The sequence below is a fragment of the Chlorocebus sabaeus genome, unplaced genomic scaffold (assembly GCF_047675955.1).
Source record: "Chlorocebus sabaeus isolate Y175 unplaced genomic scaffold, mChlSab1.0.hap1 unalloc_scaffold_114, whole genome shotgun sequence".
NCBI lineage: Eukaryota > Metazoa > Chordata > Mammalia > Primates > Cercopithecidae > Chlorocebus > Chlorocebus sabaeus.
In genome coordinates this window covers 12449-84537 of record NW_027326902.1, presented here as the reverse complement: position 1 = coordinate 84537, position 72089 = coordinate 12449, and the positions used below count along the sequence as shown (strand labels likewise).

Genomic DNA, 72089 nt, shown 5'->3' with positions numbered 1-72089 from the left:
TATATATGTCTATCCTAAATTATTAAAAGACCAACAACCAAATTGAAAAATGGACAAGGGATGTAAAGAAACAGTTCAAAGAAACATATAGATTTTTAAATATTTGCTACTTTTTTTACTATGGTAAAATATGTATAACAGAAAATTTAAGTACATTAAGTACAAATACGTTGTGCAACTATCACCACTATCCATTCCAAACCTGTCATCACCTCAAAGTGAAACTCTGTATCCATGGAACAATAGCTCCCCTTTCCCTTCCCCCATCCCCTGGAAACCACATCCTACTCTCTGTGTCTATGAATTTAACTGCTCTAGGTATGCTATAAAAGTGGAAAGCATAGAGTATTTGCATTTTTTGGTGTTAATCTTTTCAAGGTTTATGTTGTAGCATTATTAGAATGCCTTTCCTTTTTAAGGCTGAATAATGTATCATTGTGTGTATTGATCATATTTGCTTATCCATTCATCTGTACATGGACATTTGGGCTTTTTCTACCCTTTGGCTCTTGTGAATGCTGCTATAAACGTGGGTGTGCAAATTGCCACTTTCGGTTTCTTGGCGTATATACCCAGATGTGGAATTACTGGATCATGTGGTGATTACTGTTTTCCACAGTGGCTGTGGCATCTTACTTTCCCACCAGCAGTGTGCAGGAGTCCTGACTTGTCCACATCCAGCATTTCCTGTTTTCTGGGGCTTTGTTGTTTCGGTATGCTGGTGGTGGTTTTTTTGACGGCAGCTACACTTATATGTGTCAGTTGGTATTGCATTGTGGTTTGGATTTACATTTTTCTCATGATTAGTGATGCTGAGCAGTTTATACTGTGCTTTCTGGTAATTTATCTATCTTCTTTAAAGAAATGTGTATTTTAAAACCTTTGCTCATGTTTAAATTTGATTGTTTTGTTGTTAGTGCTGAGGTCTTTATATAGCCTGGTTATTACTTATCAAATATATAATGTGTGAAAATTTTCTTTCCCTTCGTGAATTTATTTTCAACCTATTGATTGTATCTTCAGATACATAAAAGCTTTTCACTTTGATGAAGTTCTTTTTATGTATTTTTGTTGTTGTTGTCTGTGCTTTCACTGTCATATCCAAGAAATTATTGCCAGATTCTACATTATGAAACATTTTCCCTGTGTTTTCTTCTAAGGGTTTTATAGTTTTAGCTCTTACAATTAGATGTTTGGTCCATTTTAAATTAAGTTTTTTATATGGTGTAAAGCAAGGGTCCAGCTTTATTGGTTTCCATGTAAATATTCATTTTTAACACCATTAAAAACATACTGTCCTTTCCCCATTGAATAGTTTTGACTCCCTTGTTAAAAATCATGACCATATTTTTTGGTTCTTTTTTTCTATTGCATTGGTCTTTATGTCTGTCTCTATGCTGGTACAGCATCGCTTTGGGCACTGAAGCATTACAGTAACTTTGAAACCAGGAGGTGTTAGTCCTCTTTGTTAGTTTTTAAGATTGATTTGGCTACTTGGGGTTTTTTGAGATTTCATCTGAATTTTAGAATAGGTTTTTCTATTTTTTCAAATATTGGAATTTTTATAGTGATTTTATTGAATCTGTAGATGACTATAGATAACGATGCCATCTTGACAAGGTTTTGTCTTCCAATCCATAAACACATGATGTCTTTTCATTTATTTGTGTCATCTTTAATACTTTTCTGCAATGTTTATAGTTTTTGCTATGCAAGTTTTTCATTTCCGTGGTTAAGTTGGTTTCTAAATATTTTGTTTTTTGACGCTATCATAAATGATACTGTTGTCTTGATTTCTTCTTCAGATAGTTTGTTATTGCAGAAATACAACTGATTTTTGTGTGTTGATTTTGTATCCTGTAGTTTTGCTGAATGTTATTTATTGCATCTCATAGTTTATCTCACAGAAAGTAAAATATTTTTAATATATAAGATTATGTCATCTGTGAACAGAAAATTTTACTTTTTAAAAAATCGGAATATCTTTTATTATTTTACTTGCCTTATTGTTTTAGCTAACTAGAACCTTCAGTACTATATTAAATAAAAGTAGTAAAAGCAGGTATCCTTGTTTTTGCTCTTAGGGTAAAAGCTTTCAGTCTTTCATTATAATGTTAGCTGTGTTCGCTGGGTGTTTTTATTTTTAAATATAACATTATGTTAAGGTGTTTTATTCCTTTTTATAGTTTATTAAGTATATTTTATCATGAATGTGGGTTAAATTTTGACAAATGCTTTTTCTTCTTTGATTAAGATACACATGAGGGTTTTTTCCTTCTTTATGTTAATGTGATATTACACTGATTTTCACGTGTTGGAACATACTTTTATTTCAGGAGTCAATTATACTCATTCATAGTGTATAATCCTTTTAATGTACTGCTAAATTTGAATTGCTGATATTTTGTTGAGGATTTTTGCATCAGCATTTGTAAGGGATGTTTGTTTGTAGTTTTCTTATGGTGCCTTTGTCTGGCTTGGTGTCAGGGTAATACTAGCCTCATAGAATAAATTAGAAAATGTTACCTCCTCTTCAATGTTTGGAAAAAAATTGAGAAAAACTGGTGTTCATTTTGCTTTAAACATTGGGTAGAATTCAACAGTGAAGCCAGGCTTTTCTTCGTTGCTGAGTTTTTGATTACTGATGCCATCTTCTTGCTGAATCTCCTTGCTGAATAGGTTTATTCAACTTTTCTGATTCAGTCTTAGTAGGTTTTTTGTTTCTAGGAATTTGTTCATTTTATTTAGGTTATTCAAATTTTTAGTGTACAATTCCTTATGGTACTATCTTACATCCTTTATTTACTCCAAAACTTTGGTAGTAATGAACCCATTTTATTTTGAGTTTTGTAATTTAAGTATTCTCTTTTTTTTCTTAGTCTAGTTAAAGGTTTTTCAGTTTTGTTGAACTTTTTCAGAGAACAAACTCGGTTTTGTTGATTTTTAATATTGTTTTTCTATTCTCTGTTTCACTTATTTCCACTGCTATCTTTATCATTTTTTATTTTGCTAGCTTTTCTTTGTTCCCTCTTTTCCCCTCTGTTTTCAGTTCATTAGGTATAAAGTTAAGTTGTTGATTTGATGTCTTATTTTTTTATAATCACTTGTAGCTATAAATTTTTCTCTTATGGTACTGTTTTTGACATATCTCTTAACTTTTGGTATTTCATATTTTTAATTTGTCTCTAAATATTTTCTGTTTTCTCTTATGATTTCTTCTTTTATCCATCCTTGAGTGTTCAATACCTGTATTTTTAGACATAAAATGTGTAACCTACAGAATTTTCTTGATTTGTTACAATTTTATTTGTTGTAAGATTTATTTCAGAATTAAATGTGTGTGTCAACATTTGTTATGTTCTCATAAATTTTGTAATACATGGAGATTCCTGATCCGCATATGTAAACCTCTACATGAAAATTATTTTGAATGATGTCACTTGTGAGGTGCTGTGGGAGTGGGGCTTCAGAATGACGTCACTTGTGAGGTGCTGTGGGAGTGGGGCTTCAGAATGACGTCACTTGTGAGGTGCTGTGGGAGTGGGGCTTCAGAATGACGTCACTTGTGAGGTGCTGTGGGAGTGGAGCCTCAGAATGACGTCACTTGGCTCCCTGGATTCAGCCCCCTTCCTGGGGGAACGCATGGATGTATCTCCCGCTTTGCTGGAATTCTCCGGACAGAGTACACAAAACTCCTGGGTTTCCAGCATGCCCCAGTGAGCCAGCGAGCTCTCCGCCGAGACTCCACACAGCTCTGTGCTGCAGACCCAGGCCATGGGGGCTGGGCTCACGAGGGGACCTCCTCGTCAGATCCTCCTTGGATCTGCAGGTTGCCAAGATCCGAGGGAGAAGCGTGGTTTCCCGGGCAGAGTCGCACAATCACCGCCTCCCTTGGCTGCGAGTGGGGGCTCCCCTAGCTCGTGCCCACCTAGGTGGGCCATCGCCCCACTTGCTTTTCCTCACTCCCTGTGGGTCGAGCTGTCCGCCTAGTCAGTCCCAGTGCAAGAACCTGGATACCTCAATTGAAGGTGCAGAATTCACTCACAGTTGTCACTGTTCTCCGTGAGAGACACGGGCCACAGCTGCTTCTAATCGGCCAGCTTGGCCCCATCTAAAGTACGATTTCTTAATACATGATATGTTTTAAATACATAACAATAATGATATTTATTGCAAATAATGTTTTGTCTCAATGTGATATAAAAATTTATAATAAATTAATTCTTTTTTGGTTACCACAAAACTATCTGGAAATGTGACGTCTGCCATTTATCAAATTTTTGCAGAGTTAATAGAACTTTACCTGAAGGGAGGCTGGCAATATGCATCATGATGTCAAGCACTGCCAGTGAAGTTGTGGAGTTTGACGTGGTCCTTACATCTTGTTACTGGAATTATAAATTGGTACAAACTTTATCAATTGTGATTAAACAATATATACCAAAATTATAACTGGAAATACTGTCTGATTCAGCAATTTCATTTCCAGAAATTTACCCTACAGACACACTCATGATGCCTGGAATTATATCTGAATGGGAGAAAGTATTATACCACCTTTTTAATTAACAAAAGTCTGGAAATCACCTTCATGTTTATCATTCACATTAATGATTATCACCTTACTGTTTACTGAAATTATGGTTATTCACATGATAGAATACTATGCAGCTATTTAAAAAATATATTTTAAAAGGATGCTCAAAAATGATGTCCAAGATATGTTACAAGGTAAAAACCCTGTGTGCAGAGCCACGTATCGAATATGCCTCCATTCCTATAAAATCAGGGTGTGTATAAATGCATAGAGTATCTCTATTAACTGGTAACTTACAAAATTCAAAGTTAATGCAGGCAAGACCTTTCTTTCTTAATGCTAAAACTCCAAGGAACTGCACAATATTTGAGGATTTCCAACACATGCCAATCTGCCTTTGAACCTACAGATTTTAGGAAATGAGACTCTTGAAAAATCAAGCATTAATATTCCTAGCTACAGTTGTTCGGGACATAATTAGAATGATCCATTCTTTAAAAGTTTATAAAATTTGCTCATACAACCATCTGGGCCTAGTCCTTCCTTTGTGAAAGATTTTATTTTACTAGAGATTTTATTTTTTTCATATTATAGTACTTCTTAGATTTTCTATTTCTTCTTGATTCTTGAGTCAATTTTGGTACCACTTAGTAGGGTGCTTGGGCTCAGAACACATCAGTCAAAGAAAGAGAGAAGAAAGGAAGGCAGGGAGGAAGAATAGAGGGAAGGAAGGAAGGAATGAAGAAAGGAAGGGAGGGAGGGGACAAAGAAAGAAGGAAGGAAAGAATGAGAGAAGGAAGGGTGGAGGGAGAGAAAGATGGAGAGAGAGAAAGAAAGAAGGAAATAAGGAGAGAGAGAAAGAGAGAAAGGAGAGAAGGAAGGAGGGAGAGAGAGAAAGAGGGAAAGAGAAAGATGGAAAGAAACAAGGAAGGAGGGAGGGAGAGGAAAGAGGAAGGGAGAGGAAGGAAAGGAAGGAAGGAAGGAGAGTGGGAGGGAAGGGGGAGAGAGAGAGAGGGAGAGAGGGAGGGAAGGGAGGGAGGGAGGGAGGGAGGGAAAGAAAGAAAGAAAGAGAGAGAGAAAAGTGAAAGGTGGGGATGGGAAGGGAAGAGGAGCCAGCCACAGGCTACAGGCTGTTTGTTCACCTTTTACTTGACCCAGGCAGTCCTGCCTTTTAAATATTCCACCTTCTGCCATGAGTTACACTGTTCAATATTCATTTCTCAGAGCATTCAAAGGTCTATGTGTGCCCTGCCACGATGGACCATGGCTTCAGCTCTCAAACACAACTTCCAGCCAAAATATTCATGACTGGTGCCTCCCATATACACATCAATCCCCCATGCTATGGTCTGCATGTGTCCCCAGAGCTCATGTGTTGGAAACTTAATCCTCTATGTGACGGTGTTGAGAGGCGGGGCCTAATAAGAGTGATTAGGTTATGAGATTCTGCCCCATGCATGGATTAATGTCATTATCTCAGGAGTTGGTTAGTTATCTTGGGAGTGGGCTTGCATTAAAAGCAAGTTAAGCCCCTTTTGCTCTTTTTTTCTCAAATTCTTGCTCTTCTGCCTTCAGCCATGAGATGACATAGGAAGAAGGTCCTCACCAGATGCAGACCCCTCATCCTTGAACTTCCTAGCCTCCAGAACTCTAAGAAATAAATTTCTTTTCTTTATAGATTCCCCAGTCTGTGGTATTCTGTTATAGCAGCACAAAACGGGTTAAGACGCCCCATTACATGGAGAGTGCTGATCCACAGGGTTGAGATCACTGACTTAGGGCTTGGAGTCTTATATAATATCCCTATGGGAGTTGGCCTCCATGTTCCCTATCTTCCAGGAATCTCAAATGGTGATCTCAGACCAAAATATAGCCCAGATATTTTGCATTTGGCAATATTGTCCACTTTTCCACAACTTTTTCATGGCAGGTTTGATGTGCTCACTTCTATGATCCCTGAAAGGATATGAGTTCAAGATCCTGCAAGGTTACAATCCAAGGATAGAAGATTGACTTGGAATAGGAAACTGGATGAATCTTTGGTAATCTTTCATTTCAGGATTTATCTTCAATCTTGGGCTATGGAGGGGGCACCTCTGGTCTTCAATTTTGTTCAGCCTGTAAGATAAGTGCCAAGGCTGATTGGCACACACAAATGTCTTTTTAGTTTACAAAAACTGTCCTCCTTTTCAAGCCTCCCAAAGGGTGTTAAGGGAGATGAGGACCAGGCAGTGGGTTCAGCAGAAGTCACAACAGAACAGTTCCTAAGGGGACTTGTGGAGAACGTACATGTGGGCCAAACCCACAGAGAGACCCAGGAAAGAGAAGGCAGAGACAGGCAGTACACAGAAGAGTGGCCATGAAGGTGAATCAAAGTCCACGTGGCAGAGCTGCTTTTTCATCCCCAGTAAAGGCAGTGCTGGGGTTTTTGAAACCTCAAAATGTAATGATTGAATAAATGACTGTAGGACCAAGTGGCCTGGGTTCAATGCTGTCTGGGACCCTGCCTAGCCAGAGAACCTTGAGCAAATCACAGGACTTCTCCATGCCTCACTCTGCTTATCTGGAAATGGGACAATAGTGCACCAAGCCAGCACTCCACAGGCATAAACTTGTGGAATCCTCATAGTACCCCCGTGAGATGGCAGCCATCATTGGCACCAGCTTCCAGATGAGGAAACTGAAGAAAGAGAGGAAGTGAGTTTTACAAAGTCACAGAGCCCAGAAGAGGCAGTATGGTGGCTCACGCAATCTGGTGCCAGGGTCTCTGTTCCTCTGCCAAGCTGTTTCCCTTTGGCACAAGGATAAAGCAAAATAAGCATTTAGGACCAGACCTGGCACACACAGAGGCCCCCAAAATGGGTGGCAATCATTACCTTTTTTATTGCAACAGAGTCTTCCCTCTGCCCTTCTGGGGAAATTATTTTTCTTTTGTCTCCAGCCCCTTCCTGATCAGGATCCTCAAGGGGGTGTGGGAGCCTTCAATATGCTGGTGCACAGAGCAACTGCCCACTTAGGAGACACAGAGGCCCCTAAAGAGGCCTGCTTGGTAAGAGGTGCATGCAGTTACCCAAGGAGATAGCATTGATTAACACATTAATAAATAACGTGGCTATTAAAGTCAGTCGCAGAGGTGGGAGATAATTACCTTGGACAGGAATGGCCTCAGCCTCTTCTATGAGCTGCCTTCCCCACCTCCTTCTCCCAGTAAATCTTCACTGAAGGTGCTCTTTGGCCCAGTGCTGGGCCTGAGCCTGGGAGGCAGGAGCCCTGAGCCGGGCCTGTAATGAGAACCAGAAGACCAAGGTGCGGCTGACTCCCAGGGGATAACCCAGTGTCCTGACGCCAAACCCTGCAAGAGGAGCCTCAGGCATTTCATCGGTCAGCTCTGGCTGGGTCACGTTGCAGTGACACCACCAAACCTGGTGGCTGATGACATCAAGGTGACATGTTGCTCTTGCTGTGTCCTTGCCAAGGTGCAGCTGGGGCCCTGGTCTATGGTGCTTTTCTCTCTACCATCCAGGTTGCAGGTGTGTCCCCACCTGGAACACTCTCCCAACCTAGAACACACCCCCTGGAACATGCCCCCCCTTGGACACGCCCTCACCTGAAGCACACCCCTCCTGGGACATGCCCCCACCTGGGACAGCCTCCAGGACACACCCTGTCCTGCAATATATCCCTCCTGGGACTCACCCTCTGAAACATATGCCCACCTGGGACAGCCCCCAGGACACCCCCCTCGTGGGACACGCCTCCTCCTGCATCACGCCCCCCTGCTTGGACATGCCCCCATCTGGAATACACCCCCACCTGGAACATGCCCCCACCTGGACCATGCCCCCACTTGGAACATGCTGCCTCACAGGAGAAGGAGAACAGAACAGCATGGAGCTCTGACACTGTCCTCAGAGCACCTGCTCAGACATGGAGCATATCTCCTGGCTCCCCCACAACCCTTCACGTGGGCCCATCTCCAGGTAAACCTTCTCACAGCTGCTCTAGGTCAGTGTATTTGTGTCCTGGGGCTGCAGTAACAAAGCACCACAAACCAAGTGACTTAAAGCAGCCAAACTTTATTCTCTCACTGCTCCAGAGGCCAGATGTCCAAGATCAAGGTGGGAGCAGGGCTGGTTCCTTCGGAGACTGTGAGAGAATCTCTTCCACATCTCTCCCAGCCTCCAGGGTTTTGTTGGTAACCCTTGCCCTCCGCTGGCTTGAAGAAGCCTCAGCCCCTCTCTGCCTTCACCTTCCTGTGGTGTCCTCCCTGTGTGTGGGTCTGGGCCCTCGTTCTCCTTTTGGTAAGTATACCAGTCAAATTGCACTAGGGGACCCTCCTACACCAATACAACCCCATCTTAATTGATTACACCTGCAAGCACCTTATTCCAAATAAGGCCACATTCTGAGGTCCTGCAGGTTAAGACGTCTACATATGAATTTCAGGGGGACACGGTTTACCCCATAAAAGTCTGTAACTTGGGATTTGGCTTCAGACTCACCTGGGGGTCAGCCCTAGTGGCCCAGGGCTTGCTCTTCCTATAGCTGTGACCCCTCGGCCCTGCTCCACCCACCCTGCCTCCCTTCCCCGCAGGAGTCTCCCAGCAGCTGGCCTTTGGCTCAGAATCCCAACCCCTGCCACCTGGCATCGTATCCTCCAGTCGCCACCTGCCTCCTACTACCTGCTGTGGCCAGATCTGTTCCTGCAGGAAGTGAGTGACATAGTGTGAGAAGTTTACAGACATGGGTTCAAATCTCAGCTTCTCCACTTAGAAACTGTGAGACACTGGGCAAGAATTCTACTTCCCTGAAGGAAGTCCTGCCAGCACAGGGCAGCTGAGGCTTCAGCAGGGTGGTAAGAAGCCCCAAGGCCTAACACTCACCTCCTCCTCTTCCTGACAGTTTGCTAACCTCCCAGGACTGACAGCCTTGGTGCATTTAGGCTTGAGAGCCTTTGACCCTTCCCTAAACACACGGGAATATTCCTGAGCTCCTGCTGTGTGCATGGCAAAGCCCAGAGCAGGCTCTCTCTCTCCCACTTCTGACCACATCTGGACCAGCCATCAGGGCCCTGTGGTGTTGGAAAGAAAGGAGGAGCCTTTGTCTGAGAATCTCGTATGTGTTGTAGTATTGAGTGGCCGTGCACACATGTGCACAGACACACACACATGCACACATGCTCTGTCATAGCCCGTTTCCAATCAGTCAACACTTCCTCCTCTCCAAGCCACAGCCTTCCTAGGGCAGCCTTGTCCCTGCCAGAAGCCACATCAGAGCACTATTTAATCACCCTCAGTCAAGAGTGTGACTCCCACAAAAGGGCGGGTCGTATATACACACACATTAAAAGCAAATGAACTTCCATGATTACTGTTATCACCATAATTATTGTGGAAATTAGTGATCATGAGCTGCCTGGAGCCCCATGCTGGAACCCACGTGCAGCCTGGCCTCGGCTCTGCCAGGCCCTTCTCCCCACACGAGGCAAGAGCCAGGCCCTCGGCTCCAGCCCCTTCACCCTTCACCCCTCCTCTAGCTCCTAAACATTTGGGGCATTGGGCGTTTTGCCCTGACTTGGAACAAAACTCATCCTGGCTTCCATGTGATGAGTACTTAACAGCAGCCTGGGCGGGAGGAAGGACCATCGTCACTCCCATCTTACAGAAGAGGCCACTGGCCCTGGGAGGTCAAATAGGTGCTGCGGGCAGGACCCAAAGCTCTGTATTCACCGAAGACAACAGTCTCATCTTACCCCAGGGCAGGGGCGGAGGAGGCAGAAGTCGGACCCTGGTGCCAAGGAAAGGATCATCAGAGACGATTTTCCAGGGATGTGCTTCAAACCCACTGGTGTGGCCCCAGTCTGGCCCAGGCCCCTTCACCTGAGCCTGTGGATACAGTGACGCCACCTAACCCTGCCTCCAACAACACATTAGAAGCCAATGGGCCATTCATTGGTTTCTGTTGTTGTTTTTGTTTTTTGCTTTGTGTTTTCCGAAGGCCTTCAGCTTTGTTTATTGCATCCCCACCTGCAGCCTGGAATCTTTCCTAGGGGGACCTCCTTGAGCAGGTTCCTGGGCTCTGAGGCCAGCCGCTTAGCGGAGACACTTCCGTGTACCAGCACCTGCCACATGCCAGGCACCGTCAGGACCACCCCTTGAGGCAGGTGTTCAACCCACAAGGGTGAGGCCAAGCAGGTGACTGACCACCCAGAGTAGATCACTGGGCGATCCAAGACTGGGACGGGAGCTGCCTCTCTCCACTGTCTGGGCCTTTCCACCCTCATGCTCCTAAGACTCAGGCTCCTGAGACCATAAGATGCCACCACCCTGGCTGATGACCTCCACGCCTGGCCAGCCCTTCTTGAAGTCCTCCCTGGCCCCAGGCCAAGGCTGCTTTGCCAATCCCTTTCACTTTGTACTCACCGACCTCAACCTCCAGAGGCCCTGAATCATTCAGTTATGAACATCTTCTGGATGCTCATAACCACATATTAGGGCTCTTTCATCCCTGTCCAGCCCTGGAACCCTGAGGGGACTTCAAACTCCTTTCCAGTAACCTTTGACAAGGCACAATTCCTGCCACCCACGTGCTCATCTCAGCTGGAGCACAGCCACTCACTCTGGGATGGAGAAGCCCAGGTGTGGGGTTTTAACCACTCACTCGCTGTTCTCCATATCCCTGGGTGGCCAGTGACCAGGCGTCTGGCCAGAGCTGATGGCTGAACCCTCAGGCTCTACCCAAGGCCAACCAAGCCTTGACTTTGGTGAGAGAAGAGCCCACAGGTGCACAGGGCTTTGGCTGACCAGGAGTGGGGCTGGTGGGAGGTGGAGGCTGAGGACCCCCAGCCGACAGACCTCCACCCTCCCCTCACCCCACCACGAACTCAGTGGGAATGGGACCCCCTCACCCCACCAGAAGCTCGGTGGACATGGGAACCCCTCACCCCACCAGCCCCACCCCACCCCACCAGGAGCTTGGTGGACATGGGAACCCCTCACCCCACCAGCCCCACCCCACCCCACAAGGAGCTCGGTGGACATGGGAACCCCTCACCCCATAAGGAGCTCGGTGGGCATGGGACCCCCTCACCCCACCAGCCCCACCCCACCCCACCAGGAGCTCGGTGGACATGGGACCCTTCCTGGGCCCAGCAGGGCATCTTGGTTGGTTTCTTTAATTTGTTTATTTTCAGAATCTTAGGTTCCCAGCTCCCATTCAAGCAAGCAGTGCTGAAGGAATGTAACCTTCTCCTTATCACCTGCCTCTCTGACAATTTGCAGAGCTGTAGCCCTCGTCCCTTGAAACCCTGTGATCAGATGAGCTGAAGACTGCACAGCGAGTGGGCACAGCTGGCCGCATGGGGGTCACAGTGCTCCCTCTCCCACCCCAACACACTCCCTGCCACCCTCTCCTGGGGAAAGGAACGCAGCTTAGCCAGGACCACCAGGCAAATGCCCTGTCATGGCCCCAAGCTCTTCAGTCACTGCTGGATGATAAACAGGGAGGCAGCTCTGAACCAAGGGGCCCTCTAAGGCGTTTGTCCAGCCTGGGCCTGAATTTCAGACAGACGAAGACCCCACCCTGGGCCTCCAGCAGCAGCAGAGGGTGGGGCTTCCATCCTCTCACCCCACCCAGACTTGGCACCACTGCACAGGGAAGCCTTCCCAGCAGGGGCAGGAGGCAGGGGAGGGGACCCGCAAGGTGGGGAAGACCTTTCTCATCAGCTCCACCTCACAGCTGTGGGGCAGAGGCTCACACTGACTGCAACGCCAGCCTCTGCTGAGATCGGCCTCTCCACTCCTTCAACAGCAAATTCCGAGACTCAGGGGGCTCCAGCCTGGTATTGTCCTGAGTGAGGCCCCAGTGTCCACATATGCGGCACCCACCCACATCCAGACATGTCCTACCCACCATGTCACCCCCGAGTGTCCTCCCTCTACCCACACCCAGGCCAGTCCCATTTACCACATCACTCCCATGAGTGTCCTCCCTCCACCTAGACCCAGGCCAGTCCCATCCACCATGTCACCCCCATGAGTGTCCTCCCTCCACCCACACCCAGGCCAGTCCCATCCACCATGTCACCCCTGAGTGTCCTCCCTCTGCACACACCCAGGCTGGTCCCATTTACCACATCACTCCCATGAATGTCCTCCCTCCACCTAGACCCAGGCCAGTCCCACCCACCCTTTCACCCCCAAGAGTGTTCGCCTCCCTAGCTGCTCATCCTTCAGGCTTCTGTGGAGGGAGTGGTGCTTACAAACCAGAGACAGCCCCAGGTATGATGGCATTTGGGGAGCTCACACCCTGGCAAGGGGTCAAACATGACCAGCCTTCCAAGGCAGAGCTTGGTTGGAAGCCCCTTATTTAAGAGCTTCAGGATCCAGTACATTCAGGTTTCTGTCCCCACAGCAAATAGACCATGAGGTCTGCAGGCTGCACATGCAGGTCTCGCCGTGACAGCAGAGAGTGCACACGTGGTGTGGTTTGCAGCCCTTTCTCAGGATACCAATCCCATCGAGAAAACCCTCCCCCAAAGGCAATTGTTACACCCCAAAGGTGCCTTCTGCAGCCCCTCCACTGCCCTTCTCTGGCTGGGTAAGAAGATAGCTTCTGAGCAGTGCAGGGTGATGGGAGCATGTTACCACTAAGCAAACAAAGACGTGCTTGAAAGCTGGGCCTGTGCAAGGAGAAACAGGTGTGTGCACCTCTGGCACCTCCTGTCCATCAGGAAGCAGCTGATGAAAAAAGGCTGGAAGTTCACACTGAAGGCTGATGGGAAACCAACTCTAATAACATTAGATAGAGGGAGAGGGACTGGGCTCTCGTGGGAGAGCTATGACCTACAGCTGCCTCTGTGGAGCACGAGGACTCCACCTGCACTGCCCGTTTCCAAAGTTGATGCCGAGAGTCCCCAGTGCTGTGGGGAAACCATGTTTCTTGGGTGTAGTCTGCAGAACCGTGAGCCAATTAAACCTCTTTTCTTCATAAATTACCCAGTCTCAGACTTTTTTTTTTTTTTTTTTTTTTTTTGAGATATAGTCTCGCTCTGTCACCCAGGCTGGAGTGTAGTGGTGCGATCTCGGCTCACTGCAACCTCTGCCTCCCTGGTTCAAGCGATTCTTCTGCCTCAGCCTCCCGAGTAGCTTAGCTGGGACTACAGGCATACGCCACCACGCCCAGCTAATTTTTTTGTATTTTTAATAGAGACAAGGTTTCACCATGTTGGCCAGGATGGTCTCAATCTCTTGACCTCGTGATCCGCCCGCCTCGGCCTCCCAAAGTGCTGGGATTACAGGCGTGAGCCACTGTGCCCAGCCCCAGTCTCAGACATTTCTTTATAGCAGTGCAAGAACAGTCTAACACAATATATGTATTTAACTTAGCATTGGCTGGCGTCAGCATTATACCACTTCACGTAGAGGATAAGAACTTTAAAACAGTACCCATGCATTTCCCTCCTTTTGGGTTTTGTGTTATTGTTTTCATGCATTTTGCTTCTATATGTGCTGTAAACTCACATTAATTTATCATTTTTGCCTTAAACAGTCAATTATCTTTTAAAAATGCTTTTTAATGTTGCATTTTTGCTCACACATTTGCCATCTTGGGTGCTCTACATTCTTTTGTGTAGATCTGGACTTCCATCTGGTTTCACTTTCCCTCTGCCTCAAGGATTTCCTTTAATATTCCTTGTAGTGAGGACTTGCTGGTAATGAATTCTTCAAGCTTTTCAATGTCTGAAAGTCTTTATTTCACTATCATCTTTGAAAGATATTTTCGCTGGGTGTAGAATTCCAGACTAACAATCGTTTTATCCTTGAGTATTTTATAGAAGTTAGTCCACTATCCTCTGGTTTGCATTGTTTCTTTATCTTTATTTTTTATTTTTTCGAGACAAGGTCTCACTCTGTCACCCAGGCTGGAGTGCAGTGGCATGATTTCAGCTCACTGAAACCTTTACCTCCTGGGCTCAAGCAATCCTCCCACCTCAGCCTCCCAAGTAGCTAGGACTACAGGCATGCGCCACCACACCCAGCTAATTTTTGCATTTTATATAGAGGCCAGGTTTTGCCATGTTGCCCAGGCTGGTCTTGAACTCTTTGGCTGAAGTGATCATCCTGCCCTGGTCTCGCAAAGTGCTGGGATAATAGGCATGTGCCACTATACCTAACCTTGCGTTGTTTCTAACCAGATGTCTGCCATCTTTTTTTTTTTTTTTTTTTTTTTTTTTGAGACAGTCGTGCTGTGGCTCAGGCTGGAGTGCAATGGCGCCATCTAGGTTCACTGCAAGCTCCGCCTCCCAGGTTCAAGCGGTTCTCCCTGACTCAGCCTCCTGAGTAGCTGGGGTTACAAATGCGTGCCACCACGCTCTGCTAATTTTTGTATTTTTGGTAGAGACGGGGTTTTGCCATGTTGCCCAGGCTGGTCTTAAACTCCTGTGCTAAGTGATCATCCTGCCTCAGCCTCCCAAAGTTCTGGGATTACAGGTGTGAGCCACCACACTCAGCCCATTTTTATCTTTGTTCCTCTCTGTATAATGTCCTTTTCCCTTTGGTAGCCTTTCAGATTTTCTCTTTGTCACTCGTTTGGGGCAATTTGATTATGATGTGCTCCAGTGTGTCTTCCTCATGTCTCTTGTGCTAGGGGTTCATTGGTTCTTCGTCTCTGGGTTTACAGTTTTTACCAAATTTAAAATTTTTCATCCACAGTTTTTTCAAATATTTTTTCTTCTACTCCTCCCCACCTTCTTCAGGAACTCCAATTACACATATATTCGTCATGTTGGTGCTGATTTTCTGTTCAATTTTTTTCCATATTGTTCTCCATGTTCCATTTTTGCCAGTTTCTATTGCTACATCTTCCAGTTGACTAATCTTTTTTTGTATAATATCTGTTCTATTTTAAATGCCATTTAGTATATTTTTCATCTCAGACATTGTATTTTTCATCTCTAGAAGTTCAAGCTGGGTCTTCCATGTCTCTACTTACTTCCATGTTCAAGCTTCCCTTTACCTTCTTGTTGTGGAATGTTATTATAATAACTGTTTTAATATCGTTGTCGACTAATTCCATCATATGTGCCATTTCTGTATCTATTGATCAAATTTTCTTCTCATTATTGAGACATTTCCTTTTTCTTCACATGCCTGGTAATTTTCAGCTGGATGGCAGACAATGTGAAATTTATCTTATTGTGCATTGGATATTGTTGGGTTCCTATAAATATTATTGAGCTATGATCTAGGATGCAGTTAAACTACCTGGAAAGATTTTGGTTCTTTGAGGGTTTTCTTTGAGGTCTTGTTAAGTAGGACCTTAGCAGCCTTGGCCTAGATCTAATCTTCCACACTACTGGAGCAATTCTTTTCTGAGTGTTTCATCCAATGGTCTGGGAAGTATAAGATTTGTCCACTGTTGCTGGTGGGAACACCAAATATGCCTGGTTCTGTAGGAGGTTCAAGCATTGTTGTTTCTGTTTCTTTCAGGTGTTTTTTCTCCTAGACTTGGGTAGTTTACACACATACATGCACCAATCAGTATTTAGCTGAAGACTCTGGATTTTTTTTGTTTTGTGACTTTATCCTTTTCCTACCCTGAATACTCTGCCCTGCCGAGTTTATCTGAGCTTCTTTGGTCTCCCTGGACTCCAGCTTCATCTCCTCAACTCAGGACCAACACCAGGCTCAGCCTGGGTTCTCTCTCCCTGAGCTGTGGCCTAGAAATGGTTTCCACTCCCTGATTCCCTTCTGGTCACCGCATCTGGGCAGTCCAGAGTCATGAGAAACCCTAGGCCATGTAGCAGAATGCCCACTGTCCCCACTTCACCACACTCTACTCTCTCCATCCAGCACTAGCTGCAGCCAGGCTGTCTCACAGTCCAGAATGCTAGCCAGAGACCAAGTTTTCTGTAGTGCCCTGGCTGGGGCCCACAGATAAGGATGGGCAAGACTGGGGCCGGCAGGCAAGGACAGCCAAGCAGTGCTCCAGAAACCAGCAGATGCCATCAATCAGTTTTACATCCGCCAGGCACTGAGAATCTCTGGACAGCAGAAGTGTTCTCTGTTGCCAGAGCTGAACTCTCAGGTGAAGACTTCAGAAGGCCCTGAAATGTGGGCAGGATTCCATCATTACCTGTCTGTGGCCACAAGGACACAGACTCTTTTAATGGCTGGTAAGATGTCCAGCACACTCGGGACTCTGGAAAGCCCCTTTTCAATTTCAGGCCTCAGCTGAGCTCTCCATTTACCTCAGGCCAGGCAGTACACATTATGGGGGACACCACTGGGTGCTGGGATGAGGATGGCACTTGGCGTGTGAGCTAGGATTGGGTGCCCACCACTCTCTTCCCCAGCCAGGCAGTGGCCAGTAAGCATCTCTGGTTTCTGTCCGCTTACCAGCCTCCTCTGCTACGATTGCATTTCTGGCAGGCAGTGGATTAGGGAAGCACCAGCAGTTGAGGACCATGGGGAGAACCACTACTGGCCAAGCATTCCCAACCTGACAGCAGAACAGGAGTACAGCAGAGCTGAGGTGAACTTGGCAGAGAACTTTGAGACCATGAAGGCAGACAACACTTCCAAGTCATCACAACCTGCTTCTCCCACAGATTTATTGTAGACCAACTCAGTCATCTCCATGTCAACAAGAAATGGTCCTCACTCTGAGCCATCACCCTTAGATTTAGATCATGGGGCTGTCCTGTCTTTAGTATGGAACAAAGAAGTTTTAATTTCTACAAAAAAGGTAAGGTTTTGGGCCACAGCCTTATTAAAACAAACAAACATGAGCACAGTGGTCCACATATGGAATATCTGGGGCCTAAAGAACCTGCTACTTGGAAGTATAATCAATGTCCTTTTGTTTGTTTCTTTAGCCTGGTAGGACAATATCAGAGATTTCCTTGGTCGTAGAGAATATAAAACATAGTTTGAACAAAAGCAGCAATAAAGTTACAAATTATTTTTTGGTGTATTTGCTTAAGTATAAGATAGCTGATCTTGGCTTTATCATGTAAGATTAGTTTGCTTAGTTTTCATTACATTTGCTAAACTTAAATTGAATTGTGAATAAATATATGGCTGATTCATATCGTAATTAAATTGCACATTCACATAAACTGTACATTGAAAGTTGCACATTGTCATCCAAAATAATACTTAGGTAAAACCAAAAATATGATAAACCAATGTCAAGGAACCTACCCTAAAATAAAAATAGAGTTAACATGGAATTGCAAAACTAGAATGGGAGAAACGTTTACCCATAAGATCTTGTTTGGAACATTGATATAACACTAGAAAAGAATTTTTCTAAATAACTACGATGTTCAACTGTGACTGTGAGTCTGTGAAGATCAGGCATTCTGAATCATTGCCCTGTGCTCTGTGGCAGTGCAATTTCACAGAATGCACTACAATAATTAATAAAATTCTCTAATGGGAAAATTTTGATGAATAAGTGTTTACACTATAAATATTTATATTATTAATATATTGGTGCTATTATTTCACAAAATAAAAAAGCTGTAATACAGACTTTAAAAGCAAATAATATCCTTACATTTCTAAATAAAGAAAAAATATAAATTTTGTGAAATATGATTAAGAGTAATTGATAAAATAAAAACTGGGGCATAAATTATATTATAGTTTGGGTAGAGATTGAAAAAAGTAGATGAAAATTTTAATGAGCCCTTTTTGCCTGCACTAAACTTAATCTTATAGGTGAACATTGTAATATATATAGGGTACCTACTAGCTATCTAATTTAGTTTTTACACAATGTATAAATCCTAGCCTATTGTTCTTAATGTTTGAACCTGCAATAACACACAAACGTACAAGAGAACAAAATAAGGAAGAAATGTATGGAGACAGTGACATTATCAAGATAGTGGAATGGGGGTCCCTATTTTTATATTCCCCTGCAGGAATAAAAACTAGTCAGCCATCCATCAACCAAAGTAACTTTATGAGAGAGCCAGGCACAGTGGCTCGTGACAGTATCTCCTCCATTCAGGAGCCTGAGGCAGGAGGACTGCTTCAGGCCAGGAGATCAAGAACAGCCTGGGCAATATAGTGAGCTTCGGGATACAGGGCATTATAAAACCTTGCTAAAACCCAAGATCGAGAAGAGTCATTTTGAGAAGGCAGGCCCTTTGGTTAATAAGGTGTCATATTATCCAAAGCAATCTGTAAGTTAACTCAAATCCCTATCAAAATCCCTGTCTCACTTTTCATAGTAATAGAAAATACAAGCCTACAAAGTAGACTGAATGGCCAAACCAATCATGAGGAATAAGAAAAAAGCTGGGGACATCATACTTGTGACCCACAGAAAACAGTTCAAAAGTCCCTGTTGGTAGATAACCTGGGGAAACCCTGCTAGGTACTCAGTGGAGCCACACTCACCCACACATCTGCTATTAGGCCCACCATATAGCAGAACCTTGCCCTAGTGCCTGCTCCACAGAACAAAGCCCTGAAGACAATCCAGTCTGCCCAAAAACATGACAGGACTCACAACCACATGTGCTCCTGGTAACAAGCCCACTAAAGGTAAAACCCACTCCAGATTCAGCAGCCACCTTGTGATCCAGCTACAAGCCTTTTTACTGCAAACCCAGTAAAGATCTCATCAGCCTTGAGATCCAACAGATGAAGATCTTTACCTGCCAAAACCAGTTTATAAAAATGAAAAGAGGTGTTTGCTCCTTCAAATGCACAAACACCAACACAAGTCTATATTACACCCATTCTAACGGTCCTATTTTAACATAGAACTGGAAGTCCTGCATAGAATAATTAAGTCCTACATCAAACAATTAAGCAAGAATATCAAAAAGATCCAAATTGAAAGGAAGAAAAAAAGTCACTGTTTGTGGATGACATAATCTTATATATAAAAAACATAAATAGTACATTTAAATAGTGCACTTAAACTAATAAATACAGTCAGTAAAGAAGCAGAATATACAATTAACATACAAATATCAGTTTTGTTTCTATATGCTTGAGCAAACCAGTAAAAAAGAAAAAATCTCATTTACAATAGCAACAAAATAGTAGATTTCTTAGCAATAAATTTAACCATTGTGGTGAAAGATCTTTACAATAAAAAATAAAAGATATTGATGAAAAAAATTAAAGAAGATACAAATAAACATAAATAGATTACATGTTTATGAATTAGAAGAATATTGTCTAAGTGACATATTATCCAAAGCAATCTGTAGATTATTTCAACTTCCTATCAAAATTCCTGTGCACTTTTTACAGTAATAGAAAATTAAAGTCTACAATGTATATAAAACTATAAGAAATATTGAATGGCCAAAGCAATCATGAAGAATAAAACAAAATCTAGGGACATTACACTTTATTATTTAAAACTACATTTCAAGACTACAGTAAACATAATAGAATGGTATGTTTATAGGAACCAGCATAAAAACCAATGGAACAGAATACAGAGCCCAGAAGTAAATCTATGTGTCTAAAGTTAATCTTTGACAAGGGCACTATGAATACGCAATACAGAAAGTATAGCCTTTTCAATACTTGATGCTGGGAAAACTGTATACTCACAAGCACAATAATAAAATTAGATCATATTTCTTATGCTACACACAAAAATTGACTTAAAATAAAGACTTAAATTTGATACATAAATCCTTAAAAGAAAATATTTTAAAAAGCATATGAAAAGCCTCCATGATACTGGCCTTGGCAATGATTTTTTTAATATATCAAAAGTATTGCAATAAAAGCAAACATAAAGTTGTAGTGTATCAAAGTATTGTGCACAGCAAAAAATAAGAAAACTTTTAAGATGGGATAAAATATTTGCAAACCATATATGATAAGAGGTTAGTATTCAAAATATAGCAGAAAGTCATACAAATCAGAAACAAAACAATAATAATAATAATAATACCAAACTAAAAATAGGCAAAAGACTAAGTATTTTAACAAACATATTCAAATGGCCAACAGATGTGTATAAAGATGCTAAAAATTACCATTAATCAGAAAATTGCAAATCAAAATCATAAGGAGATAGTACTTTACAGCGGTTACAATGGCTAATATCAAAAAGAAGAAATATGACGTGTTAACAAGGATGTGACAAGATATTTCTGTACAGTCTTAATGAGTTGTAAACTGGAAGAGTCATTATGAAAATTAGCATGGAGGTTATTTAAGAAAAATAGAACTATCATACAAGCCAGAAATTCCGCTTCTGTCTATAAACAAAATAAAATCAGATATCTCAAAAAAAATCTTCACCCCTGTATTCAATGCAGCATTATTCACAACTGTCAAGGATTTTTTTTTTTTTTAAAACGATGTATCTGTAGATGCTGAATGGATAAGGAAAATGTGGTATAAACAGACAACTGAATATTATTCACCCTTGAAAAAGATTGAAATTCTGCTATTTCAACATGAATGAACCTGGGTACATTATGCTAAGCAAAATAAGCCAGGCACAGAAAGACAAACGCTGTGTGTTCTCACTTAAATGGAGAATCTAAAAAGGCTGAACTCATAGAAGCAGAGAGTACAATGGTAATGACCAGGTCTGGAGGTAGAAAAATGGTAAAGTGTTCAAAGAGTACAAACTTTCAGTTATAAGATAAATAAGTTTTGGGGATCTAATGTATAGCTTTAAAATGTAGTTAATAACAGTGTTTTGTATGCTTAAAATTTGCTACAACAGTAGGAGACCTCAAGTGCTCTCACTACAAAAAACAATCATGTGAGGTGACATAAATATTCATCAACTTAATTGTATTAAACGTTTTACAATATATATACCTATCAAATTATTATAATTTACACAATACATAATTATGCAATTTTTATTGGTCAAAAAATTGATGTTATGTGCATATGCATATATACACATAAGTGTGTATATACAGGTATGTAAAATATATACATATATATCCATGACATATGTTGTTATGTATATACTTGTGTGTGTATATATATACACATACATATCAATAACACAGTCCTAGTAAGCTTCAAACTAAACAAGAGAAAATTATAAAATGATAACTATTTAAAAATCAGGAAACAAATGGGAATTTAATACATGCTCAACAATGTTCTAGTTCGTCAATGGGAAAGTACATGTTTTAAATGTAGAAAGTAGATACAGTAAACCATATTACAGTTTAGGAATTAGGGCACAGAATGTTTACAGTATTAGCCTCAATACATACCAAAAAACTTAAAGTTTTGAAGTAAAATAACATTAGGTTTTATTATATGGGGCAGATGCTTAGTGTTCTGATAAAATTTTTGAGTATGAATTTCTGTAGAATCACATTTGAAACCTTCATAGGATATGAAATTGTAAAACAGAAAACACGACATCTGGATGTGGTGTTTCCGGGATTTCTAAACTAAATCCCAATATCTCCACTACTCTCACACATTTTAGACTCAAAATGGAAATTAGAAAATGTTTAACATAGAGTTCCTTTAAAATCACAGACGGCCCCATGTCCTCAAAAGCAGTAAAAGAGCAAGCAGCCAGGTCCTCCAGTCCCTTGCAAGCCATGCAAAGGGCTTTGATTTTCTTTGTAACCTGGAAGAATGATCGCCGAAGGGGAAGCCCAGACCTAGAGAACTGAAGAGCCTTGGGCAGAAGATGTCTGTCTCTATATGAGAGCAAGAGAAAGAAACCAGGGCTTCTCAGAAACGATTTCCATTGGAGCATAGCTTCGCAAACCACACTTTAAGATCTGGCTTTCTCCTTGACCTTTGGACATCTCATCTGTGTCATCTGCTTTATTCACTCCCATCTATTTAGATGTTTGGCTACTATCTCCTGTCTGCTCACACTCTGGGGCTTTTTTTTTTTCTCAATATAGGTGATCAGGTTTAGCTTAGAGAACAGCCAAGGACTCTGTATTAAAAAAAGTAATATGACTTCTGCTGTGATTTTCCAGTTACTACTTAGTACTGTGCTCAGTGGAAAAAACAGAGCATTATAAAAGAGTCTAAAAATTTGATACCAAATACTGTTTCCTTACAGAAACGTTATGATATTTAAAAACTTTTCTAAATTTGTGGGTCCTTAGCTCCATGACCCAGTCCTGCTGAATCAAAACTTGGTGGTGGTTGGCTGGGCATGTTGGCTCACACCTGTGATCCCAGCACTTTGAGAGGCCAAGACAGGCAAATCGCTTAAGCCCAGGGGTTTGTGGCCAGCCTGGGCAACACGGCAAGACCTAGTCTTGGGTGGGGGAGGGGGAAAGGTGGTGGTAATGGGAGGTGGTAATGCGATTATACGGTGTGGGCAACCATATTTTGTGCCTCTAAATTTCTGGAGTTACCACTAACCTAAAATTAAGGATACAGATCAGCTGAATAAATAAAAAAGATTTACGTCAAGATGAAGCGTCCTCGTGGGGGTCCGCAGCTGCAGCACCGCCAGGCGGCAGCATCCCACCTCCTCCACCTGGCTGCAGCCCCACCAGGAGCCGGGCTCCAGCCAGGGCGCTGCGGCAGGCACCCGACCCCGAAGGCGCAGACGTGGGTTTCCTGCCGTCCCGGGTGTCTTCCCGCTCCCCGGACGCCCGGGCAATTCAGTTCATTCATCCAGCGCCGCCGCAACCTTCCAAGCCGGAGGAAGGGGCGGGCAGGGGTAGCGGGTCCCACAGACGCCCGCCAAGACCTGCGCTCCAGAACCTGTGGGCTGCTTTCCCTGCGGAAGGACGTTGCCATCGCCAACCACGAGGAAATCCACCCTTGTGCACCCGGATTCCCATTGCCACCGACTTCGTGTAAACTCCAGTCCCGGGGACACGAGAGAGACCCAGGACTCGGGCCGTGGACACGCTCGGTGCCCCGGCTCTCGCCAGAGGGACGGGCGCACTCTACAAATCTCGGGACCCACCGCAGCAAGAGGACAGGGAGAAGCCAACAAAGGAAGGACCCTATGAAACGCACCCCCAAAGCAACCAACCAGTCCAAGAAAAAACACGTCTCAGGTCTCCATTTTTTTTTCCCGCGTGGGGGGCCCTGACCCCTGTTCTAGCCCGGCCCAAGCTCCTTCCACCCTACCCCGGCCTGCTCAGTGGGACCTGTCTACCTGAGCACAGCCTCGCTCTCCAAGGCTCTGTCGCTGTCGCTCTCCAGTCCCCTCACCCTCTTTCTCCTCCTCCCCCTCCACCTCGCGCTCTTCTGTCACCATCTGTCTCTCTCTCCCCTTCCATCTCTGTCTCTGTCCCTCTCTCTTTCTCTCCCCGTTTCTCTCTCTCCATCCCGGTCTCCGTAGCTCTCTTTCAAGCTGTGTCTGTGTCTTTGTCTGTGTGTCCGTGTGTGTGTGTCAGTGTGTGTGTCCGTGTGTGTGTCGGTGTGTGTGTCCGTGTGTGTTCCCATGTGTGTGTATCCGTGTGTGTGTGTGCCCGTGTGTGTGTCTGTGCATGTCCGTGTGTGCCCACGCGCGTGCACCCGTGTGTATGTGTGTCGGGGTGGGTTTGCTCGTGCTGGTGGTGGGGTGTGTCGGGGTGTCCCTCAGCCCCTCTCTCCTGGGATCAGGCTGCCGGGGCTCTAGGGCCAGAGTGGGGCAAAGCAGAACCTTCCCGCCCCGTTGACCACGGGCAGGTCCTCGTGGGGACAAGGGACAGTGGTGGCGTTGTGAGAAAAACGGCCTGCGGGGGGGGGGGACAGCCCTGGCGACTCTGGGTGTGTGGGGCAAGAGGGGGCCTTGCAGGAGGGGCGGCGAGGCATCCAAAACAGTGTTTCCGCAGCAAGGCGGGCACCGGAGGGGATCCCAGGGCAGTGAGCCCTGGGCCCTGACGCCTCGGAGCACACCCCGTCCTGAGCCGGCCCGATGTGTTGGAAGCTCGGAGCTGAGAGTCGGGGAAGGCCTGGAGCGTCTGCGAAAGGGAGGCCGCCCAGAGAGCCCGTAGCCTGGGCAGGGGATGGAGGCATCACGGCCTGAGGACGGATTCCTGTCTCCTGCGACAAGGGGAGTCTCCACTGTGGCCTGTTTGGAAACTGGAAAGGAGAGCGAAGACACGGTGCTGCTTTTCCACGCTTCCCTGGAGGTTTCTGGGTCCCCACAGAGCTAGGGAAGCAGTCAACATGGTCTCTCTTTCGGGGGCCAGAGACGCGTGAGCAACAGGCCCCCTTGCAGAGGGCAAAGGAACGTGGAACCCGAAACCACGCTTCATCGGCCTGAGTGCGACTCCTGTGCGGATGGGACTATCGGCCTCGCGCTCTGTTGCAGGCTCAACGTGGGGCGCAATTCGCTCATTCCTTGGGAGACGGAATTCGTCTGAATTGCTCCGGGATGAAGTGACCCAGACTGGGGATCCGGGGGGCCGGTGAGCGCCCCGCAGGCCGACGCAGCTGTGGGCCGAGCCCTTAGCCCGCACTGGGCACCCAACATTTTCCCGGAGTGCAAGGTCCTGCTGGTCCTGGAGGCAGAAGACCGCTTTTCTCTCTGCCTTCCTCTCTGTGTCTCTGCCTCCCTTTCTCCCTCTGTCCTTCCCTTCCTCCCTCCCCACTCCCTACCTCCCTTCCTCCCCCTCTCCCCACTTTCTCCTTTCCAATGTCCCTCTGTCCATCTGTCCTTTTCTAGCTCTGTTCCTCCCTTTCTCTATGTCTGTGTTTCTCTCCCCATCTCTATTTTTCAACATTTTATGATCCCATTGTGTGTATCCGTGTGTTAACTTTTTTAGCAATAAAGTTAATTTTCATTAAGATATATACATTGTTATTTAGACACGTTATTTATGTATGTGCATTTATTTAATATACATAAATTTATGTCAGAGTTATTCTACAGCATAGTGTAAGCATAACTCGTAAGCAGTGTCAACCCGAAAATTGTGTCTTACATGACTGTGGTTCTTTTCTATCGCAGTGGTGGAGGATAAAATCTCTATGTCTCCAATTGCTCTCTGTGTATTCCCATTGAACTGGCCCCATTTCCTGTAGTAATGGAACACTGTCCCCGGACTATGACAAGAGCTGTGGGCTGCGGGGAGGTCAGGGTTAGGATGACGCAGAAGTGAAGATAAGACATTCTCTTTTTCACATCTTTATTAGATACAAATTATATATGAAAGAAAATTAAAATTCCAAACAACATTAATGTTTATTTCATTATTACATAAAATGAAAATTATAAAGCAACCAAATAAGTAATTAATACTCTTAGATAATGAAAGATTGTATGATCTCAGTACAAAATACCAGAATGTATGTCAAATATAACAAAATACGCTGTGCTGTAGTATGTGATGAAATCTCCATATCCTGCAATACAGTACAATTAATTGAAATGTATAAAATACAATAAAATTTAAATTTAGGATATTTAAAATGAAATAAAACATGAGGCAGGTGAATAAATAAGTATAATCATTTACCATTTAATAGATCTTGACTTAAATTTTATGTAGAAATATTAAAAGTAAATAGCTTGCATATTAATTTTACTATACTTATATCAAACTGTAAAAATGTATAGACATTTTCCCACAGGGAGTGCTATTAATGGTTTGTGGATATTAGTACTCCATGGGTTCAGGCTGGAAGAGTGAGAGCCTACAACCTTTTCTGAATTAAAAGAAAAGCAATTTCTTGGTAAGGCGGCTCATGCCTGTAATCCCAGCACACTGGGAGATGGAGGCTGGCGGATCACTTGAGTTCGAGGCCAACCTGGTCAATGTGACAAAACTCTGTCTCTACTAACAAAACAAGAAAAAAACTCAGCCAGACATGGTGGTACCTGCCTGTAGTCCCAGCTACTTGGGAGGCTGAGGCATGCGAATTGTTTGAATCCAGGAAACGGAGGTTGCAGTGAGCTAGGATTGTGCCACTGTACTCCAGCCTGGGTAACAGGAAGACTGTCTCAAAAAAAAAAAAAAAAGCATATAATTTTGTATTTACTTTTCTACAATCTAAAATATGCAAATTCACGATTACATTCTAATATTTTTCTGATTATACAGAAATGCACGACTGTCATCAGACATCCGAAAGGCATCAAATGTCTAACATGGAATATAAAATTTGTCTATAGCCTTAGTGCTCTGCAAAATGCAGGGCTCACAATTCTGAGTATGCCACTCAAGTTTCTTTCCTATGACTTCTTCAAGTTCTGTAATTTATTAACACAGTGCATCCAAAATTGTCACTGCTGGTCATCTGGAAGAATCTGAGAAGTAACAGGTCCTTGTTCTCATTCCCAGAGATGCATCCTCTGCTGAATAGGGTCAAGGTGCTCCCAGCTCAGCCTCATCTGATCCACTGACAGGCTCAGTTATCTCCCGCCCAGGGATGGGCTTCTCTATCCAGGGCTGAATCCCCAGAACTAGGCAGTGTGGCTGGGACAAGCCAGCCCTCAGCAGGGAAGACATAAGCTGCCTGGGTGGACATGGAATACAAGGTCTGCACCTGGGCACACAGAGGCCCCCGGAGCTGAGTGAGCAGTGTGAGCTGCTCCCAGGTCAGTGGAGAACGGATCTGCTGTGCCCACACCTGGGCTAGGTCTTGATAAATAGCCTCCGACATAGCTCGCACAGAGGTCACCAAGTTTTTTCGAAGTGACGGTGTTTGGACTCCTAGGGCCCGAGACATGTGCCGCTGGCTGCGCCCAGTGCGGGCCCTGGAATGTCCCCCATGGTGGCCATCACAGGTCTCCTGGATTTCACTGTTGTGCACAGCAGTGGAGGATCTTGATTTTTTTTTTCAGCGTCAAGCTGCACTCTTCTTCTGGACAGTTCCCTGCAAAGAAAGCATGTGAGAGACTCACCAGAGCAGTCCCCACAGACCCTCATTTCCAGAACCCCCTGTGCACCCAGGTGAACCCCACTTGTCTCTCCCACTCCTTCCTAACCATCTCAGCACTGGAATGAAGTGAGGTTGAACCCCTTGTGAGTCCCCAAATATTCTCAGAGTGCTAAGATCTCAAAAATTTACTTGTCGGTAAGTAACTCCCTTTCTGCTCAAGCCTCGTATAAAAGTTTCCTGATTATTTACCTTTTGAGGCAAACCAAAAACAAAAAAGCCCACCACTACCACCACCAACAAAAAACACCAAGATTCTACCTGCTCTGTCTTGGCAGCTGTCCTTGGAACTGATTTTTCTTTTCCTGCAGTTTTCCCGGTATGAGCTGGACTCTGGTTCTGTGAATACAATGAGAGTTTGAGAAAGTGCCTCCAACTGAACACCCTGAAATTCCTAGTCCATCCTGGACACACAGGAGCTCAGGTTCCCACCAAACCCCAGCTCTCTTCTGTTCTCCAGTGTCCAGGATCTGCACCGCCCTGGCTGCCAAGGAGCTCCCGGTTTTCTGACCAGGGGAGCCAGAGTTGCTGGCTCATCCCTTCTTGCCTGGAAAGAGTCAAATCTTACCGGATCCAGCAGTGCTGTTCCCGGCCTTGAGCTTGGTTTCCTCAGAATTCTCCTCCTTGTTTGGGTTGGGCTCCGATCCTGCTGCAAAAGGAAGTTTAGATGACTCACCTCTCCCTAGGCAGAGTCCCATAGTCTATCTCTGATGAGTTTTTGCAGATCAGTCCTTCATGTGAAGTTCTGCCAGCATCACGAGTGAACACATTTCTCAAAGTCCCCTGAGGGCACCAAGCCATTTTCCATCCCCAAATCTCAAAATAAAACCCTACTAAAGACACATGGCACAGTATCCCTGATTCCAACTCTCCTTCCAGCCTCCATGGGAGCAGCCCAAGGCCTTACCTTGCCTTTGTATGTGCTTCTCACTGAAATGGGAGGAGACCGTCTTGCCTTTTCCTTTGAATGGTTTCTTCTCATCTGGACCCCTTTCTGTAAAGATCTGTGGGGAAGGGGGCTGGTCAGTGGGGTGCTGGATGGAGGAGCAGTGGAGACCGGGGTCTTCATTTCCCTTTCCCATGTTGACGCTCAAGTGAAAGGAGGCCGCTCTTTCACGTCCAAAGGCGGACTGCGGGTTATTCCGCTGGACCTGCCTTTATACGTCCCTCGGCTGAGCGTGGCTGACTCTTATTGGCTGAACAGGTTTCTCCTTCCTGCTGCTTCTTAGAGCCTCAACAGGAAGTTTCTTGCTGTAATTCTACTGGGGGCCTAGACACAGTTAAGGAGAGACTTTTTCAGGATCCTGTCATAGTGACAAGAAAACAAAGAACCGGGAGCACAGAGATCAGAAGAAGATCGGGGAATCATTTCTTCCGATTTCTGTCTCAGTCATATTTTGCACAGAAAGAGAATTTATTATACATAGTGTTAACATTGTATACATAGATATTATACTTTCTTAAATGCTTGGAAACAACAAATGTCAAATTATAGTTGATTGTATTAGATCCACACATATATGATGAAATAAAAATGCAAAGAAAAAATAAATACCAAATGAAATGGCCCATCCTACCTTAAAAATGGGGAAGATAATTAGATCAAATGCAATAAAATTGAATTGATTAGATTAGAGCCAGTGCTAACCTAATCAGCCCTTAATTCCTGAGGTAGCAAAAAGTCTAGGTGGAAAAACATTACCCCTTTCTCACCCTGCCTCAGTCATCCTGGGAGCGCCACTCTGTTCTGTGGAATTTATTCAGCCTCCCTAGTAAAAATGGACTTGATTCCAAACAGGTAACCCAACTGATCACAAGGAAAACAGCCTAGATTCTGAACATTCAGCTCCTGTCTTCACACAGCAGACACCACCCGAATCCCATCAAAGCCCACATTGTTTCTCAACATCCACCATCAAGACATATTCCAGGGCAGCCTCTCAAAATTGCCTCAGTGAGACAGAACAAGGTGTGGTGGAGCTCTAGGTTCAGAACAGCGGCCTCATCCCTTCCTACTGCAGCAGAGTCTGTCTCTGCTGGTCAGAGCCCTCAGACTACAGAAGGGTTAGTTCATGTCCCAGCAAGTGTTTCCTGGCTGAAACACTTGCTGGGACATGCTCCTGGTTCTTTGTTTTCTTGTCACTATGACAGGATCCTGAAAAAGTCTCTCCTTAACTGTGTCTAGGCCCCCAGTAGAACTACAGCAAGAAACTTCTTGTTGAGGCTCTAAGAAGCGGCAGGAAGGAGAAACCTGTTCAGCCAACAAGAAGTTTTCCTTCTTGTCTCCCCGTCTGCTGAGGAAAGCATGCAGGAATGAGACCTTCTGTGTTAGGGAGTACTCAGCCTCCAGTCCCAGATGACTTGATTGACTGATGAGCTGATTCCCTGAGGAGGAGAAAGAAGCAGGGAAGAGACTGTGTTGGGTGAGTCTGTGTTTTCCCAGCTGTGCTATCTGTGCAAGTAGTGGAACCAAAAAAGATATTAGTGGTTGACAGACACTGACTAGTGAAATTATCTGAATGTAAATGGAACTTATAATATCGTTATATTGTATAATATTATGATATATAAAATTTATTTGACATCTAAATAAATTTTGATATATTATGATATCATAATATCATATAAAATTTGGTCAGGTAATTTTATAAGAAAATTGAGTTAAATTCTATAACAACATTAACATATAAACTCAATAGAAAGCTAGGAAAATTGTCTGCTCTTGTGTAAATTACTGCTTTTTGGATAACTCTGTAAAGGTGTGAAGAGGAATCTGCTACTTACTTGATAAGTAAGTACTTGATAAGACATCAACTTGCAAATCTTTGCTGTTTTTAACCAGTGCCGTCTCAAGATATGAGAATATTTTACTCTAAGAAAGTATTTTCATAGATATCATAATAGGAATTTTGTTCATTTTAGTTAATAAATTATTATAACATTTATTGGTTATTAATAATTTATGTCATTGTTAAAATATACTTCTACAGACAACACATTACACACATGTTTTGATTTGTCCTTTAATCTCAGGTAAATTTTTAAAATTTTTATTTATTAAATTCTATTTATTTTAGATAAAAGAGACCTTGTACCTGCCATATGCTGTAGTTTCTTAGAAAGAGAAATGCTCAGGCAAAACTCAGGCCTGGCCAGGCATGGTGGCTCACACCTGTAATCCCAGCACTTTGTGAGGCCAAGGCGGGTGAATCACCTTAGGTCAGGAGTTCGAGGCCAGCCTACCCAACATAAGGAAACCCCATCTGTACTAAAAATACCAAAAAAAAAAAAAAAAAAAAAAAAATTTAGCTGAATGTAGTGGCTCACGCCTGTAATCCCAGCTACTCAGGAGGCAGGAGGATCACTTGAACTTGGGAGGCAGAGGTTTTGGTGAGCTGAGATCATGCCACTGTACTCCAGCTGGGTGACACAGCAAAACTTCATCTTAAAAAGATAAAAAACTCAGGCTTATTTTTATCAAAATCTAGATTTCCAATGACATTTCTAGGTGTGTCCTTTCAATAAAAATCCAAACCAAAACAAACAAAAAATGTCTAGGTAATTCCCATGAATATTAACTGTTAAATTGGATACTTTTATTTTTAAGAGAGGGATTGTTTATATGGATGTGTTGGTGTGTCAAAAATGTACAGTTAAGATTGGACCTTTTTTTGACAGAGCCTCACTCGTCCCTCTGGATGGAGTGCAGCGGTGCAATCACAGCTCACTACAGCCTTGACCTCCCAGACTCCAGTGATCTTCCCAAGTCAGCCTCCCAAATAGCTGTGATGACAAGTGTGTGCCACTGTGCCCAACTAACTTTTAGAAAATTGTTGTAGAGATGAGGTCTCACTATCTTGCCCCAGTGAGTTCTTGTTATGTTGCCTAGGCTGGTCTCAAACTCCTGAGCTGTGGCTCCCAAGGTGATGAGGTTACAAACCTGAGCCACCGTGCCCAGCCAAGATTAGACCTTCCAGTGAGTGCATATCTTACCTCAAAAAAAAAAAAAAAAGCTTATTAAAAGGTAAAGTCTGAGTTAAAAATGGGTTCACGTTAATGATTTTTAATTTGGTACTTCTAGTGTTAAAAGAGGGATTGTTTATATGGCTGTGTTTATGTGTAAAAAGCTAGTTAAGATCGAAGCTTTATTTATTTATTTATTTATTTTGAGACAGAGTCACTCTGTCACCCAGGCTGATGTGCAGTGGCATGATCACAACTCACTGTAGCCTCAAACTCCCAGAATCAAGGGATCCTGCGACGTCAACATCCCAAGTAGCTGGAACTACAGGCGTGCACCACCGCACCTGATTAATTAAAAAAAAATTTTTAATAAAATTGTGGTCTCACTATACTGCCCAGGCTGCTCTCAAACTCCTGACCTCAAATATCTTCCTGCCTCGTCATTCCAAAGTAATGGGATTACACAGGCATAAGCCATTGTGCTCAGCCAAGATTTTACCTTCAATTTCTCTGTGTGAGAAATAAGTTGAAGTATAGATTAACACAAAATTGGCGTGTTATTAGGTATTGATGAGCCTGGGTAACAGGCGTGTTGTACTGTTTCTTTTATTTTGTATATGTTTTAAATTTTCTGTGATAAAACATGTGTAAGAAAACAAAGTTGATCTACAATGTTAGCCCTTAAGATCTTAGTGACTTTGGGGGAATGAAAAGAGAGAAAGTGGTTGCCAGGGCATCAGTGAAGCTGGTTCTATTTATAGGTTACACATGTGTGTTCACTTTGTAATAACTGATTGAACTTTATGTGATTTCTTTGTATATGTCTTTCTGCATGAATGTTATACATATATAAAAATTTATTACCTATTTGCACAAAATTTTAACTTCATATTTCAGAATAATAGCACTGTTTTGTATTGTTTTAAAGTAGGACGTGTTTACTCAGGGCATCATCAGGTGGATGTTAATATTCCAAGGTATTTACTTATGTCCTAACACTTTGGTGACCTTCTAGGTCTTCCCATGTTTACATCAATTTAGTAAGTAGGGTAGTTTTAATTTTTTAGGGTATAGGCCAAGCACGGTGGCTCATGCTTACAGTCACAGCTCTTTGGGAAGCCAAGGCAGGAGAATCATTTGAGTCCAGTATTTTGAGTTTTTTTAGGATGCAATTATTATTCAGCAAAGTCCTCTCCCCTGGGTTCAGCAATGCAAGGTCACCTAGCACATACTATGCATTTGGTATGAGTAGAACTGGACTGAATCAGGAATAAAATGTGTAGCAGAGGCCAGTTCTGCAAAGAAAATTAGGTAATGCAGGTAAGATCAGAAGACCATAACCCAGCAGCAAATCTTCCCATTCATTTCGGGAAACCATTTGCCACTAGTTCACCGGAAGAGGCTGATTTAAACCATTCATTTCGGGAAACCATTTGCCAGTAGTTCACCGGAAGAGGCTGATTTAAAGCAGCAGTTTGGGGGCTTGGTTGTTGCTGATAGTCACCCAGAGAGCTTTAAACAGCACTGTGGCCCAGGTCCCACTGCAGGGATTCTGCATTCATTTATCTATTGCCTTTTGAGTTTAGGTAACTTTAAAAGCCTCCTGTTGATTCCCATGTGCACCCAGGGGGAACAACTCCTGGTTCGGGGTGAGAAATGCATTTGCTGTGCGTGCTTTCCATGTGAGCAATGGTGATTTTCCCCGTGGCCACTCCTGAGTTTGGGATCTTAGAAAACACACTTGTCCTGTTAAAAATTAAAAAACAACTTCAAGACACACTCAGCTGTTTGGCTAAAATGCAGCAGAAGAAAATATCTTCTCAACAGATGTATCTGGGTGGCAGTTGCTTTCAGAGTAAAAGGTGGTTTCAAGCACAATATAGCACTTTTTTTCCCAAACGTTTTCAAGGTCTTTTACTATCATCTCCTTATGAATTACAGGAATAAAAAAATCATAGTTATATAACTGTCAAATATGGTATTAGGAAAAAAATTGAGGGCATGTCTTCCATGCTCAGGTACCCTGATTAAAATCAGTTAAGACCCATCTGCCCAGTGTGGTGGCTCACACCTGTAATTCCAGCACTTTGAAAGGCAGAGACTGGAGGATCACTTGAGCTCAGGAGTTCAAGACCAACCTGCTCAACATAACAAAACCTCATCTCTGCCAAAAATACAAATATTAGCCGGTTGTGGTAGGGTCCCCCTGTGGTCCCAGCTACTTGGGAGGCTGAGGTGGGAGAATAGCTGGAGCCCAAAATGTCAAAGCTGCAGTGAGCCACTGCACCCCAGTCAGAATGACAGGGAAAGAGACCCTGTCTCAGAAATAAAAATAAATACAGACCCATTCTTTTAGACACCTTCCTTCTTTTGCATAAAACACGGGGCTTTTGACCTGAAATGTTTTAAGATAAACTGAAAATTCTCCCATAAGCAGGAGCAGTAGATGGGGGTTGCTCACTTCCTGCTCTTTGAGTTGAAGCTTGGCAGAGGTCTGGAGACTCAAACTGATAAATATATGAATTGCTTTCTTTTCATATGCTGTATTAAGCTATTCTTGCATTGCTATTTAGAAAACCTGAGACTGGGTAATTTATAAGAAAAGAGTCTGATTGGCTCATGGTTCTGCAAGCTGTACAGGAAGCACAACACCTGTGTCTGCTTTCAGGAAGGTCTGGGGAGCTCACAATCACGGTGAAAGAGGAGTACCCGTCTCACGTGGTAAAACAGAAACAAGAGGCCAGGACCTCAAGATCACTATATTTATTGAAAAGGTCCTAAATTGCCATAAAAACATTCTAACGTAAAATAACCCATTTCAATAAATAATGAATTAAAAAATACAACTGATATCTTTTATGGATTGGGGAAGTGCTAATGAGACAGAATGGCAATTGAAGCCAAAAGATCTGAATTCAGGTAAATAATTTTACTCATATTAGGTTTATGTTAGAGAAAACAATACTTCTGACCATATACTATTTATTGCATTGCAGTACTTCAAAAATATGTACATAATATATAATTAATTTTCTAATGGTATAAAAGTAATCACGTACAACAAATTATTACAATATGGTCTATTGATGGGAAGGGTGTTTCAAATGAAAAAAGTTGGAATTTCGCATGAGGTGGTGATAGATGCCATAGAAAATCTGTGTAAAATATTTCAATCATATATGCAACTATGGATATTTCTGCTTTTCAGAAAAATAATTTTACTTTAAACATTTAATGCAGACAATTAAAATCATCAAGAAGTTACAGGAATTCACAGAATGCGTAATAAATTTGAAAGGAAATCAAGAAAATGTCCAGAAACTGGAAGCAAATAAACGTGACAATGTTGACTGTTTGATTCCCGAGCTCTGCGGGGACCCAGAAACTTCCAGGGAAGCAAGGAAGGCCAGCACCGTGTCCTCGCTCTCCTTGCCAGTTTCCAGAGCAGCCACAGTGGAGACTCCCCCCATGTTGCAGGATGCAGGAATCCATCCTCAGGCCATGACGCCCGGGATGCGGCTTTGCTCCTGGGTTTCGCTCTGGTGTTCTGCGTGGAAGTGAACGCGATCCACACACCTGCGTGTGTGAGACTATCACGGCAACGGCGACACCCACGGGCACGGCCTCCTTCATGGAGAGAGGGCCCAGAGAGCTCAAGACTCTCATGGAGGTTCAGTCCCACACTCCACTCCACCCTTCCGGGCTGGCTTCTCCCTGCTGAAGACGCCTGCGAGGCCCAAGAGCGGCTTCCAGTCCCCGCAGAATTCCTGGAGAGGCGGAGAGAGCCAGCCCCCGAAGCCCGCTCCCCGCCCCCGTCACCCTCCGCCCACCCCCTCCCCCCCTCCCCCCTCCCCCCTCCGGGGCTTCTCCGGCCCCACCCATACCCAGGCCACAGAGCCCTGGGCCCTCTGGTTCCCGGTTTCCGAGGGCGGGCTGACCCAGGGCTCCTCCCGCGTTCCTGAAGGGGTGGAGCTTGTGGGCCTTTATAAGGGCCGGGGGCCGGCTGGGCCGGCCTCCTGGCTGGACCTGCGCGTAGTGCACAGGCCGACTGAGGGGCACGGGAGCCCGCCGGCCAGGGTCCCCAGGTCGCCAGGGCGGCGTGGGAACCCCAAGCCGTCCGGGGGATAAAGCGGGGGTCGGGTGGTGGAAACGCATGAGAGCTTTCCCCGGGCTGCTCCCGGAGCCCAGGCGGCTGCCCGCACACCCGCGCATGCGCGGTACACAGCCCCGTCCTGGAACCTGGGCCGGCTCTGGGATCCCCGGGATGCTCGGTTCTCCTCGGTGTGGAGTCTCTCGCCGCCGCCGCCGCGCCCTGGCCCCAGCCCCACCACGGACTCCCCTGGGACGTGGGAGGCGCAAGCACACCCTGGTCCTGCGGCTCAGCTCCGGCGGGCCCAGGCTGTCCCACCGAGCAAGGGCCCGGCAGGCCGTGGCGCTGCGGGTCCTGGTCCCCCCAGCATTGGCTCGGGCGCGGAGGCCACCCCCGGGGAGTCTGAGGGTGGGAGAGCGCCCCTTCCGGAGGAGCCAGGGCAGCGTAGGCAAAATCCCGATCCCCGCGTGCCGGGGCAGGTTGGGAGATCCCTGCTGCCTGCGCAGCCTGGCTGGGCTGTAGCGGGGCGACGGCCCCTGCTCCCTGGCTCACGAAAGCCCCGCGTGGGAGAGTCCAGGGCGCGCAGGGCACGTGGGGTGCGGGAAGCCCTGTTCCCCACGCCCCGGTGTGGGTGAAGGCGACCGGCGAGGGAGCGGGGGGACACCCGCCGGGGGCCGCGTTGCACAGGCCGCCTGTGTGCGCCGGTGCCCTGCCACCCTGGCCCTCCGGTTCTGAAACCAAATCTGAATCCGGGACTCCGGGAGGCCCGTCTCTCTGGCCAGCTCTTCCCGGGTGGCGATGCCCGGAAAGCGATCCTGCTGGAAGGCTCGCAGGAGCAGGGCGGTCTGGGACCGGGTGACGGCGGTCCGCTTTCGCCTGCCTTCCTGCGGGCCACGTTTCCCCGGCCAGGGCCGAGATTCCCGCCGGTGCTGCCTCAGCTGGCGTGATCTCTCGTTCTGAAACCAAATCTGGACCCTGGGCTCCGGAATGCCGATGGCCCGGGCCAGCTCTTCCCTGGTGGCGATGCCCGGGTACGGGTTCCGCTCAAAGCAGGCTCGCAGGGCCTCCCTCTGGCTCGGGGTCCAAACGAGTCTCCTTCGCCGTCCTCGTCCTCGGGCTTCCGCCGGGAGGGCGCCGTCTCCAGGTGTCGGGAGAGCCATCGCGGGGAGACCTGGCCGGAATTCCGCGGACAGACACGGGCAGAGAGAGGCCGGCGGGCTCCCGAGCCCCTCAGTCGGCCTGTGCACGGTGCGCTGGTCCAGCCAGGAGGCCGGTCCAGCCGGCCAGCGGCCCTTATAAAGGCCCACAGGCTCCACCCCTTCACGCGGGAGGAGCCCTGGGTCAGCCCGCCCTCGGAAGCCGGGAACCACAGGGCCCAGGGCACTGTGGCCAGGGTATGGGTGGGGCCGGAGAAGCCCCGGAAGGGGGGAGTGGGTTGGGGGGTGAGTTAGGGTTCGGGTTCGGGTTAGGGTTCGGGTTCGGATTAGGGTTTGGGTTCGGGTTCAGGTTTGGGGTTCGGGTCAGGGTCTGGGGTTCGGGTCAGGGTCCGTCGTTCGGGTCAGGGTCCGGCGTTCGGGTCAGGGTCTGGGGTCGGGGTTAGGGTTAGGGTTAGGGGTTAGGGTTAGGGTTAGTTTAGGGTTGGGGATCGGGTTCGGGTTCGGGTTCGGGTTAGGGCTAGGGCTAGGGTTAGGACTAGGGCTTGGGCTAGGGTTAGGGTTAGGGTTGAGGTTGGGGTTAAGTTGAAGTTAGGGTTAGGAGTAAGGATTAGGGTTAAGGTTAGCATTGGGGTTAGAATTGGGGTTAGGGTTTAGGGGTTAGGGTTGGGTTTGAGGTTAGGGGTAGGGGTAGGGTATGGGGTTAAAGTTAGCATTGGTGAATGGTTTTGGGTAGGGGTTAGGTTTAAGGGTTAGTGGTTAGGGTTAGAGGTTAAGGTTATGGCTGGCGCTAGACTTGGAGTTGGGGTTGGGGTTGTGATTTGGCCGGTGTGGGGTTAAGGGTTAGATTTACGGATTAAGGATTTGGGTTAAGCTTGACGTTAGGGGTAACACCACTTGCCCTGGGTGACCCAGGCAGTGAGTCACTGACAGTCCTCCTGTTTGGCCCGTGGCACAGCGTGGAGGGAAATGGCCCACTGACCTTTCCAGACACTCAGACAATTTGTGATATAGTTTATGCAGTCATGCCCAGTGAGTTCTATTGTTCAGTTTAATAGAATACCTATTTCTGTGTTTATTATGAATAAAGAGAGATTTCTTGTGGTTTTTCAGAATATGAAGCATATCTATTTTGCCTACCAGTTGGAAGTTCCAATACTATAGGAAGCATAAGTGCAGGTTATAATGATGGGCCTTTTATTATAAGACTGAATTCACATCAAACTGAATCAGTAACTCCAGCTGTATGAACAGGGTGAGATATTAAACATTTAATGAAAAGAATTCCTTTCTTAGGTCACAGCAAGGACTAAATATGTCTAATTATCATGCCCACTAAGAAGATGTATTGTGATATTTGCAGTTAATCCACTCATTCAGTTCCAAGGGTATTTATTAATTGTCTGCTCTGGGCATAACAACAATTGGAAGCAGTATGTTCACATGAAAAAAACTTACCTGAAGCTCTAAGTCACAACTTTCCATGAGCAGCACACATTTCTGATTTGAAATACATATCGAAAGCTTCAAATGCATAAATAGATACCCAATCTAGATCTAAGTTAATAGTTGCTTTGAATTAATTGTTTAAATTATCCTGGGAATCAGAAAGATATGTCTACATGAAACAATAAAGGTTATATTAGAATTAATAAACTTTAGAAGATGATTTTAATCTTAATATATAAACATACTACCTAAGCACACTCTTTAAATACATCTGCAATCTACTATTTTTAGATTTAGGTAAATCATTAATCCTTAAATTTGGAAAAGATTCCAGTGTTAGAGCTCTAGACTATGAAACTTGGATGTTCTTCTAAAATTTTTGAGTTTTTATCCAGAAATACATATTTTCCTGACACTGAGAACCGCAAGAAATTTCACTTGGAGTCTCAGAACTATCACAAACATCCTGTGACTTTTTTTTTATATATACTTTAAATTCTGGGATACATGAGCAAAACGTGCAGGTTTGTTACACAGGTATACACATGCCATGGTGGTTTGCTGCACCTGTCAACCCGTCATCTATGTTAGGTATTTCTCCTAAAGCCATCCTTCCCCTAGGCCCCGACCCTGCAACAGGCCCCTGTGTGTGATGTTCCCCTCCCTGTGTCCATGTGTTCTCATTGTTCAACTCCCACTCATGAGTGAGAACATGCAGTGTTTGCTTTTCTGTTCCTGTGTTAGCCAAGAATGATGGTTTCCAGCTTATCCATGTCCCTGCAAAAGACATGAACTCATTCTTTTTTATGGCTGCATAGTATTCCATGGTGTATATGTGCCACATTTTCTTTATTCAGTCTATCATTGATGGGCATTTGGGTTGGTTCCCAGTCTTTGCTATTGTGAATAGTGCTGCAGTAAACATACGTGTGCATGTATCTTTATAGTAGAATGATTTATAATCCTTTGGGAATATACCAGTAATGGGATTGCTGGGTCAAATGGTATTTCTGGTTCCAGATCCTTGAGGAATTGTCACACTGTCTTCCACAATGGTTGAACTAATTTACACTCTCACCAACAGTGTAAAAGCGTTCCTATTTCTCCACATCCTCTCCAGCATCTGTTGTTTCCTGACTTTTTAAAGATTGCCATTTTAACTGGCATGAGTTGGTATCTCACTGTGGTTTTGATTTGCATTTCTCTAATGACCAGTAATGATGAGCTTTTGTTCATATGTTTTTTGGCCACATAAAAGCCTTCTTTTGAGAAGTGTCTGTTCATATCCTTCACCCACTTCTTGATGGTTTTTTTTTTCCTTGTAAATTTGTTTAAGTTCCTTGTAGATTCTGGATATTAGCCCTTTGTCAGATGGATAGATTGCAAACATTTTCTCCCATTCTGTAGGTTGCCTGTTCACTCTGATGAGAGTTTCTTTTGCTGTGCAGAAGCTCTTTAGTTCAGTTAAATCCTATTTGTAAATTGTGGCTTTTGTTGCCGTTGCTTTTGGCGTTTTAGTCATGAAGTCTTTGGCCATACCTATGTCCTGAATGATATTGCCTAAGTTTTCTTCTAGGGTTTTTATGGGTTTAGGTCTTATGTTTAAGTCTTTAATCCATCTTGAGTTAATTTTTGTATAAGGTGTAAGGAAGGGATCTAGTTTCAGTTTTCTGCATATGGCTAGCCAGTTTTCCCAACACCATTTATTAAATAGGAAATCCTTTCCTCATTGCTTGTTTTTGTCAGGGTAGTCAGACATCCTAAACTTTTAAATTTAAGAATTTATATTTTTTTAAAGTAACTGACAACTGACAATCATTTAAAAATCCATAACTTTAAAAAAAAATTCCTCCTATGTTTTCAACCAAGAGAAATGAAAATCTGTTGACACAAAGGCCTGAATATAAGTATTCATAACAACTTTCTTCTTAATAGTCAAATATTTTTAAAATAGCCTATCACTGAAGAATAGATAAGCTGTAATATATTCCTACAATGGTTACTGCCCAACATAAGAATGACATATACACTGGAAACCACATGGACATATCCCAAAGGCATTAGAATACATGAAAGAAACTAGGTATAAGAGAATATTCTTATATGATTCCATTTATATCAAATTTTTTTTTTTTTGAGACAACATCTCACTCTATCACCAAGGCTGGAGTGCAGTGATGTGATCACAGATCACCATAGCCTTGACCTCCCAGGCTCAGGTGATTCTTCAGCCTCCTGAGTAGCTGGGACCACAGGGGTGTGCCACCACACCTGGCTAATTTGTGTGTGTGTGTATTTTTTTTTTTTAGAGATGGGGTTTTGCTATGTTGCCCAGGCTTGTCTCAAATTCCTGGGCTCAAGTGATTCCCCCCTTCTCAATCTAGTGCTAGGATTACAGACTTGTATCATTGCATGTGGCCTGTATCATATTCTAAGACAGACAAAACTAGAGTGAAAGGAAGCAACTGCTGGGAGCTGTGGTGTGGGGCAGGGGTCACTGACTACAGCAGCATGCAAGGGAATTTTGGGGGTAATGAAATGTATTTTAATGGTAGTATCGTGTACATGACTATATGTATATTTGTCAAAATGCATTGATTTGTACACTTAAAATAACTAAATTTTATATGTAAATTAAACTCAATTAGATAATAAAAAATAAACTTTTGATCCTGAAAAAATACCTACATACATACAAACTACCTCTGAAACAAACTACTTTTTCAGAATTTCTAATTTAAATATTCAGAAATATGAATGATGATGATGAATTTTAACACGGCTTACATAATTCAATTCTGTTTTGGATCATGCCTGAGAGGCATATTAGCTGCTGGACTTATTTGGATTGCCTTACCTCCTTTGCATATGAAAAAATAAGAGGTTGAGACAGAAACGAGATATGTAATTTATGAACAATGGAACTTTCTACTGTCCAGGAAATGAGGCTTTCTATTGTCCAATGAATTGTGCCTGGCAGCACAATTCACTGCTTCACAATTGATCATTCTTTTTACCCTCAGAACATCCTTGAAATGATTGACTCGACCATGAGAGCAACACTGTAAATATTCTCAGATGCAAACTCACAGTACCAGCATCACAGAACACCTGCAGGTGCAAGTAACTAAAAATCCAGCTCAATTTGACTTTAAATACAAGGGAATGTATTGACTCAGGTGGGTAGTTCAGAAGCAGGCCAGGCTTCAGGGTGAATCTGAGCACAGAAGCTCATGGATGCTACCAGAACTCAGTCTCTTCCCAATCTTCTGCTCTGCCTTCAGTGAAGTCAGAATAATTCTGTGTGTGGCAAAATCTCCAGGGACAATTTCTGAGGTTGCATTCTTCACCAAAGAGGGAGCATGAACAAGCACACTCTTGTTCCTAACAACCTAGCACAACTTGATTTTGACTCTAATTGGAACAACTCAGGCCCTTGCCCATCCCCAAGTCCTTTAGGGGGTCCAAGGGAGTGCTGTGTGGCACCTGGCATGAGCCTCAGTTATGCACCCACCTTGGAACCAATAACTGTGACACAGAGTGAGTCAGTGCTGGTAAGGTTAAGTCAACCAGGACCCACCCCATGTTTCAAACCATGTGACTGAATAATTCAGGGCTCTGTTAGGAAGGAGAAAGGGGGATTCTTCTTGAATAGCACCCAACACTCAACTACAATTTAATTTGACAGGAACCCGGAGGCCCTGCTGTAGAAATCTCTCACAGTTGCTTGGAATGAGAGCACTCAATACAAAAATCCTATGGCAGCAACCCTATAGCCTCAAGGGCACCATGGACTTGGTGTGGAGGGTGGGGCAAGGAGGGTGAAGAAGGGCTCAGGGTCTTCTGAAGATGAAGCAGAAGAATAGATGGCACTGACTTAGCAGAGTGGAAAATATTTAACCCCAAGAGATGCCTACAGAGGCAGCTGAGTCACACCACAGACTCCTAGAAGTGCTTGTGTTAGGGTTCCCAAGTGTCTAGGTAAGCAGAGGAGATAGTGAGGCAGACACAGAGGGTCGGTTCAAAGCACATTGGGAAGACTGTGATCCTAAGATCCCTCAGTCCACACTAGCAGTCAAATGCTCCTCCCTGACATCGGAAAAAGAAACAATTTATTTTCTTCAGACATTGAAACATAACTTTTCTAAGGCTCCAGGACACTGGATAATGCTGCTTATGCAAAGACAGTATTTAGTGAAAGCCAATTTACTGAGCAGGGAGATCCGCAGACTCTTTCACCCTCTTGGCTCCCAGAATGCTAGGGTCAGGCTTGCAGTCTTAGGAGATTGGCGACCTCTTTTTGGAGAGGATCTGCAGATACCAACGTTTTCAGGGTTTCCTCAGGTCCAAGAGTGCCAGGCTCCTGTGGACTCTTCCTTTGGTAAAGCAAAGGAAGACTCCATCTGTGCACACAGAATGCATTCCTTATATTTTCTTATTTTCTGTTTTCTCAATGCTCTAGCATCTGGTGTTTACTGGGAAAAGATTGCCTTTCCCAAGGCCAGACAATTAAACTACCAATTCAGAACCCATACTTCTAACCACTTACTTTATCTGGCTCTGATACTGTAGGAGACAATACTGCCCTTCCTTAATCACCACAGGGTGAGGTACTAGGCAACTAGAAATGGCCCCTATGCCCCAGAGCCTGCTGAAGCTATTAACGCTGGACAGCCTAAGCCTGCCTGCCCTGCCTGCCCTTGCTGTCCCACAGAGATCACAGCAGAGTCTCCTGCCCATGCCTTCCCCTCTCCTGCCTCTGCCTGGGGCTTCCCTGTGCCTCCTATTTCTAGGGATCTGTGAGTATGAACATATTTCCATGGGACAGTCACTTCCATGTCTGCAGGTCTTAACATCCCTGATTAAAACAAATTCTGAGTACATTTTAAAACATGAGGCTTCCAATGGAATTTTAAAAACCCTTATATGGAGAATTTTAAACATATATATAAATAAACATGAATATAACAAACCCCTGTATATCAATAACCTTTCAGAACCACCAGAAACACATAGTCGATTCTGTTCTGTCTATATTCCCAAATAAAATTCATACATTGTGATTAGCTGATGTGTTTTTAAGTCTATATAATTTATACATTTCCCCTGTATCTCCTATATATCATTTTCTTGTAATTCATTTGTTGAAGAAGCTGCGTTGATTTTCCTGATTCATCTTCAGAGTTTAAAATAGAATTTCACAAAAAGAAAAAAATAAAAGCAGACGGAAAGAATAAAAATGTCAGAAAAGAAATCAATGGGATTTAAATGGTACAGCTGCTTTGGAAAACAGTCTGGCAGTTCCTCAAAAAGTGAGACATAGAATTACTCTTTGATCCATCAGTTCTATTCAAGTCTTCATACTGAAGAGAATTAACAACATACGTCCACACAAAAACTTGTAGAGCAGCATTATCCATAATAGCCAAAAGTAGAAACAACCCAAACGTCCACCAACTGATGAGCGAATAAATAACATGAAGTATTTCCACACAGTGGAATATTACTCAGCCTCAAAAAGGAATGATTGCCAGAGGCTGGAGGAGGAAAAAATGGAAAATGCAGTTTCTTTCTTGGGTGCTGAAAATATGTTAGAATTAAATAGTGGTGAAGTCTGTGCTACTTCCAGAAAGTGCTAAATTGAACACTTTACATGGGTAAAATGTATTATGTGAATTATAACTCAAAAATCAAGAACAGGCCAGGCGCGGTGGCTCAAGCCTGTAATCCCAGCACTTTGGGAGGCCGAGATGGGCGGATCACGAGGTCAGGAGATCGAGACCATCCTGGCTAACACGGTGAAACCCCATCTCTACTAAAAAATACAAAAAACTAGCCGGGCGAGGTGGCGGGCGCCTGTAGTCCCAGCTACTCGGGAGGCTGAGGCAGGAGAATGGCGTAAACCCAGGAGGCGGAGCTTGCAGTGAGCTGAGTTCCGGCCACTGCACTCCAGCCTGGGCGACAGAGCCAGACTCCGTCTCAAAAAAAAAAAAAAAAAAAAAAAAAAAAAAAAAAAAAAAAAATCAAGAACATTTTCCAGAAATAAAGTTTATGAATTTTCAGATTTAAAAGATCTGAGTTCCCCTCAAAATGAATTTCAAAGTTCTTCTACACTAAAGCACATTATTGTGAAATTTGATAACATCAGAGATAAAGATCTGAAAAGCTTTCAGAGAGGTGAAAGGAAAAGATCACCTGCAAAGAATCAAGAACGAAAATAGCACTGAAATTTTTCACTGAAGTTCTAGATATAATAAGAAAATGAAATTTGGCCTTCACATTCTGAGAGAAATAAACGTATTTTAAACCCAACTAAACCGTCAACCCAGCGTGAGAATAGTGCACAGGCATTTTGGGACATGCACAGCATCAAAGCTTTACTTTAGATCAGGAAGCTACAGTAAAGTGGCAGCCTAAGAAATGGGAGAAAGGAATTCCAGGAACAGGTGATCCATGCAGGAGAGAGGAGCAGCATTGCCAAGAGCCAGGGGTGAAGCAATTCAAGCTGGAGACATTGAGACAAACACAGGAGCGCCTGGCATTCTCTGAGAGGCAGATGCAGTGGTTCTGCACTGTGTGCAGAACTAAATGTGGCATTTACCTCTTATTGGTTACGATGTGCCTTCCCAGGCCTGCCAGCAGAGATTCTAAATCCTGATGCAAATGATATGGCAACACGGGTGATTATAGACATGAGTGTTTGAATCACAGATCCAGGTCCAAACCCAAATCCTTTCAGTAATTAACTGTATGCTGTCATTTAATTACTTAATCTCTCCAGCATGCCACTTCCTCAGATCAATTCGTATGGGAATATAAATTCATAGGAGTGTTATAAAGGGTAGTTTGTACAATGAGCTCGTGACTATGAAATGCTTAGCATGGCATCCAAAAAGTCCTCAATAAGTGGTGCAACAATATCTTTTTATTACAGGAAACACCCAACTTAGAAAACAGCGTTCATGGGGGATTAAGAGAAGTAACTACAGTTGGGTGAGCAGAGGGAGCCAGCATGGGGATGGCCTTTCCTAGGTGAGGCATCCACCACATTTGAAAGTGGGATGCAGGGCCAGAGCTGAACATCAACCAGGACAGGCAGGAGTGAAGTAAACAGCTCATACCTGTTCCTTCATGGGTCAGTTCCTTTCATTTTCACTTTTGACTCTGATGCAAAATTAGAACTCTTCTCTGCTCAAATGTCAATATTCTTAATAATGTAAAGTAAGTAAGTAAGTAGGATCCAAAAAATTCAATTGCGTAAAATACATGCTCTTGTTATTGCAAGGCAAATGGGAAATATTTTGCAGTTGGTCATCACCATCACAATAACACAAATTCTAAAACTTACACTGTTTACAACTGAACCACACCCTCAAGTAATCAAAAAATGGTCCCTCCCTAACCTCTCTCCCCAGCAAGAGAAGGTCTTTGGCTGCCCCAACCTGAGCAGGAGAGCAGGAGGAGAGTGGGAGCCCACAGCTGCAGTGGCAAGAGGCCTGAGGGCTGATGGCTTTGACCAAATAATAGGGAATTGGGTTGACTTGTTTGAATCATTTTCCAAAAACTGATTTATAAAACAGATGAGACTCATTGAAGGAGCTGGGGAATGCGAGCCCACCCCTCAGTCTCCAGCCTCCCCAAACTGCGTGTTTCTCCAGAGTAACCTTGAGCCTCTCCCAGCATGGATTAAAACCCATGGCTCTTCCAGATCTAAAATCTGAGGCTCTACAGTTTAAGTCATAGTTAGGCACTTCCATACTTGTGATGGTAACATGCTTACATACTCAGTCTATCATTGTTTAATATTGAATGAAAGATACACATTTTGTTTACTTATTATGCGGTAGGTTGACTGTGTTCACCTTGTTGTCTCAGAGTCAGCTCCTTTTTTTTTTTTTTCTTTTTTTTTTTTTTTGAAATGAAGTCTCTCCTGTGGCCCAGGCTGGAGTGCAGTGGCCCAATCTTGGCTCACTGCAAGCTCTGTCTCCCGGGTTCATGCCATTCTACCACCTCAGCCTCCCGAGTAGCTAGGACTACAGGCGCCCGCCACCACGCCCGGCTAATTTTTTGTATTTTTAGTAGAGATGGGGTTTCACCATTCACAGGATGGTCTCAGTCTCCTGACCTCATGATCCACCCGCCTCAGCCTCCCAAAGTGCTGGGATTACAGGCATGAGCCACTGCGCCCGGCCGGGTCAGCTCTTTATTTCCAAGAATCCTGTCGCATTTCCTGGAGCCTATTGACCGGGGAAAAGATGTGGTCAAAAGTTAAAAGTATGTTGGGCAAAGCCTTAGAAACACAGCTTTTCTGACAAAAACAAGCAATGGGGAAAAGAGTCCCTATTCAATAAATGATGCTGGGGTAACTGGCTAGCTATGTGCTGAAGATTGAGGCTGAATCCCAGCACTTTGGGATGCCAAGGCGGGTGGATCAAGAGGACAGGAGATCGAGACCATCCTGGCTAACACGGTGAAACCCCATCTCTACTAAAAATACGAAAAATTAGCCGGGCGTGGTGGCAGGCACCTGTAGTCCCAGCCACTTGGGAGGCTGAGGCAGGAGAATGGCGTGAACCCAGGAGGCAGAGCTTGCAGTGAGTGGAGATAGTGCCAGTGCACTCCAGCCTGGGTGACAGAGCAAGACTCTGTCTCAAAAAGAATAAATAAATAAATAAATAAATAAATAAATAAATAAATAAAACACAAGCATGGCAAACAAGCATATGGAAAAAAATCTCTAGATCATTGATCACTAGAGAAATGCTCATCAAAACCACAGTGAGGCACCATCTCACACCAATCAGAATGGCTATTACTAAAAAGTCAAAAAATAACAGATGCTGGCAAGGTTACAGAGAAAAGTGAACACTTATACACTGTTGGTGGGAGTGTAAGTTAGTTCAACCATGGTGGAAAATAGTATGGTGATTCCTCAAAGAGCTAAAAGCAGAACTACCATTCGACCTAGCAATCCCATCACTGGGTATATACCCAGAAGAATATAAATAATTCTACCATGAAGATACATGCATGCAAATGTTCCTTGCAGCACTATTCACAATAGCAAAGGCATAGAATCAACCCAAATGCCCATCAATCACGGATTGGATGAAGAAAATGTGCTACATATATACCATGGAATACTATGCAGCCATACAAAAGGACAAGATTAAGTCTTTTGCATTAATATAGATGAAGCTGAAGGGTATTATCCTTAGCAAAGTAACTCAGGAACAGAAAACCAAATACTGCATGTTCTCACTTATAAGTGGGAGCTAAATGATAAGAACTTGTGAACAGGAATAGGAACAGCTCGAGTCTCCAACTCCCAGCGCAAGCAACACAGAAGACCGGTGATTTCTGCATTTTCAACTGAGGTACTGGGTTCATCTCACTGGGGAGTGCCGGAGGATCGGTGCTGGTCAGCTGCTGCAGCCCGACCAGCGAGAGCTGAAGCAGGGCGAGGCATTGCCTCACCTGGGAAGCTCAAGGGGGAAGGGAATCCCTTTTCCTAGCCAGGGGAACTGAGACACACAACACCTGGAAAATCAGGTAACTCCCACCCCAATACTGCGCTTTAAGCAAACAGGCACACCAGGAGATCATATCCCACACCTGGCCGGGAGGGTCCCACACCCACGGAGCCTCCCTCATTGCTAGCACAGCAGTCTGTGACCTACCGGCAAGGCAGCAGCGAGGCTGGGGGAGGGGTGCCTGCCATTGCTGAGGCTTAAGTAGGTAAACAAAGCTACTGGGAAGCTCAAACTGGGTGGAGCTCACAGCAGCTCAAGGAAACCTGCCTGTCTCTGTAGACTCCACCTCTGGGGACAGGGCACAGTAAACAATAACAAACGAAGCAGAAACCTCTGCAGACGCAAACGACTCTGTCTGACAGCTTTGAAGAGAGCAGTGGATCTCCCAACACGGAGGTTGAGATCTGAGAAGGGACAGACTCCCTGCTCAAGTGGGTCCCTGACCCCTGAGTAGCCTAACAGGGAGACATCCCCCACTAGGGGCAATCTGACACCCCACACCTCACAGGGTGGAGTACACCACTGAGAGGAAGCTTCCAAAGCAAGAATCAGACAGGTACACTTGCTGTTCAGAAATATTCTATCTTCTGCAGCCTCTGCTGCTGATACCCAGGCAAACAGGGTCTGGAGTGGACCTCAAGCAATCTCCAACAGACCTACAGCTGAGGGTCCTGACTGTTAGAAGGAAAACTATCAAACAGGAAGGACACCTACACCAAAACCCCATCAGTACATCACCATTTTCAAAGACCAGAGGCAGATAAAACCACAAAGATGGGGAAAAAGCAGGGCAGAAAAGCTGGAAATTCAAAAAATAAGAGCGCATCTCCCCCGGCAAAGGAGCGCAGCTCATCGCCAGCAACGGATCAAGGCTGGACGGAGAATGACTTTGACGAGATGAGAGAAGAAGGCTTCAGTCCATCAAATTTCTCAGAGCTAAAGGAGGAATTACGTACCCAGTGCAAAGAAACTAAAAATCTTGAAAAAAAAAGTGGAAGAATTGATGGCTAGAGTAATTAATGCAGAGAAGGTCATAAACGAAATGAAAGAGATGAAAACCATGGCACGAGAAATACGTGACAAATGCACAAGCTTCAGTAACCGACTCGATCAACTGGAAGAAACAGTATCAGCGATTGAGGATCAAATGAATGAAATGAAGCGAGAAGAGAAACCAAAAGAAAAAAGAAGAAAAAGAAATGAACAAAGCCTGCAAGAAGTATGGGATTATGTAAAAAGACCAAATCTACGTCTGATTGGGGTGCCTGAAAGTGAGGGGGAAAATGGAACCAAGTTGGAAAACACTCTTCAGGATATCATCCAGGAGAACTTCCCCAACCTAGTAGGGCAGGCCAACATTCAAATCCAGGAAATACAGAGAACGCCACAAAGATACTCCTCGAGAAGAGCAACTCCAAGACACATAATTGCCAGATTCACCAAAGTTGAAATGAAGGAAAAAATCTTAAGGGCAGCCAGAGAGAAAGGTCGGGTTACCCACAAAGGGAAGCCCATCAGACTAACAGCAGATCTCTCGGCAGAAACTCTCCAAGCCAGAAGAAAGTGGGGGCCAATATTCAACATTCTTAAAGAAAAGAATTTTAAACCCAGAATTTCATATCCAGCCAAACTAAGTTTCATAAGTGAAGGAGAAATAAAATCCTTTACAGATAAGCAAATGCTTAGAGATTTTGTCACCACTATGCCTGCCTTACAAGAGACCCTGAAGGAAGCACTAAACATGGAAAGGAACAACCAGGACCAGCCATTGCAAAAACATGCCAAAATGTAAAGACCATCGAGGCTAGGAAGAAACTGCATCAACTAACGAGCAAAATAACCAGTTAATATCATAATGGCAGGATCAAGTTCACACATAACAATCTTAACCTTAAATGTAAATGGACGGACTAAATGCTCCAATTAAAAGACACAGACTGGCAAACTGGATAAAGAGTCAAGATCCCTCAGTCTGCTGTATTCAGGAGACCCATCTCACACGCAGAGACATACATAGGCTCAAAATAAAGGGATGGAGGAAGATTTACCAAGCAAATGGAGAACAAAAAAAAGCGGGGGTTGCAATACTAGTCTCTGATAAAACAGACTTTAAACCATCAAAGATCAAAAGAGACAAAGAAGGCCATTACATAATGGTAAAGGGATCAATTCAACAGGAAGAGCTAACTATCCTAAATATATATGCACCCAATACAGGAGCACCCAGATTCATAAAGCAAGTCCTTAGAGACTTACAAAGAGACTTAGACTCCCATACAATAATAATGGGAGACTTCAACACTCCACTGTCAACATTAGACAGATCAACGAGACAGAAAGTTAACAAGGATATCCAGGAATTGAGCTCATCTCTGCAGCAAGCAGACCTAATAGACATCTATAGAACTCTCCACCCCAAATCAACAGAATATACATTCTTCTCAGCACCACATCGTACTTACTCCAAAATTGACCACGTAATTGGAAGTAAAGCACTCCTCAGCAAATGTACAAGAACAGAAATTATAACAAACTGTCTCTCAGACCACAGTGCAATCAAACTAGAACTCAGGACTAAGAAACTCAATCAAAACCGCTCAACTACATGGAAACTGAACAACCTGCTCCTGAATGACTACTGGGTACATAACGAAATGAAGGCAGAAATAAAGATGTTCTTTGAAACCAATGAGAACAAAGATACAACATACCAGAATCTCTGGGACACATTTAAAGCAGTGTGTAGAGGGAAATTTATAGCACTAAATGCCCACAAGAGAAAGCAGGAAAGATCTAAAATTGACACTCTAACATCGCAATTAAAAGAATTAGAGAAGCAAGAGCAAACACATTCGAAAGCTAGCAGAAGGCAAGAAATAACTAAGATCAGAGCAGAACTGAAGGAGATAGAGACACAAAAAACCCTCCAAAAAATCAATGAATCCAGGAGTTGGTTTTTTGAAAAGATCAACAAAATTGACAGACCGCTAGCAAGACTAATAAAGAAGAAAAGAGAGAAGAATCAAATCGACGCAATTAAAAATGATAAAGGGGATATCACCACCGACCCCACAGAAATACAAACTACCATCAGAGAATACTATAAACACCTCTACGCAAATAAACTGGAAAATCTAGAAGAAATGGATAATTTCCCGGACACTTACACTCTTCCAAGACTAAACCAGGAAGAAGTTGAATCCCTGAATAGACCAATAGCAGGCTCTGAAATTGAGGCAATAATTAATAGCCTACCAACCAAAAAAAGTCCAGGACCAGATGGATTCACAGCTGAATTCTACCAGAGGTACAAGGAGGAGTTGGTACCATTCCTTCTGAAACTATTCCAATCAATAGAAAAAGAGGGAATCCTCCCTAACTCTTTTTATGAGGCCAACATCATCCTGATACCAAAGCCTGGCAGAGACACAACAAAAAAAGAGAATTTTAGACCAATATCCCTGATGAACATCGATGCAAAAATCCTCAATAAAATACTGGCAAACCGGATTCAGCAACACATCAAAAAGCTTATCCACCATGATCAAGTGGGCTTCATCCCTGGGATGCAAGGCTGGTTCAACATTCGCAAATCAATAAACATAATCCAGCATATAAACAGAACCAAAGACAAGAACCACATGATTATCTCAATAGATGCAGAAAAGGCTTTTGACAAAATTCAACAGCCCTTCATGCTAAAAACGCTCAATAAATTCGGTATTGATGGAATGTACCTCAAAATAATAAGAGCTATTTATGACAAACCCACAGCAAATATCATACTGAATGGGCAAAAACTGGAAAAATTCCCTTTGAAAACTGGCACAAGACAGGGATGCCCTCTCTCACCACTCCTATTCAACATAGTGTTGGAAGTTCTGACTAGGGCAATTAGGCAAGAGAAAGAAATCAAGGGGATTCAGTTAGGAAAAGAAGAAGTCAAATTGTCCCTGTTTGCAGATGACATGATTGTATATTTAGAAAACCCTATTGTCTCAGCCCAAAATCTCCTTAAACTGATAAGCAACTTCAGCAAAGTCTCAGGATACAAAATTAATGTGCAAAAATCACAAGAATTCTTATACACCAGTAACAGACAAACAGAGAGCCAAATCAGGAATGAACTTCCATTCACAATTGCTTCAAAGAGAATAAAATACCTAGGAATCCAACTTACAAGGGATGTAAAGGACCTCTTCAAGGAGAACTACAAACCACTGCTCAGTGAAATAAAAGAGGACACAAACAAATGGAAGAACATACCATGCTCATGGATAGGAAGAATCAATATCGTGAAAATGGCCATACTGCCCAAGGTAATTTATAGATTCAATGCTATCCCCCATCAAGCTACCAATGAGTTTCTTCACAGAATTGGAAAAAAACTGCTTTAAAGTTCATATGGAACCAAAAAAGAGCCCACATCTCCAAGACAATCCTAAGTCAAAAGAACAAAGCTGGAGGCATCACGCTACCTGACTTCAAACTATACTACAAGGCTACAGTAACCAAAACAGCATGGTACTGGTACCAAAACAGAGATATAGACCAATGGAACAGAACAGAGTCCTCAGAAATAATACCACAAATCTGCAGCCATCTGATCTTTGACAAACCTGAGAGAAACAAGAAATGGGGAAAGGATTCCCTATTTAATAAATGGTGCTGGGAAAATTGGCTAGCCATAAGTAGAAAGCTGAAACTGGATCCTTTCCTTACTCCTTATACGAAAATTAATTCAAGATGGATTAGAAACTTAAATGTTAGACCTAATACCATAAAAATCCTAGAGGAAAACCTAGGTAGTACCATTCAGGACATAGGCATGGGCAAAGACTTCATGTCTAAAACACCAAAAGCAACAGTAGCAAAAGCCAAAATTGACAAATGGGATCTCATTAAACTAAAGAGCTTCTGCACAGCAAAAGAAACTACCATCAGAGTGAACAGGCAACCTACAGAATGGGAGAAAATTTTTGCAATCTACTCATCTGACAAAGGGCTAATATCCGGAACCTACAAAGAACTCAAACAAATTTACAAGAAAAAAACAAACAACCCCATCAAAAAGTGGGCAAAGGATATGAACAGACAGTCCTCAAAAGAAGACATTCATACAGCCAACAGACACATGAAAAAATGCTCATCATCACTGGCCATCAGAGAAATGCAAATCAAAACCACAATGAGATACCATCTCACACCAGTTAGAATGGTGATCATTAAAAAGTCAGGAAACAACAGATGCTGGAGAGGATGTGGAGAAATGCAAATCAAAACCACAATGAGATACCATCTCACACCAGTTAGAATGGTGATCATTAAAAAGTCAGGAAACAACAGATGCTGGAGAGGATGTGGAGATATAGGAACACTTTTACACTGTTGGTGGGATTGCAAACTAGTTCAACCATTATGGAAAACAGTATGGCGATTCCTCAAGGATCTAGAACTAGATGTACCATATGACCCAGCCATCCCATTACTGGGTATATACCCAAAGGATTATAAATTATGCTGCTATAAAGACACATGCACACGTATTTTTATTGTGGCACTATTCACAATAGCAAAGACTTGGAATCAACCCAAATGTCCATCAGTGACAGACTGGATTAAGAAAATGTGGCACATATACACCATGGAATACTATGCAGCCATAAAAAAGGATGAGTTTGTGTCCTTTGTAGGGACATGGATGCAGCTGGAAACCATCATTCTTAGCAAACTATCACAAGAAGAGAAAACCAAACACCGCATGTTCTCACTCATAGGTGGGAACTGAACAATGAGATCACTTGGACTTGGGAAGGGGAACATCACACACCGGGGCCTATCATGGGGAGGGGGGAGGGGGGAGGGATTGCATTGGGAGTTATACCTGATGTAAATGACGAGTTGATGGGTGCAGCACACCAACATGGCACAAGTGTACATATGTAGCAAACCTGCACGTTATGCACATGTACCCTACAACTTAAAGTATAATAATAATAAATTAAAAAAATAAAAAATAAAAAAATAAAAAGAACTTGTGAACACAAAGAAGGAAACAGACACTGGGGTCTACTTGAGGGAGAGGAGCAGAAAAGATAACTATTGGGTACTGGGCTTAATACCTGGATGATGAAATAACATGTACAACAAACCCCTGTGAGATGTGTTTACCTATATAACAAACCCTCCCATGTACCCCCAAAGCTAAAATAAAAAGTTAAAACAAACACAGCTTTTTATTTTTTTTCTCTTTAATACCATAAAGGTCATGGGCCATTTGCCACCTGAACAGTCAGTAACACACGATTGGAAAGAAACTGAACACCCAGGGACACCAGAGACCATTCACTGTAGAGGAAGGAGGCAGTCATATCATGTAAGGTGAACTTCCTCCAGTTCCAAAGTGGTTCCCCTCTCCTCTTAAATGTGGGTCCCATGGAATTTAGGAAGTAAAGCAAATGAGAATAGCCCACAGGGGAGCAGTTCAAATGTGTGTAAAAGGATAGAGCAGCCCCACTGAGGAAGGAAGGCTGGACAAGAAATGGATTTGTAGGGAAGACAATGTGCACCCATCAGAGCTCTGATTCCTTCTCTTCCACTACCCTCCCCTGCCCACTAACATCGAAAAAGTATTGATGGCAAGTGTCGGGCCGTAACACATTTCCTTGCTTTACAATCTAGATTTGGGGGGTTAAATTTCAGAGATAAAGAAAACATCCCCCTTTAGTTAACTTTTAATTTCATAATTGTACCTTTTTTAAAAAACAGATTTGTGAACATGTAAAGAAAATAGTATGGGAGTAATTTACAATCAACAAATATGTGTTCACTGGGTAAGTGACACTCACAGGGCATATGGCATATGAACATCCTGAGAGTAGGATCGTGGGGCATCCACTTGTGATTGTCCTTAGAGCTGGTGGGGGCCCAGCCTCCTGCTGTCCGTGTAATGCTGCAAGTACAGTCGGTGTCTCCTTTAACTTCACAGTGATGCCACAAGACAAACAGCATTGTGTTCACTTTCTGTGTAAGAGAACTAAGGGTGGGTGAGAGTATGTGAAGCTGGATCATGGATTTGTTTGGCTCCTTCTAGTTTCAAAACCCGTAAATATTTTCCTGTCTCTAATGCTAATCTTAGCACTGTATTTGGAATAAGCATATAAACATATAACCACAATCCACTCAGGTAATAGGCAATTAAATTATAAATAAATGCTCAACAAGATTATGAGTGACTGAATGAGCTATATATAAGAATAATGACTGGTTGAAGTGTTATTCACAGGATAAAGTAGAAATCTTTTAAATGGCTAACAGTATAAGGAGGGTTAAATCAAGCATCCAGGTGTGGAAATAGCTGATTTACATATATAGTTTATGCCATGTAAAACATTTATAATCTAATAATGAATGAAAAACAGATACAATAATATATAGTACAATCTAAAATTTCTACATTTAGTTAAAAATGCAGTAATATAATTTTCAAAATTAGAGTGATAAAATTATGAGTAATTTTTGTTTCTTTTATAACTCATTTTATATATATATATATATATATATATTTTTTTTTTTTTTTTGAGACGGATCTTGCTCTGTCGCCCAGGCTGGAGTGCACTGGTGCGATCCCGGCTCACTGAAAGCTCCGCCTCCCACGTTCACGCCATTCTCCTGCCTCAGCCTCCCGAGTAGCTGGGTCTACAGGCGCCCCCCACCTCGCCCGGCTAATTTTTTTGTATTTTTAGTAGAGATGGGGTTTCACCATGTTAGCCAGGATGGTCTCGATCTCCTGACCTCATGATCCGCCCATCTCGGCCTCCCAAAGTGCTGGGATTACAGGCGTGAGCCACAGTGCCTGGCCAACTCATTTTATATTTACCAAAGATCCTCCAAAGAGATTATACACTTTTATAATTAGAAAAAAAGTTATCTGTTAAAGAGATCATAAATGACATAATATTTTACAGAAGTTAAAAGCTGAGATTGTGAGGATTTCCAGGGACTTTTGCCAGTAGCCCACCTCACATCATCATTTACATGGAATTGTTGGGACTGAGGTGATCTTATGCCTCTCAATTCCCAGCCACTTTTCTCTCCCTCTGGCTCCCTCCTGTTAAACAGAAAATAATCAGTGAGACAAATAAACACCCTAGTGTTCTAACAAGTTACACATAATTGCTTGCTTACCAATTGTCTACCTCAGAACTTTCTTTTCTTTATAGAGTCAATATAATCATCTATTTTAAATTCGGTTTTTGCCATTTTATAGTCCAAGATGCAGGACTTTACATAGGGCATGAATGGGTTTCCACAGTCTGCATGAGGATGGGAGGAGAACAGGGCAGATGCAGCCCCACTCAGTGAGAGTTCTTGCTGGAGTTACTTGGCTGGACCTCACTCCAGAGAGAGGAAACCTTCTTCTGGACCAGCTACCAAGACAGCCCCCAGTTGGAAAATCTTTTCTTTTTGCTTTTCTTTTTCTTTTCTTTTCTTTCTTTCTTTCTTTCTTTCTTTTTTTTTTTTTTTTTTTGATATGGAGTCTCGCTTTGTTGCCCAGGCTGGAGTGCAGTGGCTCGATCTTGGCTCACTGCAAGCTCTGCCTCCCAGGTTCACGCCATTCTCCTGCCTCAGCCTCCAGAGTAGCTGGGACTACAGGTGCCCACCACCACACATGGCTAATTTTTTATATTTTTAGTAGAGACAGGGTTTCACCATGTTAGCCAGGATGGTCTCAATCTCCTGACCTTGTGATCTGCCTGCCTTGGCCTCCCAAAGTGATGGGATTACAGGCATGAGCCACAGCGCCCGGCTGGAAAATCTTTTCTTCTAAGGTGAGATGCAGCCCCCACTGGAGAGGAAAACATCAGAGAATTTTAAAAAGGAAAAACCAAGGTAAGCTGAGGAGCTTCTTGACAGGAGACACAGCAGAGTCCACCCAGCTGGGGTGAATCTCTGCAGTTCCCCAACAGGACAGTGAGCAGGACTCCCAAGTCACTGGTTCCTGCAGCATGGGAGCAGCATGAGCCATCTGTGGTCACATTGTCTCCTCTGGCAGCAGCCTCCAACCAGAAATCCATCTTGGGGTCTGTCCTCACAGGAACCTGATGCCAGAGCTGTGCGCTGAAATGATTTGGACACAGGTATTTTGTGGAACTGAGCATTTTCCAGGTCTTGCTGAGGTCATTCTGTGTGAACTTGATGGAGCTCTTTCTCATGGGCTTTTTTTCTAAGTGTGGGAGAGCATGGCCTGCATGACTGCTGGCTTCCAGCACGTAGTGTGCAAACCCAAGCCAGGGTGTGTAATTCACTGTAGCCCTTGACAAAATAGCGGGGGTAAAAGTCATTTTTAAATCTTCTGTTTATTACTCTCAGCCAATTAACTTTTATCTATAGTAGAAGATATTTTACCATTTTTTTCAAAATGGAGAAATACCATGCTCTTTAAAAAGTCTTTTAGAGGCACAGACTTCTCAATTTCATTACATTAAAATCACCAAAAGCTAGAAAAAAGTGAAATTTACATATCAAAGAAATTTTCTCTTGGCAAAATACTCTATTTTGTGTTTTTGTGTTTGTGAATTTTCCATGCATGTGTCCAGATGCATAGGGAGTGTATTCATTCAATTAAGTTAAAACATTAGATAACATGGTACATAGAAAAAGTAGTGAGAACACACTTTGCTTCTGTCTCTTTAACTGAGAAAACTGGCTGATGCCTCCTGTGTGAGAGCACTGTGTAGCTGATGCAGATATGGAAACTGAGCTTTTCTTACTTGGTGCCACTGGCCTGGGCACTGGAGGTTGGCTCCAGGAGGGCAGGGTGTCTGTTTTTATTACCACTCAGCAAGTGTCACACAAATACACATGGGTGTGTCTGCCCTCTAGTGGATGCTGGAAAGCACTGTTCTTATTACCACTCAGCAAGGGCCACACAAATACACGTGGGTGTATCTGCCCTCTAGTGGATGCTGGCGGGTACTGTTCTTATTACCACTCAGCAGGCGCCACACAAATACACACGGGTGTGTCTGCCCTCTAGTGGATGCTGGCGGGTACTGTTCTTATTACCACTCAGCAAGCACCACCGTACACGCCAGTGTCTCTGCCCCCTAGTGGATCCTGGCAGGCACTGTTCTTGTTACCACTCAGCCAGCACCACACAAATACACACGGGTGTGTCTGCCCTCTAGTGGATCCTGGCCGGCACTGGGAGCAAATGTGACTATAAACAAAATTAAAGATTTTAAAAATACCCATTATCTCCAGAAGGGATTTAATTCTAACAGGAGGCTTTTTTGTTTTCTTTTTCAAATGGGCTGATGTGTAAAAATAATACAGGACTGGAGATGATGGAAAAAAGCACACTGCGTTTGCCTTTCGGCATCTGTGATGACTGAATCCTTCCTCAGCGCTGCCACAGGGAGCACATTCACATTTGTGTCACACAAATACCAGGGTTAGGTCAAAAAACCAAGTGTTACCTGGAGGAAGCCACAAAGGCTATGAGACTAAGCCTTCACCTAGAAGACACTTGACAGTTCAGAAGCTGAGATCCTGCAACGTGTCTCAGAGAGTTCAGCTGTGACCCTGCACTGTATGGAAGGGTGGGCAGTGGGGCCCAGGCAGGTGAAGAGAATTGTCCACTGTTGAGCATCATCAGCCTAAAACCAACATGCAATGCTGTTGCTGCAAAACCACCGACTGTTGAAGACACAAACCACAGAAACAGAACCCCTTTATGGTCTCACTGTGCACCTGGTGACCTTTCAGAAGATGAAGATTAAACATATTAATCATGAATTCAAAGTATCAGAAGAAATACTAGGAGATATTCTAACCTCTGCTACCATGACTTTTTTTTTTGGCAAGATTCCTGAATTATTGTAAATAAGCTCACATAGGCCAAAGTGCTCCCCTGAAGTCATCCAGAAAGAGGCAAGCTGCTAATCCCCATGTCTGACACATCTGTGTTTTCTTAGGATAATACAAAAATTAAAGATAAGGGAGAGAGAGAGGGACAGAAAGAGACAGAGAGAATTGGAGCTAAGAGAAAACACTTTCATGTTTTGACCCCCAAAATTCCCAGTGAACATTCCCATTGCCAGCGGGTGAAATCCAAGGCCCTGGCTCTGGGATCCTGCTCTTTCCTTTGTTGATTCCTGTTCACATTTGGCATAGAAACAATATGGAACTTGTTACACTTCTCTGGACAAGTCATTATGCTTTTGGCTTATAGGCTCCACTTCCCCAAACACTCCTTTGTCCTAAACTTCAAGTAATTCAGCTTCACCCTTCAGAGAACAGCTCAGCTGTCACTTCTTCTAAGGACCCTCCCTAGCTGCCTCTCCAACAGAAGGGCCCCCACATTGTTCTGTGCACCTCTGTCCCTCGAAGTGCTGCTGTTGTCTGTGGAGGGTGGGACCCCAGGGACTAGAGCCCCTCTCATGCTAGAGACACTCGGCACTCAGTAAGTGTGTGCTGAGCGGATACAAGTGCAGCAAGCTTACACAGTCTTACAATGTGTACTCTCATGTCTGGAATAGAGCCCCATTTTCATTCTTTGTAAAATGAGTAAGTGGGGCTGGGTGACCCATACTCTCTTTTCAACTCAGAAGTCCACTATGAGCCTGACATCAAATAGCTTCCCAGCCAGCACCAGGCCAGGACTCAGGTTATTCAATGTGCCTGTGTCCCCCACAGCATGGGGAAAGCATGGAGAAATGGGATCAGCTCCGCTGCCTGCTGCCCAGTACCAGCCAGCAACTCCAGGCTCACAAAGCCAAGGCACCTGCAGGAGATCTTGGTTATTTAGTAGCTGTGATTGAGCTGGGAGGGGAGTGTGTTCACTTCTAATTTTCCAGTGACTAGCACGAGACAGTTTGAAATGTGATTTTTTCTCTTGGCCCCCCCCCAAAAAAAAGGCTTTTTTACCTTCTCATCCTTGGAGCCATTGGCATTAGCTATGGGCCTGATAGTTTAAGAAAACTTTATTCTCCAAAGTAACATTTTGATAAATAGTGTAATTCTTTATTACAGCAAAACCATTGCTTAAGTGGGCAAAACTCTAGAGGATAGGAAAACACACTCTTGAAAAAAGGTGGTGATGCCCTGAAATTCAGCAAACTGCAGGGGCACGTGTTGTTCTATCCCAGGTCAGAGTGTGTTAGTCATCACTCAATGCCACTCACAGACCACCAACTTCAGAATATCTAGGTGTAAAGGTCTGTACAATAGTCATAATATAATAATGTAAACAATTTTATGTTATTAATAATTATCATTTATATTATACAATTACACAATGTAAACACTATTAAAACATGTTTGTCTTCAAAGAATGGCCTTGGTTTCTGTGGGCAATGTCTCCTCATAGAAAGGTAGTGCATTCCTGCTAAATCACGGACAAAATGGGCCCCCAGGAGATCCAGGCTGCAGCAGCAGCTTCTTATCTATGTCCTTCACTGTGTGATGTTGTTGTTGACTTTGAAAGCTCCTTTTTGTCTAGTTTTATCAACAGAGCTGGTATTTCATGAGGATCTACTACATGCCAGGTTCCAGAAAGCTAAATGCCTTTTGTTTGTTATTATTCACTAAATACAAATAACAACTCTCTTCTCATTATTCACACAACACAATTTAGCGGAGGGAGATTGAGCGACTTTCCCAGGGTCACACAGCTACTAAGAGCAGAGTTGTGTTTAGATTCATGTCTGAATACTGAACACTGAAATGAACCAAAGGAAAAATCATACATTTCAAAAGCCTATTCAAGCCATTTGTTCTTATTTTAAGGAAAATCTTTATGCTAATTTTAAACTCCAAATATTTATGAATGGCAGAGATCTACAGATTTGATTCTGATGTATGAGATGATGTTCCCTGGCTGGTTACTGCTACTTCCCCACAACCCTGAGCATACTGGACAAATGTCTAAGCCTGGTGGTTAGTGGGGACAATGCTGGTGGAGTCATGCAGTGACTCATGAAAGCTTAGGCAGATTTGGTGATATATGACACAGAGATACAAAGAAATGCAGTAGCTGACAGACACAGGATGGCTCTGGGAGATGCAGAAGGAGCATGTCACCCAAAATAGAGCCAAACGGGTATCCTTAAGGAAGGAGCAAAGGGGCTGAAGAAGGGATTTGTCATGAGAGATGGGACAGGGAGTTCTCTAGAGGCAGAGGGAGAGCATGAGAATGTCAGGAAGGGACGAGAGATTCTTGCACATCTGGGAAGCTGACAATCCATCAGCATGGCCACGAGGAAAATAAGGAGAAGCGGAAATAACAGATGAGGCTGGATATAGAAGCAGGGTTCAAGCTGTGTGTATTGTGGCAAAGAGTTGTGATTCTATCCAGAAGGCAATAGGTAGCATTCTAAACAAAGATATTTTAAAACAAGAGTCAGAAAATATTTTCTGTAAAAGGCTAAATGTTAAACACTTTAAGTTTTCCAAGCCATATGGTCTCTCTGTTAATGATTTAGCTCTTCCATTGTACCATGAAAACAGCCAGAGATGTCATATAACACATGTATGTGGCTGTGTCCCAGTACAACTTTACTTACAAATGCAGACTGCGTCAGACATGGCCCATGCATAGTAGTTTGCCACATGCTGTCTTAGAAAGCTCAAGTTTGTGATATGAAGGAGAATGCCTACGAGAGCTCTTGTTTTAAATGGTAGAGTGAACATACACTGCAATTCTATCCTGCCTGACCCAAGCTCTTGATAGTGAAAGGTAGAAAAGATAGATAGTAAATAGATAGATGATAGGCAGGTAGATAGATGATAGATAAAGAAAATACATAGCTGTTCCAGAAAACAGAAAGGGATAACTTCATGAACCAAAAAGAAAGTAATATACTTTAGAAAGGAATCAGGCTGGAAAACCTACAGTTGCAAAGCGAATAAAATTTCCAATTGCCTCTTTGAGTCCCTTCCTGGAAGTAGTCACAGCTGACTTCCTTCTTTGTTTTCTGTTTGTTTGTTGTTTGCTTTTTTGTGGGGTTTTTGTTGTTGTTGTTTGCTTTTTAAAAAAAAATCCCTTTCCCTGCTTTTTTGTCACAGCAGCCTTTGTCACTTCAAACACTGCAAGTGTTCTTTAAAAAAAATTATATCAACCTTTCAATTAAAATGCAACATGTCTGCAACCTGGTATCTAGAGAGGTGAGATGGACAAAGGAGCCCTTGTTACTGCATGTTTTCTTGCCCCAGCCTTCCCCTTGCACATAGCAACAGACAATGCACAAAGCCACTTCCTTATGGACTGAAATTCTGATCCTTTTATGACTGGCCTTTCCAACTTTCACTTTCCCCTCTCCCATGCTGTGAACGATTGTATTGGACACTTTTGCTTTAATCTCAGTGACAGGGGAACACAGGTAGCTCTAATATAACTGTGACCCAGATGCTTCTGTTTCTAGAATGTATTTATTTTGTAGCAAACATTTACATCCATCATTTTTCACTGTCTTTTGAAAATAATTAGGCAATATCTCATCTGAGGTAGAATGTTTCTAGTGGTTGTGTTCTGAGGGAAAAAAACTAATCTGTTCTCTATCCACTGCATTCCAGGAACAGTAAGAGGACCTTTTGCTTGAATAATTTTTATCCACACTACAGAGTAGGTAATGAGCAGATTATATAAAAACAATTCTGCTTCACTTCAGTAACAGCCTCCTCAACTCGTTTTTTCTCAACAAACTTATTTTTCCAGCAGAAGAATCCCAGGCTTCTTAGAGAATCCAGTGACTTTTTGCACCTTAAATCGGTGAAATCATCAATTTTCTTCTGCCGTATCCATAGTTCAAACAAAGATGAGGCACAGCCAGACTCATTCCTGAAGGAACCCAAGAAATTCCTCCTTTCTCTCTCTGGAATGAAATGAATTCTCTAGACCGTCAGTTCTAACCTTCAAAAACCAAACCTATTTGTGAGATCTCCTTCAAATACTACTGTAGACCCCAGTGTTTATTCATCAAATTTTTTGAATATTTGTTTTATTTGGAATCAATTTATCTGTAAGTTTAGTGTTTGTATTAATATAAGGGAGAAATGTTTAAATCTGTCTATGTCATATGTGCCTCTGGCTTATTGCCCAATTAATTTTAGCCTCAGGCTAAACTTTGGTTTGTGTCTTAATTTTTGTCAGAACAAATATAAGTGATCTCAAAACATCTGCTTTTATTGTAGGGACTCATGCTGCCATCTCCATTCCTCTCTCTTTTCTTGCAATCTGGGTGGAAATTCTTTAATATGAACATTTCAACCACCTTCACTCTCCCATGTCCGCTATCAGCACATTCAAACTTATCCAGCCAAGGCTGTCATCTTAGATCAGGGATTTTTTAGGAATCTATTTTGCTGTGATATGGCTGGCACCTCTTTGACTCATTTTATCACCCCAGGGTTCTTTTCATTTTAGGAGCCCAAGAGGGCAGAAAAAGAAGTAGGCGAGCAATTAAACCCTCTGAGTCAGGAGCGTCTCCCCTTGTGTTAAGCAATGTTGTAGAATATCGTATTTAGTAAGCTCCTAGCAGATGAGCCACGTGACTGCTGAGCACACATACCTGCTTGCTGCTGTGAGCTCAGACACCATCATCATTAGTCTTTTCCACCTCTGGAGGGAATTACAAGGGCCACTTAATAACCTGTAAATCATAGAGAGTTAAAGGTGTTTCCCCAAAATGCTGATGACAGAATGAAAGGTGAGGAGTGTTAGCCACAGGTCAAAAGTGCAGGAAAGTCTCTCAATGTGGGTTGTTGAAGAAATGTAGGTCTTTTTTCTTTTGGAAGTCTCAGGAGAATGGGGTCAAGGACTCTGCCGATTCTAGGATGAAAAATTGGGATATTAGACACCCTCAGATATTTATCCCAAGTCTTCATTTAGGGCTTTTAATTAGTTTGTTCAACCATCACAATCTCAAATGCTAAGCAGGGCATTTGAATCTCTCCACAGTCCAAATCAGCACCGTCTTTTAAAGTTGAGTTTTTCATTATTCTCACCTGATATACCTTATTTATCCCACACCCACCCAATGACATTGTGCTCACTGTTATCTTGAGACAACACTTGAATTTTACTCAACCTGGAGTGCTCTCCACATGTCTTGTCCAGATCCAGTTTGGACTCATTCTTCAGCCCTGCATCAGTCAATGGGAGCTAGGTTAAACTGTGGTGACAGACAACCTCCAAATTTCAGTGGCTCAAAAATCTTCTTCCTCATTTATATACATCTCATCATGGGTCAGGTGAGAGGTAGCTCTGTGCTGTATCATCCTAACAGGAATCCAGACGGAAGGAGGGACCATCAATAAGATCCCCATTGCTATAGAAAAGAGAAAAAACATGTGGAATAGAACTCTGTTTCTTGGAAATTTCTCCTGAAAAAGCCACATGTTATTTTCTTCTCACCTCCATTGGCAAAGAAAAAAAAAAAACAGTCATGTGGCCATGTGAAAATTTAAGTAGGTGGGATAGAACAGTCAGAATGCATTCATAAAAAGTGAACTGAAAATATTTGGAGAACAGCACCAATGATTATCGTGAATGCCAACATGCATCCCAAACAACCCAGTGCTGTCACTCTCCAAACCTTTTATGTCTTGCAAACTATTAGAACTTATCTGAAGCCATGCCACTCAGAGGGACTACAAAATACATAATGACATTTCCTTTAGGATGTCCTTAGAGAATTCAAGGAAACGAAGTTAAATAATTTAAAATTGCATTTGGGTACAGCTATTTACCACTAGAGGGTAAGACTAGAGATAGATCGTAAACATAATAACAGGGATTATGCTCAGACTCAGGGTCAGAAGTATGGTTTGAGGTGGGGTCATGGTCAGGGTCAAGATCAAAGTCAGGGTCAAAGTAAGGATCAGAATTAGGGACCAGGGTAGGGATCAGGGTTTAGGTTCAGGGTCAAAGTCTTGGGACAGGGTTTGGGTTAGGATTAGAACCAGAGCTTTGTTCTCCTCGGGACCCACCTGAGAGTGGGTCACCATGGCTTTGGAGCACCTAGTAGTGTGTCCACCTTGAAGACCAGAGTTTCGTTGTCCTTAAGACTGACCTAGGGAGATGTGGCTGCAGGCCATTGAGGAAGGTGAGGCAAAAGCTTCCTGTCTGCTCTCCATGTGCTGAGGAGGGAGCTCTGCTATGGGCTTTACTTTCACATGTTACATTCTACAAGTCTTGTTTTACAAAAACCTCCCTACCTTGAGGCTTTGGCTGCTCGTCGCTGTTCATCATCACAGCGTGCCATAGCATATGGTAAGATTTGGGTTTGTTTCTGGGGAGAGATCTTGATACAGAGAAAGGAGCAATGCTTAGAGCCACCATCAGGACAGTTGGGATGAAAGCTGGGGATGGGCAGAGGCTGGAGGAAACATGTGCACCCTGCTGTAAACACTTTTATTCATGTTTTAATTACTAATTTTTCTTACAGTGTTAAAGTGGTAAAAAATAGTATTGAAAAATTGAAAAGTAGCCATATTAAAACTTGCAACATTATTTAAGTTTAAATATATTATTTGTACCTCATCAAAATTTTTTATTTTGTTGAGAAAGTCTAAGGTTAATTGGCAGCATATTTGTAATAGTAGGTAGAATAATGTCTGTTTTATAAACATTGACATCCTACATTACATGTGTGAACCCTGAAAATCTGAGACAGCTCTCGGATTTTTTAGAAAGTGTATTTTGCCAAGCTTGAGGATGCATGCCTGTGATGCATCCTCAGGAGGTCCTGACAACACGGGCCCAAGGTGGCAGGGGCTCAGCTTGGTTGTATACATTTTAGGGAGACATGAGACATCAATCAATATGTGTAAGATGTACATTGATTCAGTCCAGAAAATTGGGAAGGCCAGACAGGGGGCTTCCAGGTCAAAGGTAGGTAAGAGACAAATGGTTTCATCCTTTTGCGTTGCTGATTACTCTCTTCAAATGAGGCAATCAGATATGCATTTCTCTCGGTGAGCAGATGGGGGAGTTTGCATAGAATGAGAGGCAGATTTGCCCTCAGCAATTCCCAGCCTGACTTTTCCCTTTAGTTTAGTGATTTTGGGTCCCCAAGATTGATTTTCCTTTCACAAGGTCTAACATGTTTTCCTATGAGCATTAGTTATTCATTGTGTATTTTATTACACAAATAAGGCACAGATTTTTAAAAAATCATCAACTTTGTGGCTAGCTATATAGACATAATTACACAGAAGCTCAATTAAATTTGCAAACATTCCAGAGTTTGGGTTTCCAGTAATTTTTTGTGATTCTTTAAAAGGTAAAAGTATTTTTTTCCCGTAAAACATAGCAACATCTAAAATCAACTGTAGAATGTCCTGCTATTTTTGTTTCTCTAGTTTCCTCATTTTCTGCAAAGCCTCACTGAGGAAATTGACTTTAAATATCCTTTTACACTCTTCTGTTTTAGAAAGCATTGTGGTAAAACATTGAATCATCATGGTCATAAGTTCTTTCCACATACTTTCTTTCTTTGAATATTTTTTCCCAGTGGCTAATATTTGATTCTGTTGTATTATGGCTAAAAGGTAGGCATGGGCATGAAATAAAGACAAGAAGTCTTTGGAATAACTGATCCCATCACAATGAATCAATTTTCCATTGGAACATATTTTTACAAAGTCACTGTTTTGAAAATATTTAGCCATGAATTGAAACAGAGTCTGTAAGGTTATTTTTTTTTTTTCCTGGTCTAAGGCAAATAGCGTTTTAGAGAATGAACCCAGGACACAACCACAGCACAAGAAAAAAATATGATAAAGTTTACACATATGTGTGACTACTCTAACAGAAAACATGTAAAGAGCATTTGTTTTGATTTATTAATCAATCTGCACTGTTTAATTTTTTGTGTCATAAATGCTCTTATTTAAAAAAAAACAGGACTAGTTAACAGTGTCAATTACTAGTAATTCGTGGTACAAATAATTAAACAAGGAAGTGTTCAAAAAAATAACTGTTTTCAATAAAGTTTTATTTTACATCTTTTTTTTACTTACTCAGAAATTGCCCCCCCCAAAAATGCATAGATTTCCCATGTAGCTGCAACCTAGTTTCATCTCTTATTAACATCTTCTATCAGTGTGTCTCACGTGGCTTATTAATATCTTACATAATTTGTCATAGTTAATGAACCAATACTGATAGACTATTATTAACTAAAGTTCATATTTCATTTGGATGCCCTTGGTTCTGTCTTACTCTGACCCAGGATCCCATCCAGGATCCCGCATGACATGTAGTCATCACGTCCCTGTGGGCTCTTCCTGGCTGTGACAGTGTGTCAGGCTTTCCATGTCATGATGACCTTGATAGTACTGAGGAGGATTGGTCAAGAATTTTGCAGAATGTCCCCCATTGTCACTGCATGTTCTCAAGGTGAACTGTCACCTTTGATGTTCACTTGGATCATTTGGAAGAGCTACTGTTTGTCAGGTTTCTCCACTGTGAAGTTATTTTTCCTCCTTGCCCATACTGCATGTGTTCTTTTGGAGTCAGTCACTGTGCGGAGCCCACATTTACGGAGTGAGGAGTTGGCTCCACATTATTGATGGCTGAGTGCCTACATCAATTACTTGGATTATTTTTGCAAAGGAGATTTCTATGCAACTCCGTTTTCTTACTGACCTGTGTATACAAATACAGACACCTAGATAATTACTTTCAGCTTTAGTTATTATTCAACACTACAATTCATTCCTGTGTTGGCCATCAGTAGCTGTTTTTATTGGCTATTATTTTTCTTTGATATATTTTAATTTTTTTTTAGTACTTACTTACTTTCTGATACTTCAAGATTATCCTGACTCCTATATTTACTGTCCCAGTTCTAGTATCAGACATTTCTTCAAAGAGCCTGATTCCTTTCAGAATGTTAGGAAAACTTACATCTGGCTGCCGAATGAGCACATGGTTGAATGAGCACTTGTTCCTCATTAGCAATGCTAGGAAGTATATGTGTGTGTCTAACCTACCTATACACACCTAATTGTAAAGTTTTCTATGTAGAACTGTGTGTATCTGTATCAAACTAAACATAAGTTTATGTTCATGTCTCCACCTCTGATCTACTATCACATGAATCATTCTAGCCTTCTCCCCTTGCTAATTTGTAACCTCCCACTTCAACAGTGAGAGACCTGGTTCCTACCATCTGCGACTTATGTAAATCATTGTTTTATTCCAGATACAGATACTGTGGTTTTACAATTGTTCACGATTGCTTCTGTTGGAAAGAACTTTATAAAATAGAATCCAGTGATGAAGTATGGTTCGTTTGCTTTCAGCATACGGATTCTATTCATTTTCAAAGTGACTTAGGTCAACACCATTTTCCCTACACCTTCAGTGAGTTTTTTCCTACATTTGTGTCTTAGTCTGTTTTGTGCTTCTGTAACAGAATACCCGAGGCTGGGTATTTTATAAGTAAAAAAGGTCCTTTTGGCTCACAATGCTGGTGGCTGGAATGTCTGAGATTGGGCAGTTGCATCTGGTGGAGTCTCAGTCTTTTTCACCTCATGGTGGAAAGTGGAAGAGGAGCAAGGGGTGCACCAGAGATCACATAGCAAGAACGAAAGCAAGAGGGAAGCCAAGGAACCCAGACTCTTGTTAATTAATCCATTCCTGTGAGAGCAGAACTCACTCATCCCCATGGAGGACATTAATCTATTCATGAGGGATCTGTCCCCATGACCCAAACACCTTCCACTAGGCCTCACCGCCCCACACTGCCACATTGGGGGTCAAATTTCAACACGAGTTTTTGCAGGGACAAACCACATCCAAACCATAGTAATTTGTAGCATAGTTCAATTCTTTTTCACATGATGTATTCTGTCCTGGGATTCTCCACATCCTGAGTAATTTTATTTAATTTGAATAGTTTGATTTACCCATTTGGTTGTAAAATTCTGCGTATTTTGACCAATGCATTGCGGTAGGTATCCCACTATTAAAGTATCATATGGAATGCTTCAAACCCCCACCCCATGGAGCCAATGGTTTCCCATCTGTGTAGTTTGCCTTCTGCAGTGTCTCATTAAATGAGGTCACACTGTGTGTATTCTCCTCAGACTGTCTTCTTCCACTTAGCAATGTGCATACAAGATTCACTCATGTCTTTGTGTGAGTTGATAGCTTGTTCCTTTCTATGGCTAAATAGTATTCCATTGCATGAATGTACCACAGTTTGGTTATGCATTTTAGGGAGCAAAACCTTTCTCTTCTAACTTTGTTCTAGGGTTGGAGACCTTCAAATTAACTGACAATAGATACATTAGTAGGAGAGACAATACTTGGCTTCTTATTCCACAAGTATCATTGTGGGACAAAATTCATCAGATGGCAGGATCTAGTTTACAAAGAGGTAGAAATAGCCCCAAAACAAGAAACAAGACTAGAATCTGATAACCCACAATAGTTATAGCTTTCCTTAAAAAAAACTTTTTTCGAGACAGGGTCTGGCTCTGTCGCCCAGGCTGGAGTGCAAAGGTGCAACAATCTCAGCTCACTGTAACCTCTACCTCCTTGGTGCAAGTGATCCTCCCTCTTCAGCCTCCTGATTAGCTGAGACTACAGGCACATATCATCGTGCCCATCTAATTTTTATATTTTTGGTAGAGACGGGGTTTCAACATGTTGCCCAGGCTGATCTTGAACTCCTGGCCTCCCAAAGCGCTGGAATTATAGGCATGTGCTACCATGCCCGGCCAAGTTTCAGTTTTCCATTGAAACATAAAATTTCTCTCTGTAGTAACCATCATTATTGATCATAATCAAAGTAAGACTATTCTTGTTTTAAAATTAAGTATAGTTTTGTTAGATTTTGCTTGATTATTTACGTAAGTGCAACAAGAACAGGAGATGACCACATAGGTACTTTCAAGTTTCTTTGCTGGAAGTTTTCATACAGAATCTCAGATTTGACTTTTAAAGGCCTTATTCAGTCTAAAAGCCAAGCTAAGAACACACTATCAAATTTCAACTGCAGTCCTTATAGCTTTGTGTGAATTCCTCTCTTCTTGAGGCCCCCAAAATATCCCTAAATTCCTGGGCCTACCGGGAAATAACCTTCTTTACTAACCTGTAAGGCTGTGAACCCTGTAATGTAAGTATCAGGCTGACTTTTCTCAGAGTGCTGTTGGGAATGAAGTTTCTGGTGTTCCCCCCCCCCAAAAAAAGAATTAACATGGGAACAAATGATCTCTTAGCAAGGCGAGTTTTACTTTCTGCAGAAAGGGTGCTACTCAATAGCTGTCCAGCCACAAGAGCACACCGAACAAAGGAGACAGAGTTACTTATAACCTGATGTGTCTACCCTACTGCTGTGTCCAGTTACCATTGGCTGGAATAGGACCTCATATTTTATACTTTACCGAGCTGGCTATTAGTTTAAAACTTTCTTAATTAGGTAAGGGGAACAGACAAAGAAAGAAAAGGAAGTTGCCAAGGATAGTTAAGGAAGCATCTCCAAATAAGGAATGGCATATACTATGGGCTGGGGCTTGTCTAGTTCTGTCCAGGCATGCCGGAGCAAGCTAGGACAACTGATTTAGAACACACACACACATAAAAATAGTGGATAGCAATCTTGTAGTAAGAAATTGTGACTTTTTACAATCTTTGAAGAAGAACTTTCCCATTTCTCACAGTGCTTTGTAAGCATTGTCTCCATAATAATCAACCTTACTTCCTTAAAATTGCTGGTCATAACTGATCTTAGGTACACTTCCAAAATATGATATTCCAGTAAAAACCTTGATAATATAACCAAATTTTCCAATTATGTCCTGTTATAAGGTGAACAGATACTTACTGGACTTTTGCTAATAACTATATCATCATGAAAATAAGAGTATTCAGTAAGAATTTCAAAATTCTGGAGAGATTAGGCAGGGAAAAAAGATAAATGCTTCATTTCTGTTTACAAAAGTATAATCTACTAAATTATTGTAAGTTACAGTTAGATTAAGAGAAAGAGATTTCTTAAATTCAGAAACTAGAACATTAAAGAACCAGCAAAGCTCTAAAAAGCTATAAAATTATAATCAATTTTCATCAGTTCATTCAGTGCCATGTAATCAATTCCAGTCTTGCTGGATCTTGGATTAGCAGTCTCATGACCCCATCAATTTCTCCACCAGGCTTGTGGAGATCTTCACTGAGTCAAGTGTATGGTTTTAAAGTTATTTAAGCAATATCATCAGAAGTCTTTAACCAGAGAACCTGTCATACTCTTTTCCATGAGTCTCAGAGGGAGTCCTGTATTGGAGATGAACATTCTGACCTGTAGCTGATCGCAGGAGCTTTCAGGAAAGCATCAGGGGGACATAATATCTAAATGACAAAGAGCATGAAATGGCTGTGATTATACCACAGTTGACAAGGATATTTGATTTTTTCTGTGGCATACAACATTTATTTATTTATTTATATAGAAACAGAGTCTCGCTCTGTCACCCAGGCTTGAGTACAGTGGCGTTATCTCGGCTCACTGCAAGCTCCGCCTCCCAGGTTCACGCCATTCTCCTCCCTTAGCCTCCCAAGTAGTTGTGACTACAGGTGCCCACCACCACGCCCAGCTATTTTTTTTTTTTGTATTTTTAGTAGAGATGGAGTTTCACTGTGTCAGCCAGGATGGTCTTGATCTCCTGACCTTGTGATCCACCCACCTCGGCCTCCCTAAGTGCTGGGATTACAGGCATGAGCCACTGCACCCAGCACATTTAAAATAATAATTGGAATTATGACTCATAACTCTATACTGACACATAGCATGGATAAGGAGGACATTGACAAATTTCCAGGAATTTTATATAATTTCTGAAAACATAACATTTTACCCATACAAATATAACACAGGGAAGGTTAGATATCTCTTTTTATTTGTATCTTTTGTAAGGTTTTCCTTATAAAAAATACATCCTACTTTACTTGTGAAACATGCCCTACTTTTCTTACATGCTTTCCATAGAGTTGTTTCTAGTTATTCTATTGCTTCTAGTAGTTTTATTTACACATATTGATTATAATTTTAATACTTAGTAATCATTTATTTTCCAGATAAAACTAACAAGTAAATAGTTATAAACTGTCATATATTAGCATTCCATAGTACGTTAGAAAATGTATGAGCATACCATCTCCCAACATCTACAGGGATGTGTTTCCTCATCGTACAATTTCTCATCGTGGTAGACAAAAACATGTTTATTAATGGTCTAAAATATCTTTAGTCTCTCTATAAAAATAAGAAGCGAAAAGTATATAAACTTGATTTATGTTCAATAATTAATGCTTTAGTATTGTATCTTATTTATAAATGGTCTAGATATTTAAAGCAAATCTGTTACTTAGCTTAACTTTAAGGTTAAAAATTACCAAAAAGTATTTTGGAAACTACTATTAAGCAGATTTACAGTAAACAAATTATTTTTGAAATAATGTTTTTTGCTTTTCACAAGATGGCACCGAAAGTGAAGAAGGAAGTTCCTGCCCCTCCTAAAGCCAAA

The 72089-nt window shown here is 42.9% G+C and overlaps 3 pseudogenes; 1 reads left to right on the top strand and 2 right to left on the bottom strand.

Annotated features, from left to right (window-relative positions):
• Positions 1-26789: 26789 nt before the first annotated feature.
• On the bottom strand, positions 26790-28737 carry LOC103247659 (protein FRG2-like-2; annotated as a pseudogene).
• A 6572-nt stretch (positions 28738-35309) lies between these two features.
• Positions 35310-64819, bottom strand: LOC140710977 (uncharacterized; annotated as a pseudogene).
• A 7097-nt stretch (positions 64820-71916) lies between these two features.
• Positions 71917-72089, top strand: part of LOC140710976 (large ribosomal subunit protein uL23 pseudogene) — a 613-nt pseudogene continuing 440 nt past the window's right edge.